At 37.9% G+C, this 72,089-nt stretch overlaps 2 protein-coding genes across 4 annotated transcripts in view; both read right to left on the bottom strand.

Annotated features, from left to right (window-relative positions):
- DPE2 (disproportionating enzyme 2) overlaps positions 1-1,876 on the bottom strand; it is a 10,996-nt gene extending 9,120 nt beyond the window's left edge. Inside the window, exons 1-3 of one of the 3 annotated variants that reach the window (XM_068484558.2) lie at positions 1,303-1,876; positions 690-1,114; positions 17-134 (exon numbers count right to left, since the gene is read on the bottom strand). In XM_068484558.2, the coding sequence (XP_068340659.2) occupies positions 17-134; positions 690-1,055 (484 nt within the window). In that variant the 5' untranslated portion in view covers positions 1,056-1,114; positions 1,303-1,876. The remainder of the gene's footprint in view (positions 1-16; positions 135-689; positions 1,115-1,302) is intronic. The other 2 variants (XM_068484559.2, XM_088681269.1) reach the window with 2 other exon arrangements.
- A 24,542-nt stretch (positions 1,877-26,418) lies between these two features.
- On the bottom strand, positions 26,419-35,542 carry GTB1 (global transcription factor group B1). The gene is made up of 17 exons (XM_068484435.2): positions 35,338-35,542; positions 35,130-35,225; positions 34,442-34,571; positions 34,058-34,133; positions 33,783-33,930; positions 33,556-33,688; positions 33,182-33,428; positions 32,913-33,098; positions 32,701-32,826; positions 32,224-32,610; positions 32,034-32,144; positions 31,144-31,923; positions 30,797-30,938; positions 29,558-30,717; positions 29,009-29,218; positions 28,094-28,589; positions 26,419-27,188 (listed from the first exon to the last, which is right to left on the bottom strand). Exons 1-17 carry the CDS (start codon positions 35,366-35,368, stop codon positions 26,698-26,700), a joined length of 4,950 nt encoding a protein of 1,649 aa, XP_068340536.2. The 5' UTR covers positions 35,369-35,542; the 3' UTR covers positions 26,419-26,697.
- Between the last annotated feature and the right edge of the window lie 36,547 nt (positions 35,543-72,089).

The raw sequence follows: 72,089 nt of genomic DNA, 5'->3' as shown, positions 1-72,089 counted from the left end.
ATTTGGATACAATTACCATCCTGGTCCAATGTGTTTCGGATGACTCTGGGAGGTACTTCAATGTCCAAACTCAATTTCGGACCAAAGATGACGTCTTTGAAGGCACTTCTAAAAGGCAGTGAATCAGCACCCACCTGGATATGAACAGAGCTTTTAGATCAAGTTGTTGATGAACCTAACATTACTCTGCATGTTATGTTCTAACAACTGGAGGAAGGCAGCTAAGTGGATGATAATATTATTAAAAATAAATAGAAATACTACTCAGTTCTAACATGGCATCTCTAAAGTTTTTAATTAAAGCTTAAAAGTTTAGATGCCAAATTTTGATTAAAAGAAAGCAAAGAAAACCAAACACAAAAAACACTAAGATTACGAAACCACAATTTCTGGTGGAATGTTGCAAAATTCCGAATTTGTTCTATCTTTTTCTTTCTTCAATCACAGGCACAGCGACTGAACGAATCATATCACAAAAAGAAAGCAATTACTATAACATTCCCAATATCCCAACATACCATCCAATGGCTAACTCTTACTGTGGCAATCGTAATAAAATAAAAATAAATATAAAAATAAAAATAAATAAAAACCAGAATCAGGCAATAAAAGTAAAAGGGATTATTAAGTTAATGTTAAACAAACAGTATAATAACCGAAAAGGTCGAGAAAGAAAGAAAGAATGAGACCTGCCAAAGGTCATGAAGCTCCACCGCCTCTCCATCTTGGATCCCCTCAGGCAATAATATTTTACGCTTATCTCCCATTTCCCATCTCAGAACGTTTCGCTTCTCATCGACGACATAGTAAGTGTAGTCACATTTGAAGCCCTTTGGAACAGAGATGGTCCCAAACCATATGAGCTCCTTCCCATGGTGGACAGGGCTCAGTAGCAGACCCTTTTTGATATTCCATGAACCAAGCACCGGCTCGGAGCCGCACACCAGCAGGCTTTGACCCCACTCAGTGTAATATGGTATCCTGAAGCTCACATTCACCGGCTTACTACTGCCATACTTGCTGCTGCTTCCGGACAACAATCCCAATTCCACCATTTTCTTTTTCTTCAAAAACTGATCGGACCCAGATCTCAAGTTTCTATCAGTTTCTGGTCCTGGGCAATTGAGAGATGAGTAATTAAGAAGCATGAACAAATCACAAACAATAATAATGCTCAGAAAGCAAAAAAGCAGTGAAATTTACGAAATCCAGAAGGGGAATTCCTTTCCACTGTTTGTTTCCCGAGAAAATTAAGACAAACCCAAATCAAAACCAAGAAAATCAAAGCAGAGATTCACTCACATGAACCGAAAGCTTTGGGTTCCCTAGTTCCAAGTCGGTTGGCTCGCTCGTTTTATCATATCAAAACACGAGTAAAAGCAACAGTGGCCAACCAATACAATCAGATGCAAAACAGATTGAAAATATCAGAGATGGTCATTTGTTTGATTCGAAAAAAAAACAAAAAGCAGATTTCTTTTTCCCTTTCTATGAATTGAATTAAACACAGATTTATTTACTTATTATTTTTGGAGAATGAGGAGGAAATGCAAAGCAAAGCTGCTCTCACGGGAGAGTGACACTTGACAGTTGGTTCCGAGGAGAGAGGGAGAGAGGGAGAGAGAGAGAGAGAGAGAGAATTGAGATCACGCCCTTTCTCTCTACATTTAACTTTGCAAACAAAGGACTTTTTCCAATCGTAATTTCTAGCTGCAGAAAAAATGGAAATATCATATGCTGCTGTGTTTTAGAACTCTAATAGCCGTACAATATATTTCTTCCTTTTTAAAAACTAAATAGATTAAAAACTAAATTCACTCAACTCAATCCCGTGATTGAGGAAACAGACTCATTAACGACAAAGTTTTCCCTTCAGGTATTGTGATTTTCATAGTTTCATACATCAAGTTTTTTTGTCTTACTTTTATATTTAAAGTGAGAATTTTGTGAAACTTTCGTACTTTTATTAGTCTTCTATTTGGACCCGATTTTACATTATTGGTCCAAGTAATTATAGTCGTTAAATGACAGAATGAGTAGAATTTTAGACCATAGAATGACAAAGTGGTTGAAATGATTTTTTAGTTATTATTGAGAAATAATATTGTGATTTTAATCATGATATTATCTCTTAGTAATATATTAAATTATTTAAACCTAAAATTTGCCTAAATCCCAATTAATTTGAATGATGGTGGAATATTGGGATATGCACGGCGTCAGATAATGAAGCGAGCAATACAGTTCAAATTGATTAGGATGTCTATCAGTGGACGTGTAGATTGAAGTAGCTTGGAGTGGAGATCAGGATATGGGATTTGATGATCTTAAAGTTATGGTCTTGGATAATGATGAAATAAGCAACCTAGGTAGACTAGGTCTTTTTGCATGGTGATAGATGTTGTCACATGGGTTTAAAAGCTACTAATGGAGTTTTTTATGATGAGATAAGAAGCCTAGGTAGGCTAGGCTTCTGATGAAATGTGATAAGCCTAATTTTTAGGTTTGAAAAGTCAAGGAACAAATCCCACAGATCAATTTGAAGGATATGCCTTGGCTTTTGATGTGGATCAAGTTCAGTTCCGTGAATTAGAGTTGTAGTTGGACTCTACAAAATTATCTGGCCACGCCACATAACATTTGCTTCTATAAATACAATGTCGCGGACAACATTCAGGGCTCTTCAATTCAACACACAAATTGCCCTGCACAAACCTCTCAAACACTTTGAGATTTTTTATTTTCTTTTTCCGCCATCACACCTTCAGTTTGGATAAACAACACTGTGAAGGCAACCGGCGATCACCTTCAGTTTGTATAAACAGCACTGTTGCCGTAGAATCAACCGATCGAGGAGCACCTTCAGCTTGGATAAACAGCACTGCGTCGAGGCTGACTGGTTACCTATTCAAGTCTCGGTCGAGAAGGGTTTTCGAATCCTTATTGGCAGAGGTCATCTTATTAGCCTTCTCGGCGAAGTAAGATGTTACAAGTTACTACATTTGGCGCATTGAACGCCGAGTGATTTTAGGATTGGATACTCACAAACGAGTTTCAGAGTTCAGCATTCTGACGGCCGAATCACATTTACCATCAAGACATACATCTCTTTTGAGTACCTGTGTCTGTATAGTTTGGAGCCGATTTGACATGCGTATACTTTTACGAATATAATCACCCTGACCGAACTCAGCGCCGACAACTCGTGAACTTCGCAGAACTAGCAGCCTTGTCTTCAGGCTTGAGAACCCGAAAACCGAGACGTGTTTCTTTCTCAGTCACAATTGCAAGATTAAGAAGTCAGCAGCGCGCTCAACGCAACATCAACAAATTTTACTCGTCGGTCGACATCAACAAATTTTACTCCTCAGACGAGCTCGGCCGACGAGTTGGCACACCCCGCACACAACCGAATGATGTAGTTAGCCTATTAATTATTCGGCCTACGCGCCACGTAGGCTTTGTAATTTTTGGGGTCAACACCTTCCTATCAAACCCTCTCGTAAATCGTCACATAGCGTCATCCCCCACCTCAAACCAAGCCGCCCCATCCCCACCTCGAACCACACTTGTCTTATCCCCTATCCCCCACGCCAGCAAGAGCATATCACCCCCACCCTCTCCACCGCTTTCAATCTCTTCAACATCGACGCCCTTCACAGCTCCGACAACAACATCAATAAAAGTGACCTGGACTTCAACCGCCGGTATAAATCACACTTTTTGGCAGTCTAAGTTAATATTTAGGAGAGAAGATCCTCACCGGATCCTTGTTGTGAGGATTCCGAGGATCCTCCAATCACATCCGTTCATCATACATTGTGCGGCCTGTTTTTGTCAGGTACTGTTTATATTCAATTTTAAATAAAAAAAATTTACAATGATTTCTAACCGCATGATATACGATAAACGGATGTGATTGGAGGATCCCCAGGATCCTCACAAAAAGAATCCGGCGAGGATTCTCCTGGAATATTTAGGACATCTAAGTCTATTTGGATGGGGTTTTTTTTATTATTATTATAATTAATAGTTTTTATAAATATTGGGGCATTTATAAAATGAGAAGGTACGTCTTAGTCATATAGGATAAATTCTCCTCTTAGAAATCCTTAATATCTAGGATTCACTCATCATAAATAAGAGTGACCAAGGGCAGAGCTGTTATACACTCCAGCAGGATAGGGTAAGTTCCAGCATTACCCGTGGAAGTTGATGATTTAATTATTACTTAAGCGTTAATAAACGTGTTCATTCTTATTGGTGACACATCATTTAATGTACAAATTTTGTCCACAAATTTAGTCTCCCTAGTATTACCTATCTTTTAAATGTTTAATTTTATTATTTTACCATTTTTATTTAGCCTTAAATTCAAATTTAACATATTTAGCCCATGTTTGATCAGATTAATAAGTCCAATCTAATGCAAAATAAAACAATGCTAGTGATATTAAGCTCACTTAACTAGTTTATCCGATTTTTTTATCTTTCCATTTTTCCTTGATTATATTAGCCCACCCCTTTGAGTGAACATAATATGAAGATTCATCACCTTATGTTTTTTCTTATTTGGCATCATACTACAAACATTGTTTAACCTCCGAAAAATTCGTTGCGCACTTGTAGGGTGACATTTTTTCACATAAGTACAGTTGAAACGTAGCTCAACTAAATCTCTATTAATTAATGAAAATTTCTTTGTCAACTAAAAGAGGGTAAACAAGATTACTTAGTCTTCTATCACACAAAAAAAATGATGGGCAATAATGTAATTTCACAGGTCCAAATTTTACTGTTTTTATTGAAGCCTCACCTACCGGTGATGTTAAAATACCTCCAATATATATAAACCAAAAACAAAAACCTCCCATTCTCTCTGTGACATCCCACATCGTCCAGGGGAGTGATCCTTAAATGTATATTCTTATCCCTATCTAGTACGAGGCCTTTTGGGAGCTCACTGGCTTCGAGTTCTGTAGGAACTCTGAAGTTAAGCGAGAAGGGGGCTGGAGCAATCCAATGATGGGTGATCCACTGGGAAGTTGCTCGTGAGTTCCCAAAAACAAAACCGTGAGGGAATGGTAAACCCAAAACGGACAATATCGTGCTACGGTGGTGGAGGGGGCCTGGGAAGTGATCCGCATCGGGCCGGGATGTGACAAATTGGTATCAGAGCCTAACCCTGGCCGTGTGTGGGCCGATGAGGACGTCGGGCCCCTAAGGGGGGTGGATTGTGACATCCCACATCGCCCAGGGGAGTGATCCTTATATGTATATTCTCATCCTTACCTAGCACGAGGCCTTTTGGGAGCTCACTGGCTTCGGGTTCTGTAGGAACTCCAAAGTTAAGCGAGAAGGGGGCTTGAGCAATCCCATGATGGGTGACCTATTGGGAAGTTGCTCGTGAGTTTCCAAAAACAAAACCGTGAGGGAATGGTAAGCCCAAAGCGGACAATATCGTGCTACGGTGGTGGAGCAGGGCCGGGAAGTGATCCGCATCGAGCCGGGATGTGACAATTTGGTATCAGAGCCTAACCTTGGTCGCGTGTGTGCCGACCAGGACGTCGGGCCCCTAAGGGGGGTGGATTGTGACATCCCACATCACCCAGGGGAGTGATCCTTATATGTTTATTCCCATCTCTACCTAGCACGAGACTTTTTGGGAGCTCACTGGCTTCGGGTTCCGTAGGAACTTCGAAGTTAAGCGAGAAGGGAGCTAGAACAATCCCATGATGGGTGACCCATTAGGAAGTTGCTCGTGAGTTCCCAAAAACAAAACCATAAGGGAATGGTAAGCCCAAAACGGACAATATCGTGCTACAGTGGTGGAGCGGGGCCGGGAAGTGATCCACCCCGGGCCAGGATGTGACACTCTCTCTCTCTCTCTCTTTCTCTCTCTCTCTCTCTCTCTCCCCTTCTCATTTTCTAAAAGAATGTGTTCATACACAAAAAATGTGTAGGCAAATGCTAGTATTTGATAATGGAAACTGCAATGTTAGTTTTCACATTCAAACGAATAACATACTTCTCAACATCATGGTTGGTAAGTGTCTATCATTAATGCATTATTGTGGGTTTTTTTTTTTTTTTGGTTGAAATGTATTATTATGGTTTGACAAGATTAGATTTCACATGACGTGTTTTAAGTGTCTGACAAACTAGGCAAAAAAGTCTGAATAATATCACTATATTATCAAAAGCTCAATGAGCATTTTTTTGCTTTTTAGCTCACAACTCTCCAAAATTCAAGTCCAACACATTAAGGGTGCATTTGTTGCACCTAACTATCTCGGACTGGACTAGCTTCAGGGAGTAAGCTAGACCAGCTTAGACTACACTAAACTGAATTGACTTAGTGAAACGTTTAGTGCAATGTCGAATTAAAAAGAAGGATAACACCAAACTACAATATTATATTTTTTTAATTCATATCTAATAATATTATATTAATTAATTCTACCTTTTTTTATTCTAAAAAAACTCTCCCTCTCTCTAAAAGCCTCCATCAGTCCATCTTTTTCTCCCTTTTATCTCCTTCGTTCTCTCCATCCCATGCTCTCCTTCCTTTCCCTTTTTTTCTTTCAGATTAATTGCCAAAAAGAATTTTTGCAAAACGAAGAATCGAGCTTGGTTTTTCAAGTTTTTGTTCGGTGGGTGTGGAATCCCGAATGGGCGAGCTTGGTTGGCCTAGATCCATTCAATTTTGGGTCTGACCTCGTTGAAGTGGTGGTTTGTGCTTGCAACACCGTCGTTGAAGCTGGGATTGGGGACACTTCTGGCCGTCGTTGCGCTTACAACAGCGCTCCTCCGGCAACGTTCTTTCAAATATCTTGTCTTTTGGGGATTTGGGTTTCAACAATGATGCAGGTTTGTCGTTGATCGTTGGATAGCTATGAGGACGTGATGCGAAATATATAAGCACACAAATTAAACCCTCTTTTCGACAATTGTAGTATAGATATAAGTAGGGATCGGTCTAGGCCGGGGATTAGGAGGGATTGCTAATCTAATGAAAATTGACTCAAAGATGTGAAAATATGTTTTAAAACACTTTAAATAGACTCACAAGACTCTTACTAACTTATATGACTCAAAACAAACTTTAAAGACTCAAAACAACCAAAAAGACTCAATTTAGACTCTATGACTTAATTTGGACGAAAATACACTTGGTTTTGACTCTAAAGACTCAAAAAGACTCTTTTGGACAGATTTGGAACAAATCAGAAAGGGGGTTTTGATTTTGGACGAATTTAAAAGAAAACAAGTGACTTAAAACTTTAAAACAGATTTTGGACGAAAATAAGAAAAACTAATGGATGATGGGATAGCCAAGGGATACTTCTCCACACATGATACTTTCTAACATAAATTGATTTCCAGTTGCTTTTCCGATAAACCATGAACCTCAACACCCCAGATTAACCGTGACATCACTAATTAACCCTCAGATTTCCCTTAAGTTAGTGGATTGGATGACATCATACGACAACCCAAAGCATTCTTCAAAAAGTCCCCTACATGACATCATAATAGAGATACGGTTAAAGATCATTACGTTCAATGGAAACCATAAGTATTGACAAAGCACTTGTAACTATGACATCATGATACGCATGCTAGGAATTTACTTAACATGATTGTGAAAACAACCTTAACTACTTGTGAATATAAGTTTGTGACGATTGTGTGAAACACCCTTATATTCTAGCCCCAAATTCAAGCATGCAAATTAAGTAGGCCTCCCTAATAAACATACAAGAACAAGTTATCCATCAAACGGTTAAGTAAATTGCATTCGCAATTTATGAAATCACAACTGGAATTAATCAAATCATATTATAATTGTAATCATGGTTTCAAAGCATCCCTAGGCTAAAACGAGTTTAGCCTTTCATGTTCATGACAAAACAAAGCAATATAGATTTAAACATTGAAAATAAAAGATAGATTACACCTAGACACGTCCAACACTCCAACTTGAATGTACAAATGCCCAAGGGTTGGTCTTCCTTCTCCTTCTCCTTGCTAGGTCACGGCACAAAGGTCTATGGTGAGTTTGTGGACGATTTTCTGGACTTTGGATGGTTTTAGGTATATATGGTGGTGCGGCAAGGGGTTATGGTGGTGTATGGAGGTTGGGATGGATGTATGGAAGTAGGGGAATGATGGATGGGTGGTTGCAAGGTCACGGCAAAGGTTGATTTCTGAAGGGATGTATGAATGTTGTGTGAAGGGATGGTGGTCATTAAATGGCACGGCAAGGCTGTTTATATAGGCTAGTTTTGGCACACTTAGTGTAGGAAAAGGATTGCCTAATCCCATTTAAAAAGGTTAGCTCAAGGCAGAAATTAAATGGGAATGGGAATAGGAATTTCGGCTAGGAATTAGGGAGTTCTAGAAGGCTAGGTGCGGCACACATGTAGGGATAGGATTAGGTGTTCTAGAAACTGTGTTTAAGGCAGATTTCCTAATCCTAAAGGGCCTAGGACATGTGATATAGGAGTAGGAAAAGGATTGTGATTCCTAAACCTACAAGGAATGGTGATTTGCGGCAATGGTATGGATGAGTCTTCTAGAAACTGAAATAGGTGTTTAAATGTGTAATTGATTCTCCCTAAGTAGCTAGGTTTAGGTCCCAATCTGATTTGGATAGGATAGAATAGGATAATGTTAGAGATAGGATAGGATAGGGTTTCTAGGATAGGATAAGATAAGGTTGGATAAGGTTGGATAAGGTTCCTTGTTTCTTGCTTCTTCCTTATCTTCATTGGAGTAGAACTTCTTCCACCAGATTTGTAGCCTTTCCTAGCTCTTCTAGTCTTCAATTTCGTCCATCCTCATTGCTACATGATTAAGCTATCCAATCCATGCCCAAAAATGCTCCAAATAGCCTCAAAATGCACTTTCTTGCTCCTTTTGCCATTAGGACCTAAAAACACACGAAAATACTTTAAAAGACTGAAATACATAGTAATTAACTCACTAAGTGTAAGGAAACAACACAACTAAGTAGCATAAATATGCTCCTATCAAATTCCCCCACACTTAGCTTTTGCTAGTCCTCAAGCAAAACGAAATAAATCAAAAACAAAACAAAACACATTCTAAACCTTCCAACATGTATCTCAGGGATTCCCAACGAACATGACACATTAGAGAACATCATCCCCACGGTTGTTAGCTTTCTTTATACTTCAATAAACACTTAATCATAGTTACTACCTATTAGTTCACATATAATCAATTAAAACAATGTTTCGAATGTAGTAACATGCCTTAGAGAATTCCCTCAATTCCTCACTAGAATGCACTCTATTTTCACACAGATTTTCTAACTTCACACCCTACACTAGTTATATGTGAGAAGATTGATGTAAATATGAAGACTAATACTCACATATGTTATATCAAAGAAAGCATTTTCTGGATTTACGACAATGACATGAATATGATCTCATGAATGGAATGCTACTACTTAGAACGAGAACCAGTGATTCCATATGCTCATACCAAATTCAAACTCCACATATTGAACACATAACATCAAGATAGAAGTTGAGGGTTGTAACGAGGCTAAGGTATTGGCTAACAAAGAAAGGTAAGGATAAACAAACGTTCTTAAAGCAATAGTAAGCAAAGTAATGAAATTGACACTTAAACTCACTTCTAATGGCAAAAAACTAACTTTTAAACACAAGGGAAGATTCATGCAACATTTAGGGTCAAATTCACTCTTTTGGACCCTTCCTTCAACAACCAACACTTGTGAGTTCATTCTCACTTATTTTTCAACTCCTTTTCTTTCTTTTGAACACTTTTCTATTTTCTTTTGATTTTTCTACGAATTTCTCTTTTTTCCTTCTCTTTTTTCTTTTTTTTTTTTTTTTTTTTTTTTTTTTTTTTTTCCGTGCCCTATCATCTTCCCCCACACTCGTTTTCCACCATATATTGACCAAAGGAGTTCACTCTAAGTCGTGCTTCACTATCCTTTAAGAACCAAGGTATGGAAAGTCCTATTCTAGGCTAGGTGAGGATAATGTGGCTAACAACGAAAATAGGTTTTGAAAAGGCTCAAGAGGGTTAATCCTACAATACATATGAAAAGGGATAGGCTTTTTGGCTCTGGCTTGACTAACAACTTCATCTTATTGTATGTTATGCAATCAATATCATGCTTTGAATGAAATGGGCATGAGTTCTAGTATTTGGAACTATAATGAAATGCATTCTAAATAGCAACCAAGCAAAGAATGATGAGATCATGCAACGACTTTAGAAAACAAGAAATCATAGATTATACTCTCCAAAGAACGTTATAGGCTCAAGTCTCTCAAGGATGTAGCGTTAGTTTGAGTTTCTTCCTTCAAGCATGTTACAAAAACTGATTTTATCTTTGTAATTACATGTGAATTCATAAATTATAACCATAACCAAGCATAAACCAAAGCATAAATCAACTTCCAGCCATGTTTACAACATTCTTTAATAGTCATGCAATTAAAAACCAAATCCTCATCATTGTGTTGGAAGGTGACCTAAGACACAAACAAACACACAAAAACAACTTAAAAACAACTCTTTTTGGGTTTTTCAAAACTATTTTGTAATTGTTTTGTAAATTTTCGGATTTTCTGACCAAAAGACATAAAAACACTTCAAAACACTCTAAAAACACTTAAAAACAGTGTGAAACAACATTAGAAATGATGGGTGATAAAATCCGACGAATTTGCATGAAAAACACTTTGTTTACCCCCCCACACTTAAATCAAACATTGTCCTCAATGTTTCACACAAAGACTCACATCCAAACAAACAATATAAACGAACTAACATGACAAAATTAAAATAATAAAGAGATAGAGATTGAGGAACGCAAATCTCATTTTGTAGCTTGAAATGGTGAATTGCCCACATCCTCTCTCGTTGAATGCATGGGTTGCCTCCCAAGAAGCGCTTGCTTTAACGTCGTGCAGCCGGACGAACCTTCTTCTTATCCTCATTTGGAGCCCACGGCATGGAGTGTGATATCCTCCACAACTTGCCCTTCAACATTTGCATAATAGGGCTTCAAACGATGCCCGTTCACCTTGAATTCTTGGCCATTCCTCAAGCTTTAGATTTGAACTGCGCCATGTGAAAAAACATTAGTAACAACAAAAGGTCCAATCCATTTAGAACGTAACTTACCAGGGAATAAACGAAGGCGGGAATTAAAAAGTAAAACTTTTTGCCTGATGCGGGATTTATACGCACACAAATTAAACCCTCTTTTCGTCAAATTGTAGTATATGTATAAGTAGGGATCGTTCTAGACCGGGGATTAGGAGGGATTGTTAACCACTTGGATTTGACTCAAAAACGTAAAATAACAATATGAAACACTATACTAGACTCAAAGAATACAAAGCTAAACTTTAAAACACTAAGACAAACCAAAAGACTCAAAACAACACAAACACACTCAAATCTGCCTAAAAACCACTTTCTGGGCAGATTTGAGCACAAACACAAATTTGGACGAAATTAAGTAATAACTTGACTCAAGAACGTAAAAACACAATATAAAACACTAAACTAACTCAAAGAATGTAAAACTAAACACTTAAAACATTAAAACAAACCAAAAGACTCAAACATCACCCAAAACACTCAAAACTGCCTTAAAATCACTTTCTGGGCAGTTTTGAGCACTTTGGTGAATTTGGACGAAATTGGGAAATAAAATTGAATCAAAACACTTTAAAACATAAACTAAACAAATTCTAAACACTAAAGAACAAGAAAGTAAAGGGGGGTTTTAAATTGACGAGAATTGAAATAACAAAACAAGTTAATAAACTAAACAGATTGTAAAACGAATTTGATGGAATGGAATGAATGGGAACCTAGCTAAGGGGTTCATCTCCATACATGTTATACTTGCATAATAAAATGATTTCCAATTGCATTTCAATAAACTATGATACTCAACACCCCAAGTTAACCGTGATGCACTAATTAACCTTCAAATCTTCCTAACGTTATTGAATTGGATGATGCATGCGACAATTCAAAACATTCCCCACAAGTCCTCAACATGAATGCATAGAAGAGGTACAAGCAAGAATCATTACGCTCTATGAAAATTATAAGTGTTGACGAGGCATTCGTTACTATGATTGCATGAAACTTATGCCAAGAATTTGTTTAACGCGATTGTTTATAAGCAACCTCCACTACTTGCGAATATAAGTTCGTAACTATTAGGTGAAACTCACTTATATTCTAGCGTCATATTCATGCATGAAAATTAAGCGCGCATTCTCAATAAACATACATAAATAAGTTATCAATCAAACGGTTAAACAAATTGAATCCGCAACTTATGAAACGCAATTAGAAGTAATCAAATCAAAATGCAAGCATAAACATATATTTCGAATCCCCCCCCTAGCCAAGGGGGGTTTAGTTGAATTTAAACATTGGAATCAAAGAAACACCTAAACATTCCAACAACTCAAACTTGAATTGTATGAATGTTTAGGCCCTCTTCTCTTCCATTCCTCATTCGTACAAAACAAAGAGTATTGAAATTAAACATTGAAATCAAAGAAACACCTAAACATTCCAACAACTCAAACTTGAATTGTATGAACGTTTAGGCCCTCTTATCTTCCTCTTCGTTGTAGCACAAGGTCTAAGGATAGTTTGATGGTGTGAATGGTTTGGGGAGTGGTTGGAGTGGCTGCAATGGAGGAGAAAAGTGTTTTGGTGGCTGCTGCAAGGGTGTGGAGAGGTTTTGACGAATTTCTGGAATATGGAAGAGTGAATGAATGAGTATGAATGCAATGGATGCTTATTTATAGGTGAAATGGGGGGAACATGACAGCTAGGAGGGAATGTGGCTGCATGTGCAAGAGGACAATCTGAAAATGCATGTGAAAGCATGTGTTGGCTGCAATGATGAAATGGATGGGAGTGCATGTGGCTTAATTAATTAAAGGGAGTGCATGTGCAATGTTTTAAAGGATGGAATGCATGTGAATATGATGGAAATCTGATTTATTTGAAGATGCATGTGCAATGAAGTGGAATGACAGCTAGGTTATGATGATGAATGCATGTGGCTGATTTAATTGAATAGGAAGGCATGTGGATTTAATGGTTTAAAGGGTGAATGCATGTGGATGCATGTGTTGATGAATGGGATTGTGGAGTGGCTGGAATGATGAAAGAATAAAGGGTGCATGTGGGTTAATTAATTAAAGGGAGTGCATGTGCAATGTTGTTGTTGGTGCAATGATGGAGGAACAAGTGCATGTGAATGCATGGTGATAGCATGTGCACGGTTTTGGTTGGAATGATGGCAGATTGTGAAAACATGTGAATGCATGTGTTTGATGAATGATAAGTGGTGAATGATATGATAAGTGATAAGTGGTGAATGATAAGTGATGAATGATAAGTGGTGAATGATATGATAAGTGATAAGTGGTGAATGATAAGTGATGAATGATAAGTAATGGGAGCATGTGAGGGAATGAATAATGAATGCATGTGTATGGTTTTGGGAGAAAGGTGGAGATGCACGGCATAAGGGAATTGGAAGGTTTAAATGTCCTAAAACTAAAGGGAACAAAGTTCCAACACTTTGGTCTTCAATTTCGTCCAACATTTTGGCGCCAAGCATAAGCTATCCATCCTTAGCCCAAAAGTGCTCCAAAAGTCTCCAAAATGCATCTTTTTGCTCCTTTAGCCCTTTGGACCTACAAACACACGAAAATAGCTTAAAGGACTAAAATAACTAAAGAAACATAACGTAAATGCACGAGAACAAGCCATTTAAGTAGCGTTAGTTTGAGTTTCTTCCTTCAAGCATGTTACAAAAACTGATTTTATCTTTGTAATTACATGTGAATTCATAAATTATAACCATAACCAAGCATAAACCAAAGCATAAATCAACTTCCAGCCATGTTTACAACATTCTTTAATAGTCATGCAATTAAAAACCAAATCCTCATCATTGTGTTGGAAGGTGACCTAAGACACAAACAAACACACAAAAACAACTTAAAAACAACTCTTTTTGGGTTTTTCAAAACTATTTTGTAATTGTTTTGTAAATTTTCGGATTTTCTGACCAAAAGACATAAAAACACTTCAAAACACTCTAAAAACACTTAAAAACAGTGTGAAACAACATTAGAAATGATGGGTGATAAAATCCCACGAATTTGCATGAAAAACACTTTGTTTACCCCCCCCACACTTAAATCAAACATTGTCCTCAATGTTTCACACAAAGACTCACATCCAAACAAACAATATAAACGAACTAACATGACAAAATTAAAATAATAAAGAGATAGAGATTGAGGAACGCAAATCTGATTTTGTAGCTTGAAATGGTGAATTGCCCACATCCTCTCTCGTTGAATGCATGGGTTGCCTCCCAAGAAGCGCTTGCTTTAACGTCGTGCAGCCGGACGAACCTTCTTCTTATCCTCATTTGGAGCCCACGACATGGAGTGTGATATCCTCCACAACTTGCCCTTCAACATTTGCATAATAGGGCTTCAAACGATGCCCGTTCACCTTGAATTCTTGGCCATTCCTCAAGCTTTGGATTTGAACTGCGCCATGTGAAAAAACATTGGTAACAACAAAAGGTCCAATCCATTTAGAACGTAACTTACCAGGGAATAAACGAAGGCGGGAATTAAAAAGTAAAACTTTTTGCCCTATGGAGAATGTTTTGCTTCGGATCATCTTGTCATGAAAAGCTTTGGTCTTTTCCTTGTAAATGCACGCATTCTCATATGCTTCACGCCTAAGTTCCTCAAGTTCATTCAATTGCAACTTCCTATGCATTCCAGCCGCATCTATGTCCATATTGAATGTCTTGATTGCCGAATGAGCCTTGTGCTCTAATTCCACGGGGAGATGACATGGCTTGCCATACACTAGCCGAAAAGGGGACATGCCTATTGGTGTCTTGTATGCCGTCCTATAGGCCCATAAAGCATCCTCCAAACGCACACTCCAATCTTTTCTTGTTGGTCCAACGGTCTTCTCCAAGATTTGCTTGATTTCTCTATTGGACACCTTGGCTTGGCCATTGGTTTGGGGATGGTAAGGTGTTGAAACCTTATGTGTGACTTGATACTTCTTGAGTAGTGCTTCAATGGTACGATTACAAAAGTGAGAGCCTCCATCACTAATAAGCACTCGAGGCATCCCAAATCTAGCAAAAATGTTAGTCTTTATAAAATCTGCAACAACTCTAGAATCATTAGTACGGGTGGCTTTAGCTTCCACCCATTTTGAGACATAATCCACCGCAAGCAAAATATAAGTAAAGCCAAACGAAGATGGGAAAGGACCCATGAAATCAATGCCCAAAACATCAAAAATTTCAACGTTAAAGATAGGTGTTTGCGGCATTTGGTCCCTTGCACCAATATTTCCCATTCGTTGGCAACGATCACAAGTTAAACAAAATGTTCTAGCATCTTTAAAGATTGTTGGCCAATAAAAACCACATTCTAATACTTTAAGGGCAGTGCGTTGTGTGCCAAAGTGTCCACCACAAGCATAAGTATGACAAAATGTTAGAATCGAATTAAACTCACAATCATGCACACAACGACGCACAATCTGATCTGCACAAAACTTCCACAAATATGGGTCATCCCATACATAAAACCGTGCCTCTTTCTTTAATTTATCACGTTGGTGCCTTGCTAGGGTACTTGGAACACGTTTTGACACCAAAAAATTGACCAAATCGGCATACCAAGGCTCACATACCTTAATGGACAGCAATTGTTCATCGGGGAAAGTCTCTTGGATGGGTAAGGAGTCCTCATTGCACACCAAACGACTTAAATGGTCAGCAACTACGTTCTCACTCCCTTTCTTGTCTCGAATTTCAATATCAAACTCTTGGAGAAGAAGCATCCATCTAATGAGCCGTGGTTTAGCCTCCTTTTTAGTGAATAAGTACCTAAGAGCTGCATGGTCAGAAAATACAATCACTTTAGTGCCAAGTAAATATGAACGAAACTTATCTAAAGCAAATACAACGGCAAGAAGTTCTTTTTCAGTGGTAGAATAGTTTAATTGAGCATCGTTCAAGGTCCTAGAAGCATAGTAGATGGCGTGGGAATGCTTGTTCTTCCTTTGACCCAAAACAGCCCCTATTGCATAATCGGATGCATCACACATGAGCTCAAAAGGCAACGTCCAATCAGGTGGAAGGATGATAGGTGCCGTGGTAAGCTTGTCCTTGAGAAGCTTGAATGCCTTCTCACACTCCTCGTTGAACTCGAACGCCACTTCTTTTTGTAGGAGACGGCATAGGGGTTGTGCAATCTTGGAGAAATCCTTGATAAATCGCCTATAGAATCCTGCATGGCCAAGAAAAGAACGAACCTCTCTAACCGTAGTAGGAGAGGGTAAGTAGCGTACAAGATCTATTTTAGACTTATCAACTTCAATTCCTTTTTCAGAGATGATATGGCCCAAAACTATGCCTTGTTTAACCATAAAATGACATTTTTCCCAATTCAAAACAAGGTTAGTTTCCGTACATCTTTGCAAGATTAAAGTAAGATTATGCAAGCAATCATCAAATGAGTCCCCAAAGACACTAAAATCGTCCATAAATACTTCAATTATCTTTTCAACATAATCAGATAAGATACTTACCATGCATCGTTGGAAAGTGGCGGGTGCATTGCATAAACCAAATGGCATACGACGATATGCAAAAGTACCAAATGGACAAGTAAAGGTGGTCTTTTCTTGATCATCCGGTGCTATGACAATTTGATTATATCCCGAGTAACCATCAAGAAAGCAATAAAAAGAATGACCAGCTAACCTTTCAAGCATTTGATCAATGAATGGTAAAGGGAAGTGATCTTTCCTTGTTGCGGCATTTAGCTTCCTATAGTCAATGCACACCCTCCAACCGGTTTGAATACGTGTAGGCACAAGTTCATCTTCTTCATTCTTCACCACCGTGACTCCGGACTTCTTGGGAACCACTTGGACCGGTGAAACCCAACAACTATCCGAGATGGGATAGATGACGCCACAATCAAGCAATTTGATGATTTCCTTCTTCACTACTTCCATCATTGGTGGGTTGAGTCGACGTTGGGCTTCCCTTGATGGTTTTGCGCCTTCTTCCATGAGAATTCGATGCATGCATGTGGTAGGACTTATACCCTTGATATCGGCCAAAGTCCACCCAATGGCCGTCTTGTGCTCTTTGAGAACCCTCACCAATTTCTCCTCCTCTTGTGCCGTGAGTGATGAAGCTATAATGACGGGCAATGTGTCTTGCTCGCCCAAAAACACATACTTCAAGTGATTTGGCAACGGTTTGAGCTCAAGTGTAGGTGGTTGTTCTATAGAAGGGAGCAACTTATTAGTCGTAATTGGAATTGAAATTGGACTAGGGTGCTTACCTTGGAGCCGTGGCAATGACTCTAGGGCTGCCACGGTCTCAATTACATCTTCATCAAAGGCCACGGCATGGGTGTTCAATTGTGTGCCGTGGGTTGCTATGGTGGCAGCCATGTGATCCTTCAATTCTATGCCATTTGTAATGACTGTTTCAAGTGCATCGCCATGTAATTGATCAAGGTGTGCCTGCGCCAAAGAATCAAGAATATCAATAGAGAAACATGAGTGATCATCATTAGGAAATCTCATAGTTTCAGAAATATTAAAATCAATCACTTCCCCATCGAATTCCATTGTTAAAGTGCCTTTAAACACGTCTATCTTAGTTCGTGCTGTCTTCGTGAATGGCCTCCCAAGAAGAATCGGCAAGGATGGAGCATGGGTAGTTTCCTCCATTTCAAGGACATAGAAATCCGCCGGGAAGATCAAATTATTCACCTGCACTAAGACATCTTCCAATACTCCCTTTGGATAGGCATTAGATCTATCGGCTAATTGAATAATCACACCATCATTTTTCAATTCACCAAGGTTCATTGAAGCATAAATAGAGTATGGCATGACGTTAATTGAAGCTCCTAAGTCTAACATAGCATGTTCGAACTTAGTTTGACCAATAATACAAGGGATTGTAAAGCTACCTGGATCTTTGCACTTTGGTGGTAATTTTCTTTGTAAAACAGCGGAAACATTCTCACTTACCCTTACTACCTCTTTATGTGATGGCCTCTTCCTTGTAGTGCACAATTCTTTCAAGAACTTAGCGTATTTGGGCACTTGCTTTATGGCATATAGGAGCGGGATATTGACTTGAACTTTCCTAAATGTCTCAAGAATGTCCTTCTCATGCTCCTCCTTCTTTGTTTGCAAAAATCTGTGAGGAAAAGGAACATTGGGTGGAACGGGGTTAGAATTAATCAAATTTGAACCTATCTTACCTTTGGTGGCCGAATGGGATGTATTGGATGAAGTAGTGTCCTTAGATGCTTGCGGCAATAGATGTTGTGTCCTTGCCGTGGGCATGTTTGGAGCCTTCTCTTCATGTTGCAACGTCTCATCTTCATTAGGACTTGTTTTGGGTGGTGTGGATGTAGTGCCAACTTCTTTTCCACTCCTCAAAGTAATTGCTTTGGCAGATTCGAACCCTCCCTTTGGATTGACAATGGTTGAACTTGGAAGCTTGCCTTGGTCTCGGAATTGTCCCACAAACTCCGCAATCTGCCCTATTTGCTTTTCTAAGTGGTCCACCCTTTTGTCTTGGTTTTGCATTGCCTTGTTTTGATTTTCTTGCCCCTGAGACAAACTAGTAAGTAACTTAAGAATTGTAGCATTATCTAAAGATGTACCTTGATGGTTTTGGGCGGATTGGGGTTGGTTTTGGTCTTGGCCGTGGGGTTTGGTGTAAAACCCCGGGGGTTGCTGCCTAAAGCCTCCTTGTTGGTAAGGTTGTTGAGGCTCCCTCCACTTGAAATTTGGATGGTCTCTCCACCCCGGATTGTATGTATTGGAATATGGATCATTCCTTGGCTGATTTTGGCTTGGAAATCCAATGGCGTTTGCACTCTCCCATCCCCCATTCTCAATCAATTGAGGGCACTTTTCCGAAGGATAACCTTGAATAGAACATACGCCACATACAATTGGACTTTGGATCTTCATTCCTTCGGCCATCTGAGACACAAGAAAAGTAAGATTAGCTAATTGAGTTTGAATGTCGGATTGAGAACTTACCTCATTCACTTGTTGCCGTGGGGGGTCCCTTTGCCCAATTCCTTCGTATTGTTGTGCATTGAGAGCCCGGTTTGCAATAAGGTTCTTGGCTGCCATAAGGGTTTTATCCACCAACGCTCCTCCCGCCGAAGCATCAAGCATTTGTCTTTCAATGGGAAGAAGACCTTCATAGAAGTATTGAAGTAGAAGCTCCTCTTTCATTTGATGTTGAGGACATGATGCAACAAGGGTTTTAAAACGCTCGTAGTATGTTGGAAAAGACTCCCCTTGACTTTGTTGAATTCCACTAATCTTCTTTCTCAAGAGAATGACTCTTGAAGTAGGAAAGAACTTTTCAAGAAACGCCCTCTTCATGCTCTCCCAAGAGGTGACCGTTCCGGGTGCTAGCTCGTATAACCAATCTTTGGCCTTCTCCAAAAGTGAGAACGGGAAAGCCTTCATCTTCAAAATGCTACCATCAACGTTAACTGGAGTCATGCTTGAACACACTACCTCGAACTCCTTCAAATGCTTGTTGGGATCTTCCATGGATAATCCATGGAATTTTGGAATGTGGTGCAACAAGCTTGACTTCAATTCAAATTCGTCGGTCTTGTCTTGAGCCGCCCTTGGGTATTGGATGCACAAGGGTGCAGCATTGGCCATTCCCGAAGCCGAAAGCTCCTTGATTGTACGGTTGTCCACTGCCATGGTTTCTTCCTCTTGTGCCGTGGGTTCTTCTTCCTCCCTTGGCGTTGGCTCTTCCTCCTCCTCAAGGTTGGGAGCCGTACTAGATTCTGGGTTCTTGTTCTTCTTCCTCAAAGTGCGCTCAAAATCGTCGTCGAAATCCAAGATGTTCGCACTAAGGGGTTGAGAACTACGAGTCATAAACTAGTACCTATAAACAAGAAAAGAAATTAGGTCAGTAGCTAAAACAAAAAGAAAATACAAAGAAACAAAAAGAAACAACGGGGGATTAGCAAAATTGCTAATCCCCGGCAACGGCGCCAAAAATTTGATGCGAAATATATAAGCACACAAATTAAACCCTCTTTTCGACAATTGTAGTATAGATATAAGTAGGGATCGTTCTAGGCCGGGGATTAGGAGGGATTGCTAATCTAATGAAAATTGACTCAAAGATGTGAAAATATGTTTTAAAACACTTTAAATAGACTCACAAGACTCTTACTAACTTATATGACTCAAAACAAACTTTAAAGACTCAAAACAACCAAAAAGACTCAATTTAGACTCTATGACTTAATTTGGATGAAAATACACTTGGTTTTGACTCTAAAGACTCAAAAAGACTCTTTTGGACAGATTTGGAACAAATAAGAAAGGGAGTTTTGATTTTGGACGAATTTAAAAGAAAACAAGTGACTTAAAACTTTAAAACAGATTTTGGACGAAAATAAGAAAAACTAATGGATGATGGGATAGCCAAGGGATACTTCTCCACACATGATACTTTCTAACATAAATTGATTTCCAGTTGCTTTTCCGATAAACCATGAACCTCAACACCCCAGATTAACCGTGACATCACTAATTAACCCTCAGATTTCCCTTAAGTTAGTGGATTGGATGACATCATACGACAACCCAAAGCATTCTTCAAAAAGTCCCCTACATGACATCATAATAGAGATACGGTTAAAGATCATTACGTTCAATGGAAACCATAAGTATTGACAAAGCACTTGTAACTATGACATCATGATACGCATGCTAGGAATTTACTTAACATGATTGTGAAAACAACCTTAACTACTTGTGAATATAAGTTTGTGACGATTATGTGAAACACCCTTATATTCTAGCCCCAAATTCAAGCATGCAAATTAAGTAGGCCTCCCTAATAAACATACAAGAACAAGTTATCCATCAAACGGTTAAGTAAATTGCATTCGCAATTTATGAAATCACAACTGGAATTAATCAAATCATATTATAATTGTAATCATGGTTTCAAAGCATCCCTAGGCTAAAACGAGTTTAGCCTTTCATGTTCATGACAAAACAAAGCAATATAGATTTAAACATTGAAAATAAAAGATAGATTACACCTAGACACGTCCAACACTCCAACTTGAATGTACAAACGCCCAAGGGTTGGTCTTCCTTCTCCTTCTCCTTGCTAGGTCACGGCACAAAGGTCTATGGTGAGTTTGTGGACGATTTTCTGGACTTTGGATGGTTTTAGGTATATATGGTGGTGCGGCAAGGGGTTATGGTGGTGTATGGAGGTTGGGATGGATGTATGGAAGTAGGGGAATGATGGATGGGTGGTTGCAAGGTCACGGCAAAGGTTGATTTCTGAAGGGATGTATGAATGTTGTGTGAAGGGATGGTGGTCATTAAATGGCACGGCAAGGCTGTTTATATAGGCTAGTTTTGGCACACTTAGTGTAGGAAAAGGATTGCCTAATCCCATTGTAAAAAGGTTAGCTCAAGGCAGAAATTAAATGGGAATGGGAATAGGAATAGGAATTTCGGCTAGGAATTAGAGAGTTCTAGAAGGCTAGGTGCGGCACACATGTAGGGATAGGATTAGGTGTTCTAGAAACTGTGTTTAAGGCAGATTTCCTAATCCTAAAGGGCCTAGGACATGTGATATAGGAGTAGGAAAAGGATTGTGATTCCTAAACCTACAAGGAATGGTGATTTGCGGCAATGGTATGGATGAGTCTTCTAGAAACTGAAATAGGTGTTTAAATGTGTAATTGATTCTCCCTAAGTAGCTAGGTTTAGGTCCCAATCTGATTTGGATAGGATAGAATAGGATAATGTTAGAGATAGGATAGGATAGGGTTTCTAGGATAGGATAAGATAAGGTTGGATAAGGTTGGATAAGGTTCCTTGTTTCTTGCTTCTTCCTTATCTTCATTGGAGTAGAACTTCTTCCACCAGATTTGTAGCCTTTCCTAGCTCTTATAGTCTTCAATTTCGTCCATCCTCATTGCTACATGATTAAGCTATCCAATCCATGCCCAAAAATGCTCCAAATAGCCTCAAAATGCACTTTCTTGCTCCTTTTGCCATTAGGACCTAAAAACACACGAAAATACTTTAAAAGACTGAAATACATAGTAATTAACTCACTAAGTGTAAGGAAACAACACAACTAAGTAGCATAAATATGCTCCTATCAGGACGATGCGAAGCATACTGGAGTCCTGAACGAGCCTGAGATGAAGCAAAGCAAGTGTAGGAGACGGGATTAGCAATCATCTCCCTTTCGGGGGGGGGGGTGGGGTCTCACTAAGGCCCTTTAGCAAAGCGTTTAATCCTAGCGAGCCCAGCTTAGTGTCATTAAACATAATCCTTGCTTGCACCAAATGTGCCCTAACTATCTTACTAGTTAAATTAAAAAACTGAAGAGTCACTAGCTACGGAAAAGGATCCTTGCTGGATCCTTTTCTTAGGGATCCCGTGATCGTGACCGTTAATTGTACATCATGTTTTCTTTAGGTACAATTTATATTTAATTTAAAATTTAAAATTTAAAATGATTTCCGATCGCACAATGTACAATGAACGGCCACAATCACCAGATCCTTTTCCACCAGCTACATGTAGCTAAGAAGAGAGAATTTCAAAATTATTTAACTTTCAAAAACTTCACTCCCCTCCTATTTGAATGATTACGATTAAACGTCAACATCTTATATTGATTTTATTATAGAGACAAAAAGATAAAAATCAAAGTGTGAGAGGAGGGAAGGAAAGGGGAAGGGAATACGAGGACAGAGAATCCTACTCATTTTCTCACAAGCTCCAGTTCAGCAAGAAAAAGAGCCTAACAGAGAGGACAAAAGAGTCTTTTTAACAAAATTTACATTGATCAATTTTCAAATTCAGGACCATCTTGATGCTAAACGGACAAGCTATAATAGCTTTTGGGTATTTGGCTAGCTAAAATAGCAAAATCTTGTTGGGGATACTCAACCAATTAGAAAGTTATATAACAATATCCACTCATTGTCTCACATCACTTAGTAATTTCATAAACTTAATTGTTTACTTATTAAATATATATGACATTTTTACTCTAAAGTACTCAAAAAAGGAGGGAAAGATTAAAATAATGGGTTAGAATTGCAAAAAATTATTTTCAAGTGTTCGTAAGTCACTCAAACTACTCGAAGATTGATTTTAGCATTTAATGCCCACGGTACTATTTAGTTAAAGTGCTCCTACGTTCATCCCTCGTCATATTTTCCCACCCACAATAAATTTGAAATAGGATCCTAATCTTTTCCCGCCCAAAGTTATTTTTTGACCCACACTAAAGAGTTGAAACATAAGTGTCCACTTATCTTGACTTATTTTCTCACCCACCTTATATGCTTTTGTCATGACACTTTTCACTAATTGGTTAATAGGGCAGATGGAATCAACCTCTCCACTAGCACAATGCTTTTAATCTAAACTACATATTAACAAAATTCTTTGTCAACCAAATCAAATTTTTACTATTTTTTTTTTTCAAACCTTACCCACATGTTATGATAGAATCTTTAATTCGAAAAACAATTCTCTCTCTCTCTCTCTCTCTCTCTCTCTCTCTCTCTCTTCCATATATTTTTTTTCTTTTTAAATTTAAGGGTTTAAAAACAAATCCACAACTTCTCTCTTTTCCACACCAAGAAATGACGCGATGTGTGACCTGGGTACATTGATAAATGAGTAAGGGTCGTTGTATCTCCAATGAAATGTTAAATGAGCAAGGGCCACTCTAAAAATTTCTTTTTGAACGACTCCACTCAAAGGTGTTTAGAAGCATCTGTTGACATTAACTTTACCCAGACATGCAAAAGAAGAAGTATTTTGACCTTACTGGACAGGTTACGTAAAAAAAATATATGAAGGTAGAGTTCAAGAGAGTAGAATGCGGTTAGGAACATAAAATATAAGAATCTTAATGGGAAAATCTATGAAAGTAGTAGAACTTTTGGTGAGGAGAAGGATAAATATTAGGGGTGGTTCGGTATGGGATCCCATACCGAAACCCTTGTCCCGATTCCCAAACCGAAATTTTTGGGAATCCCAAATTCAATACCAATCCCAAACCAAATTTTCGGGAATCCCAATTTTCGGGAATCCCGAAATAATTTCGGGATTTCGGGACAAATCGGGAATCCCGAAATGTTTTTGGGCTTTTGGACTAAAATTTGACATATTATGTTTTTGGGCTAAAATTAAGTTTCAATCTACCCACTACCCATTTGTGCACAAAGTTTTTGGGCTAATGCCATCTCACCCCACATTCCAACTTTGATTCCTCTTCCACATAGTTGTAATTAAATGAAAATTTTGGCGGCGCCCATGTCTGAAAGAACAACTATATTGTGTACTCGAAAACAAAAGAAAAAAATTTGAGCTCAACTAATTGCATGCCCTGTACCCACCTTGTCCGTGTATATATATACAATATATGTATACTGATATGTTCATGCATGCATAATGGTCTTTGCTCCTTTGTTTCCTTGATTTGCCTAGGTATGCAGGAAACTAATATCCACATATTAATCACACTAGTGGCTAGGTATGCAGGAAACTAATATCCAAAGATTAATCACACTAGTGGCTAGGTATGCAGGAAACTAATATCCAAAGATTAATCACATTAGTTGAGACAACTGGAATATAGAAACAAACAAATTGAACAAACAAACATTAGTTATTTAGTTGAGACAAAGATTAATCACACTAGTGGCTACCAATACCATTAATTAAAAAATAATTCTCTTATAATTAAAAAATAATATATATATAATATTTATTTCTATTCGGTATGGGAATACCGAAAAAATGGAGATGTAATCCCGAATCCCATACCGAAAATTTCGGTTTGGTTCGGGATGACATACCGAAATTTTCGGGAATTTTGGTTTGGGATTTTTTTGGTTTGGGATCGGGATTTTTTCGGTTTGGTTTGGGATTTTTGGGATTTTTTTCCAGCCCTAATAAATATTATGTGCCTTCAAGAAGCTAAGTGGGTTGGTCTTAAGGCAAATGGAGAGCTTATTTTTATAATCTTTTCAATGAAAGACACAACATGAGTACTTCTTTGGGTGAGTTAAAAAACTAAGAATGGAAATTACTTCTTCTACCCCCAACTTAGAAAAGAGGAAGTAGCTTTGAAAAATATGAGGCATAAAAAAGCAATGCGTCATGACGATATAGAGATTGAAGTGTAGAAGGTGGGACGGGTATAACTTGACTCACAAACCTTTTCAATAAGATTTTGAAAACGAAGAAGATGTCAAATGAGTGGTGAAAAAGCACTTTGGTGCCTATTTACAAGAATAAGGACGACATATAAAATTGCACGAACTATAGAGGTATTAAGTAGGAGTGGCCGTAATTGAAGATAAGACGAGACAAAAATAGATTAAAATGGTTTAGACACATGAACTGAAGACCTACAAATGCTCTGGTCAGAAGATGGCTATAAGATGGAGGCTCAAGGCAAAAAGGGGTGGAAAACCTAGGAAGGCTTGGAAAGAGACTTCTTTAAGAAAATATATAGAATACTTGGAGCTAATGAAAGACATGGCACAAAACCTTGTGTAGTGGTGTTTAGATTCATACAGTCAACCTTACTAAGTGGGATAAGGCGGCATTGTTTTTAGAATATTTTATATTGACACACACAGTGTGTAGGCTTCAACAGTTATAATTAATAAAATCCTCTTTGTCAATCGAAAGAGGTAAAAATACAATGTGATCTTCTATCAGAAAATAAAATCATGTGCAGTAATGTGGTTTCACACAAACCAAATTTTATTTTATTTCAAACCTCCCCCACATCTCATCATATTATCTCTGACGAAATACATAAAGAATAAAAAAACTCACCTCTTTTTTTCTCTCACATTCATCTTCAACTTCTCTTTTCCAACATTTTTTTCATTTTAAAATTTTATATTTACGCACAGTGCATATGCTTCACCTGGTGACCTAAACAACAAAAAAATGATTTGGTCTTCTTTCACAAAGTAAAATCATGAACAATAATATTATTTTGCTAAAGTTAAAATTTCCTATATTTTATTCTTCTCCTACCTAGATGTCATCATAGTCTAATTTTAAACTTTAAAAAATAAAAGGCCGAACCTCTTACACATTCTCTCAAGGGTTTTATCTCAAGTTTCTCTTCCACCTGTTTATTTATTTATTGTATTTACACACACAAGCGTGTGCTTCATCTAGTACTGGTGGTGGTAGTAATAATAATAATAACAATAATGATAATATACGAATAATAATAGAGAAACGTACAAGGCAGCAGAGCATATAGTTATCCGTTACAATTGTTTGCCGCAGCAGAAACTTCTTAATATAGTTTGCATAACGCTAAAACTGAGCCTACCAAAGGCCGAAACAAGTCAGGAGAGAGGTCATGGGGCTTCAGCAACATACAGCAGCTGCTTCCAAACCATCCATCAGCACAGCAGCCGGTAGTTGTAAACTGTTACTAGTGGCAATTACAAAATATAGTTGTCCCCTTCACCAACCGCCACCTCCGTCAGTTCCAGACCATCTGTTTCCAGACTGAGACTGGGTACTTCTTTTCGGTTCAGAACCCCATCCCAAATCTCCATCACCGGAACCTTTTTTCTTGGTGTCAGAACCCCATCCTGAAGTCCCATTATCAGCAGCACCGCCCCATGCATCATTTCCACTGGAGCCAGCTCCACCGCCCCAGCTACTTCCACCACCTCCACTCCCACTTCCACCAGCACCCCAACCACCAGGGAAAGCTTCCCTTCCAGGTGAGTTCTGGACCTTTGCACCTGGAAATTTGCCCAAACCATCATCCCCATCCTTGGAATCTGAACCCCACGCAGGAGCATCATAACCAGAATCCTGCCTCTCATTGCCAGTGCTATTTCCTCTGTTGTTATATGCTCCTCGACCACGACCACGCCCACCATATGGTCTAGGTAGGCCGCTTGGATGCCCATCCCGACTACCACCATTTCTATGATCACTTCGACCTGTCAAGTTAAAACTTTAAAAATAAGTCAATAGAAAATCAGAAGTCTCTTGACAAAGGAAGCAAGAATCAGATGGGAAAAGAAGTAATAAGCGATGAATTCTATGAGTTTGGTGTCACTAAAGACAGGATAAAACAAGACCAACATGACCAGTGCGTATTTGTACCACATCAAAGAGACAAATACAACAGAACCAAACCTGCCATCAAAATTCCATCGAAGTGAGTACAATGGTAAAAAAAAAACACACAAAGCAATCAGCTAACTGAAGATGAGAGCTAAAAAATCCTAGCCATTTTCATATATGGCAGAGAACAATGAACATGTGTCCAAGTTTTCCACCCAGCCGGTCACATCGTGCAGAAATAAGCCTCTGTTAAGGGTAGTCCCTATTACAAGAGTAGAATGAACGTTCCAGTCAAATTGTTTAAGGTATGTGTGGAAACATGAAGACCTATTATATTAGTAGCTTTTAATTCTTTATTTGGTATTGCCATTCTACTCAAAGGGCTTACAGACGCCTAAACCACCAGGAAAAATGATGCAACTATAATTCACAAGAAAACTAGAGGCAAATTTAATCGCACACATGGCATGTGGCCCAGATTCCAGTGTTTATAATGTGTTTCCTATTTTTCGAAGATAATTAATCCATCAGAGGTCCCAAAAGTCAAAAGCATCCCCGCCAGGAAAGACTTGAAAGCTCTAGATCAGCTTCCAGCCAGCTTGCGTCACAGTAAAAGAAACAGGGATTTGTTTATATGCTAAAAACTGCATAAGGTAGATCTTAGCAGCACTCAAGTGAAATCTAGAAAACAGTTAAACCCATGCAACCAAGCAAATTTCAATGTTCATCAAACATAGAAGTTGAAAATCCATAGGCGATTTCTTTAAGTCAACTTCACCTGTTCGTGAACTCGGTGTAGATGACCGATCCCCATCAAAAGACTGGCCTCTCCAACCACCCTCATTAGTTGATCCACCCCAGCCACTGCCCGCAGATGCCCCTGAAGAACCCCCAGCTGCAGGGCTTCGCATCGGCACCATAGCAGCGACTGATCTAATAGATGGTCCTGACTCATGCTGAGGGTCATCAATATGGCGCTGAAAATATGCTAAAAGCCGATCAATGTCTTCAAACATCCTTTTTCTGAATTTGAACCCCTTCGGATATAGACCAACATACTCATGGTGTGGATTTGTACTCCGTATATAGGTCAGGATGAAAGTGCCTGGATGTTCATGCGATATCCCAAAAGAATAAACTATCCTCATAGGATACTCCAATTTCTCAATCTTCAAAAGTTCATCGACCTCTTGTTTTGTTCCCTTCCTGAACTTGCGATAATTTAGAATTGCTTTCAAGTGAGCTACCAAGGGATCAACATAACGATCCATTACCTGCATTTAAGTTGGTCAACATGCACATCAGTATTCCGTTCTGTACTCACTTCCGTAGTGTGCCATTACATTTCTATTCCTCAACATCAGGACACACCACCATTATCTAGACAAAACAAGCATGTGATAAAAAAATTTGTCTCAGAACAAGACACGGATAAAGTTCAAAAATTTCTAAGAGCCCTTTGTTAAGATTATATTGAGCTAGTTCAATATCTGTAACAGCTGCAATATAGCACAAAATTTGTGATTTCTGTCCCAAACTCGTAACCATTAATGATTCAAGCATTACGTATTGTATAAAAGGCAATTTCATTAGTTAACAAAACTTAGAAGAAAACAATTAACCTCCATTAGTAATAAAGTGAGAGAAAAGTAAGACAACAAATATATCCTACTTTCTGACAAAAAATACTGACCTCATCCAAATCCTCAAAAGTGTCCTCCCCAATTTTCAAAGTCTTCCCAATGCGGAGTAAGCTCGTGATATCCTTATGATCCTTTCCACCTTCAACAATGTCTTTGTGAGCATATACTCCATCATAAACCTTGAGAGTCAAGGTTAAATACGAAGGCCCGCGGGAACTGGGACGAATGATACTTTCCCCAGGATCCTTATCAGACAAGAACTGTTAAACATAACAAATGAACCATTTTAGAAGGTGAATGGTTCTGGGAATACTATGTAAATGAACACTATATAATTCAAAAACCTACTGATCCACTACAAATACTAAGTAAATATAAAGATCTTAATATTCAAATTTGGTTAAACCTCCTTTACCTCCCAGAGGCTTACATGTTGATGCATAGTGTAACACATAGGCACATGGAACACATAATATAACATGATTTTGCATTAGTTAATATGCCTAACAACCAATTACAGTAAAAAAATTCAAATCAACCTAACACATTAATATAAACATCAGATATCATAAAAATAAAAAGCATTCTTAACAGCATACCTTCATTGCTTCATCTGCAGTTATATTTTGGAAGCGAGGATGAACAATCATCCTTGGCTTGAAATGCTTCTTTGCAAGCTCTTTCTCCTTATGAGCTTTATCTTGCTCACTCTGTAGACTTCTTCGGTCTTCATGGTAATAGGTATCAAGATTCTGAGTGTTCTGATAACGGTTATTTCTCATCTCACTCTCTCTACAACTTAGGAAAACTTGGTACCTATTCTTTTGAATGGATTTGATCTTGCAAGTGAGAATGTCGCCCTCATTCAGTCTGTCAGACAATTCCATATCTCTTGAATCATCTGAATAATCTTCTTTCATAAGCATGCCAGTTAATCCAGATTCAAGAGCACAAATTGCCCTCTGACCTTGCACCCTGCGAACTGTAGCCTGTACAATTCTTCCTTCAGCAAGGGTATCCTCGGTTTCACCTGAAATCATATAGAATTCTTCATCCTGGCTTGGTTCTTCATATTGTTTACGCCAATCCTGAAAACCCTGTATTAATTCTCTCCTTATATCATAAAATGTTTGTATCTTATTCTCAAGCTTTTTACTTTTAGCATAAGCTTCAACATCAAGGTTTTTTAGATAACTAGGTCGATCCCGGACATGTTCTATAGCCATCTCCAAATCCTCATCATCGTTGTTACCATCCACATCATAAACATCTTTGGCCAAGTCTTGCGCAATTATGTAGTATTCTGGATGAATTCTCGTATCATCCAACAGATCAATATATTGGCTGCTGCTAGCAGCCAATCCACTCCGCCGAACACGTAAGAAACCAGATGCATTAACAAATACCTTTCTACCAAGCCCGTGTGGGTTCACCAAATCCTTTCGAGTAAATATTGCACCAGATCTTACCAATGATCTCTGCAAAGATGCCGCCTTTCTAGGTCCAAGCCCAGAAATGAATTGCAAAGGTGCAAATAACCATTCGTGGCTTATAGCCAAATTAATATCAAGGCCTACCTGGTTCGTGACATCTACCATGACCTGTTCAACCATCACATACTTCTCATCTGGGGTGAGAAAGTTCTCAAAAGGATTGAGTTTCCAAGATAAGATTTCTCTTCCTGGTCCACAAAGTGTGGCAACCATTGCCAATGGATTTTGAAGATTACGCCCAAGAGCCACAGCCCTCTTGACAATTCCTGACAATACAAGAAAAAAACATCAAGACATCTCTAAGAGAAAATAAGATACAAACTGGAGTGTGGGAACAATTTATACCTTGTTGTGCAGGTAGCTGATCAGATGAAATCCGAGAATTTTCATACAGGCGGGCCAAAGATTCATCCCCATATACAATGCTTAAACCGTCCATATCATGGCCAACATCTCTAGGATTTTCCTCCACCATCTTAAAAATTATCTGATAATGGCAAGAGTTGAACAAAATAAGCATCATGTGTAATATACGTAGATTTTGAAATAGGAAAAAAGAAAGATGACAATCCCTAGATGAATAACATAGAGATCAAAAACGACAAAAGTAAACCCATCTCCCGACTTCATCAGACTAGTTGCACTAGGATGCTATATCAGTTAAATGATATCAATACTATAGTAACACACACCTCATAAATATCATCTTTTAGGCGAACACAAGACAAGTTAACAGCTCCTAGGACGGCGACTTGTGGTTGATGATCAGTCATGAACTTCAGAACACGTTCTTGATCATTTTTCTTTCGTTGCTGATCATTAACATTATGAGAGCGTAAAGTGAGGGACCCCGTGTAAAGTACATCTAGAATCTCCCCAGATGAATCTAACATCACAAAAGTGGTTGCTGGCTTCCCAGGGCCCCAGCAGCAAGCCATGACCCTAGGTGCAGGTTCATCGTCTGAGCTATTATCATTTTCCTTCCTTTGGTATGGTCTCACTGAGACTTTATTCCACAAAACCTTTCCATATTCCATGAGTAACCAGTTTTTTGCTCTACTGGTCAACATCGATCTTGCTTCTTTCTCCATTGACGGAAGAAGAAAACTAAAAAGAGCATCCTGTAATATCAACTTCCGTTGCTCATTCCACAGTTGTGCAGACTTACTAACACCATCACTAAGATAGTACTCATTAAAGTCGCTTATCAACTTATTTAGTCTGTCTTCTGGCAACTTAATAGTAACCTGAAGAAGCTTTTCCTCCTCAGCCTTTTGGATAAGCAGCCATTGTGCATCCTCAAATTTATTTAAGGGCTTTCTTTGCAACCACTTCACGCCAGAGAACTGATGAAAAGCATCTATTGCCGCATTTCCGGCGGGTGTGGGGCTTGTCGATAACTCAACAGTATCCAAGTAGTTGCATCGAACATACTTCCTGACACATGGCTCACAACTTATCTCAACAGCTGCCTGAAACAAGCCATAAAAGAACATCAGACAACTTACAAGAAAACATCATTTGAACGGGCATTTCTATAAACTACAAAACTATCATAAACTACAAAACTATTAATGCATACCATATGCCTAGCCCCTTTGAGCACAGCTTGAGGTGTCTCAAACATTGCACATGTGAAGTTCGAAGCCATCTCCTCCGGTGTTTCCTTTGCATCCTCCAACTCATCCATTCTCTACAATCAAATGAACTATGAACCTTGTGTCTCTCTATTTAGACTAGACATTGAAAACTGGAAGACAAACCAGACTTACCATTTTTTCTAGAGATAATTGCAGTCCAAACTGCTCAGAGCTGTAACCAAATTTGCTTGCAACTTCCCACAGGCCAGCCTTACTGCAGACACTGTAAAGAGATTTCCTCTTGGGCCTCTTATATTGTCCCTCATCCACTCCAGCCTCACCTGGAGGGAAATGCAAGTTAAACTTGGTGTCAACATCATCAACCTCTCTCTCTGATTCTGCAGCCTTGAGCGACTTCATGATTGACTCAAAAAGTTGTTGATTCAATGTAAGTCTGCTCTCATCATATATACGTCGGGATTCTTCCTCAAATCGCTTATTGTAGTAAGATTGCAGAGCACTTTTTCGTTTCTGAAGCAGAAGCCATTTTCTGTCCAAGTCCTGAATATTCCAAAGTACCTATACAGAAAAAGGGAAACAGTTTCAACATATTGCTTGTTCATCTTCAATCTTAAACCAGCAACACATTTAGTAGTCAATGACGAGTACCTTGTGCCACTTCAGCCCAGACGATTTCTCATTTTCATTCTGATTTACATCTTCCAATTCAAGATGTTCAGGATCTTTCAATAAACTAAGGCAATCCTCTTTCCGATACATAGCAATATAAGGAATCTGAAAACAAGTTGAGTATGACAGATTAATAGAATAAACTTCAGATAAATAAACAGAACTAGACAAACACTAATCAGAATACTAACGTCCAGCTTCTGCACATGATGCAAGTCCAAAAATCTGTTGATATCTTCCCTGCTTATAGAATTCGCCAAGCCTGGCTTGCTAAACAAAGGTATTGTACCACTTGCAATTTGATCATATATCCAGGTACTCTCATCGTCTATACTAATTCCATCCAGTGGAAAAGAACCAGTGCTTTCCTCGTATACCTACACAGAAACGAATAAAATACAGCTGATGTGACATGAAATCTGAAATTACAGTATATTAACAAAGGGTGAGTGAAAAGAACCTGCACTCTTTCTGGAACATCAAGCTCCCGAATCTGGTCATCCTTCTCTGTCATATACTTTTCAGAAAGAATAATTGGTTCAAATTCATCCTCGAGCTTCCTTTCTCTCCATTCACTGGAATCCAAACCTTGCTTACGGAGCTGTAGTAATTCATCAACATCACCAAATATATCGTGAGCTTCCTGCAAAGCATCTGATGATACTCCTGGTGCCTGCCTAGATTTTTTTCTCTTAAGCTTCCTCTGTCTAAACAAGGAATTAACAACCAAAAAACAAAAGAGTCAATTATTCAAATTATTAGAAAATTGAGTTGAAAACAAAAACAAAAACAAAAAAGCTCAAGCACGGGCATGCGAACACAGCAGAGAAATACCTCACAAGAGTCCCAGTCTCATCAAACTCTTCATCGACTATAAAGTCTGCCATTTCATCCTCTTCACCAACTTCTCCATCATCTTCTGCTTCTTCTGGTTCCTCCTCTTCAACAATATCCTCAAATGGAGTACCTATAGGGTTATGGTTTATTAGCAATAACAATGAACCAAATTTTACTCTCATTATTCTACAAGTTGAGTTCTACACATGCATAGACAGATATACCTTCATCATGACCAAATAAGCTGCGCTCAAGTTTCTCCTCTGCAGTTCTTCCACCTTTACCACTACCATCAAACTCCTCCTCGTCAGAAAATTCACCAGGCTCCCCCACACCATGCCTCTGAGCTTTTTTCAGACGCTTAAATTTCCCCTGAAAAATGTTTGAACAAAAAATAAGAAAACGAACACTCCAAATCATGAACTATTTATATTGAGTAAGAAAGAAACGCACAAGTTTCACATTAAAAAAAATATACGAAAATATGAACAATACTTACAGCCTTCCTTCGGGGTGCAATTACATTATTGTCCTCAAGGAGCTCATAGTCATCTTCATCAAGGACATACTCCTCTCTAGAAAAATAGAGAGGAAAAGAGGTTACAAAATGATATCTAACCCTCTGTTTAATGCTAAAAGAAGATAACGACGATGATGAATACAACAATTGGCAGTGCATTCACCATCATCTGAAAACAGCAAGAAGAAAGCCACTCTCAAACCCAAAAAACTGATGCATTCTTTTCAGTGATCCATTAAAATAAATAATACTGTTGATCCAAGGTGGCATCCAAAAAAAGCCAGAGTTTTTGTTTTTCTAACAATTTCACCACTAAAAGCTAGACTTTAAAAGAGATAATAGCTCAGAATACAGAAAATTCACTTTTTCTTTCTTTTTTTCTTCCTCTGCCGTTCTTCATCACTGTCTGCTCTCTCTTCTTCCTCCTCTTGCTCATCGTCTTCGTCTACATCATCTACTATAAAATCATCCTTCTCATATTCATCTGGCCCTTCTGGAAAATGAATAAATGATGATATGTTACATATTCAGCAAATCCAAAAAACACACTAAAATTGACTCTCTATAGTACATGAACACCGTACAAATATAAATACTACAACAGTATGGGAAAACATAACAAAATAAATGAACCATAAAATAAATATGGAAAAGAGGAAGTATAAGCAAAATGATGAAGCATTGCAAAGACAATTCCAAGTGACATAAACGAGATGGGCCAACTTGATACACAGGGGAAAAAATCGATAGAACTGCGACGAAACAATCACCAGTACATTGGACAGTTAAACGAACCAGTTGCTTTCCCTTTCCCACACATTTCTCTCATATATTTCATCAGGGAAAAAAAAAAAAAAAAAAAAAAAAAAACCAAGTCCAATCTTTTCAAACAAACAGAAACCCTAGTTCGAGCAAGGAAACCCTAATCCAAACCTAATCCCTCCATCGACACCTCCAACCCCCAATTATTCACCATAGAACTGAAAAATTGAACCCCGAGCAAACAACCACATGCATTTAACAAACGGATGAAAAAAATTGGAGGCCGTACCTTCTTCCTCGTCCTCTTCCTCGTCGCCACCATCCTGGTCATCGACGGCATCGCCGTGAAGAGGTTCCCTGTCGTCCTCGTCGAGCTCGACCTCATCTGAACAGATTGAACCAAACAAAGTATGAAAAAGGGCGTTAGGACTTGGGTTAGGGCTAATTTTTACCCAAAAGGCAGGAGAGAAGTAGAAATGGAAATGCGAGTGGGTCACCTTCTTCGTCAGAGACAACAGCTTTGCCCATGGTTGTGGTGGAAGGGGGAGAGAGATTAGGGTTAGGGTTAGGGCAGCGAAGATTCAGAAGAAATGGAGAGGGAGTGTGGTTTTTTGCTTTTTTTGAGAGAGTCGGTCAGTCTCACAGATCTTTCAAGTTCTGAGCACCAAGAAGAAATATGACTCAGTAGTCGCCACTTGCCTTGTGTTTGTCTGGCTCGCATGTTTAATATAATAGGGGAGACTCGAGATCCTCTTCGGATTTGTGTCCCGAACCAGGCAATTCGAACCATACATTTTAAATCATGCAGTTTTTATTAGTGAGAAACTTTATTGTATCGAGAGTACGGTTAAGCACATAATGTTTCATAATATAAGTGATTGAATTCTTAAAAAAAGTTTCAAAAACTTATATTATAACACTTGATATACAAGTTATATTCCTACGACACATTGGAAAATCTCTCCTCATCAGCCCCTTGTACTAGCCCACCTCACGTAAATCAAAGGTAAGGAATTTATCATTCTTGATTATAATAAAGGCACAATGAGAGTGAGAAATCATTGCTTAAAATTTACTCAATTCTCTCTATTCATTGTCGCACCCTCTCTCTCCCCATCTCTCTCTAACTCTTTAGTTAAATAGGGCTCGAAATGTTATAAGCACATTCTTGACACTGTACTAAAGAGAGTTTATCTATCTTTAATCAAGGAAGTATTACGTTTCGGTCATTCTTATTATGGCCGATTTTTTATTTATTAAATTAATATACTTTTATTTATTCAATTTATTTTTTCTGTGTTGAACGTGATACCATGCATTGTAGGTGAAATCTTGAATGTGAGAGACGAACCTTCTACAAATTGCATTCAAAGGCTTTATTTCCAGTCGATTAGTTTCTTCTAAAACACAGACTTGATATCTTATTAGCCCATGTTTGCATGAAAACATTCACTATAAGACATTAACCCCCAATCTATTATCTCATAATTTTACTATTACATATTGCATATATATATACACACACACATATATATATATATACATACATATATAAGCATGTTCATGCATATGCAATTAATATTCCATATAGACAAGATCACACCACATGCAAGTGAAAAAATGGAATCCAATTCGGCTCTGGCCCATTATTTTTGTTTTAGTCTGCAAGTTAGCTATAATATAGTTAGGCTAATTAACATGTAGGAAGTTCATTAGGGACGAGATAAGTAGTGTTGTTTTATTTAGGGTTTTGGGTTTTTCTATGGGAAAACTAACCAAAAAATTCCAAAAAACTTTCTTTTTAATCATTAGGACAAAATTTTTCAAAAATATTGATGATATCCTTCAAACAACTGTACAAACTTGGCTCAGTATTCTGCAAAGTTCACATGGTTCCACCAAAGAATATATCCAAAGATAAAAGGGGAGGGACTGACACTTTCAGAAGCCATTGGAATGCAAAAGAAAAAGTGGCGAACATTGCAGCAACCAAGACAACATGGATTCACATGACTTTCAGCTAGCTTTCAGAAACAGTGCTGACAACTTTTAGAAACAGTGTGTTGTCACTATCCAAAAAGTTGTAAATATGAAAAGTTATTTTGTTGTTTAGGAACTAGCTTTTGTATATAAGGGAGCCTTTCCTCCCATGCAGAACGCACAAAACAACACAGTAGAGACACACCATACTCACAACATCCTTCAATCCTCATACACTCAAGCATCCAAAAATCTTCCTAGCATCCCTTGTAAACACTTCTCTTTGTAAACATTCTATATATCAATAAAAGTTCAAGTGTACATATTCAAGCAATCTCCAAGCCTTAAGTAAGTTTTCTTTTCTTTTCTTTCTTTAGTGTGTTTGTTTAATTAGACTTCTAGTCCAAAACAGGGAAATACTATTGTAGTTATATTATTAACCTGCTAAACTGACAATCATACTTTGTTCGAGCACTTTGTTATAGTTGAATGTTTGCCATACAAATAACTGGACGTTAACTAGGGTACCTCTGAGTTCAACCGTTAAGGCCTTATACTTGTACTGTGAGTGGCTGTCATGCTAAAACATGTTGAGTTCCATGTGCAAGGTTTTATGTCTAGTTGTTATAATGGTCATCCAACTATTTAACATAGCCTACTGTCGGAATCTGGTATCAGAGCCAAGTTTAGCATTTTAATAATATAATTATGATAGTGTTGACCCTAAAAATTACAAAACCTACGTGGCGCGCAGGCCGAGTAACTAATAAGCTAACTACGTCCTTCGGTCGAATGCGGGGCGTGCCAACTCGTCGGCCGAGCATGGCCGAGGAGTAAAATTTGTTGATGTAGCTTTGAGCGCGTCGCTGACTTCTTTAACTTGTGATTGCGACCGAGGAAGGAACACTCTCGGTCTCTGGGTTCTACAGCCTGAAGACAAGGCTGCTAATTCTGCGGAGTTCACAAATCGTCCGAGCCCGATTCGGTCACTGTGATTATATTCGTGAGAGAATAAGCACATCGAATCGAGACCAAGGTGTATGGGCACAGGTACTCGAACGTGATGTATGTCTTGATGGTAAACGTAGTTCGGCCGTCGGAATGTCGAACCCTGAAACTCACTTGTGAGTATCCAATCATAAAACCACTCGGCGACCAGTACGCCGAGCAGTGTAATTCGTAACACCTAACTATGCCGAGAAGGCTAGCAAGGTGACCTCTGCCAACAAAGGTTCGAAAACCTATCTTGACCGAGACTTGGATAGATAATCGGTCGACCTCGACGCAGTGCTGTTTATCCAAACTGAAGATGCTTCTCGGTCGGCTGATTCTGCGGCAGCAGTGCTGTTTATCCAAACTGAAGGTGCTCGCCGGGCGCTTCCACAGTGCTGTTTATCCAAACTGAAGGTGTGTCGGCAGGAAAAGAAAAGGAAAAAATCTCAAGGTGTTGAGAGGTTTTGCGCAGGGCAATTGTATGCTGATTTGAAGGTCCCCCTAATGTTGCACAATGTCTTGTATTTATAAGGACGAGTACGTGGTTCTATATGTGTTTCTCGTGGAACATCCGTAGCTGGCCACAATTTGAATCTCTCGAAGATAAGTACTTCATACAAATAAAAACTCCTGATAACCACCCCATTTAGCCGTTTAACAGTGACCCATCCTCATTGGCTATTGGATTTGATGGAATCAGACCAATTTGCATGCACATGAAACTCTTTCTATATCATCTTCCTGAGGAACCATGCAATGTTAGGGCCCATGTTTGCATCCAATGCATGTCGTGCTTGCCCCTGAAGAATATGCTAATTATTAGCATAAAATTATGTGCTAATAATCATCCCAACTCGGAATATGCCGCACCATTATCTTTTTGTGATCATCAGATATCACCATTAACCAAAAGATAACCTTCACGCATGGTTAACCGACTCCAAGCATACGTCTAAATGCCAAGAATCCCCAATCAAATTGAACTGCATACGCGCTTCCAAGTTGGAGATATAATTTGGAGATATAATTTGTATCCTATTTATCCCGTATAAACGATCCGCTGGATATAGCCAATATTAGGCTTAGATAATCCAATATATATTAAGAGATAATATTATGATTAAAACCACAATATTATTCCTTAATAATAATTGAAAATTATCTCAACCACTTTATCATCCAACGGTCTAGAACTTTACTCATCTAACGGCCTTGATTGTAAGGGCCGATAGCATAAATTTAGGTCCAAACAGATAGTAAAGTACATTGAGGACAGAAGTCATTGATACAACTGATACACACTGATAAGAGCATATTTATGTGAATTTGTTAGCTTGTTTCTTTGCATTTAGTAAGTTAGTTTCTATTTATTATAGTGTTTTAAGCTATTTTTATGTGTTTTCAGGTTCAATTTGGAGCATTTTAGAGCAGTTTTGGGCTTGGAATGGATTGCACATGCATGGAGCAAGGTGGATAGACGAATTTGAAGAACAAGAGAGGTTAGGAATGTGCTTAATATTTGGAGAAACAAATTTGGAAGCATTGAAGATAAGGAATCAACTACAAAGAAGGAACATTATCCAAATAACCTTATCTTATCAAAACCTTATCCAACCTTATCTTATCTTATCCTATCTTAATCTTTTGCTACCTTAATTCCTGCTGCAAGGGGGACATCCAAATGACATTAGAACACCTAAATATCAGGTTTCTAGAAGCCTTATCCTTCTCGGTGCCGCACCTATTCCTTCTAGAAGACATGTTTCCTGTCGCAAGGACCATTCCTTGTCCTCCCTGGAATCTGAATGAAAGTGTCCTTGTTCTTTGGTGATTTGGAGTCCTAATTCCCCTCATTTTCTGCCCTTGCCGTGCCTTCCCTTCTCCCTATAAATACATGATGCCGCTGCACTCATTCCACCAACCATCATTCACCACAATTCACAACACACATCCATCATACACAGAAATCCTCATTGTGCCGTAGCAAGGAAGGAAGGAGGAGCTACCTGGAGCTGTGCTTGCCATTCAAGACGTTGGATTGTTAGAGCGTTTCTAGGTGTATTCTATTATTTGTTTTCAATGTTTAAATTTAATTATCTTTGTTTTGCGAATATGTGGAACTAATTTCTTTTTAGTTAGAGGTGAATTCAAAGCCATGAACATATATGTGATATGAATTGATTTCCTCCAGTTATTGTTTCGTAAAACATAAATGCGATTTACTTATCTGTTTGATTAATAACTTATTCTTGTATGTTGATTAAGGGTGCACACTTAGTTTTCATGCATGAATTTGATGCTAGAATATAAGGGAATTTCACCTAATCGTTATGAACTTATATTTATAAGTAGTGGAGGTTACTAGTCACAATTGTGTTAAGTAAATCTATGGTAGGAGTATCATGCAGTTCATAGTTACGAATGTCATGTTAATGCTTATGATCTTCACAAAGCTTAATGATCTTTGATTGTATCTCTATTATGCTGTTCATATAGGAAACTTGACAAGAATAATTTGGTTGCCGATGCGTATTCCATCCAATTTAATGAATTTAGAAATCTGAAAGTTAATTTGTGCTTTTCACGATTAATTTGGGGCATTGGCATTCATGGTTTAAAGGAATAATAACTGGAAATCGATTTATATGCATATGTGTCATGTGTGGAGAAGGACCCTCTAGCTAGCCATTCACCCATTTAAACACCCAATTTCATTCAAATTGTTTAGAGTCTTTAAATCTGTTTGTTTTTATTTTAATTTTGTCCAAATCAATCCCCCTTTTAATTAAGTGTGTTCGATTAGTTACATATGTGTTAGAATTTGTCTTATTTAGTATTTTGAGTTTTTTTAGTTCAATTTTCGTCCAAATCACTTTCTAGTACCTGTTTTGAGTCAATTTAACTTAGTTTGTGTGTTTTGAGTCTATTTAGCTTGTTTTGAGTTGTTAGAGTCTAGTTTTCTGTTTTTGAGTCTAGTTTAGTGTTTTTGAGTTTAAATTGTGTAGATTAGCATCCCTTTTAATCTCCAGCCTAGAACGATCCCTACTTACATATACTACAATTATAGGGTTTAATTTGTGTGCTATTATATATCACATCACACACTTGTTTATTTTGTATGAACAATAGATATTATTGTCCTTGTAGACCTTGTCAACCACAACCACCAAGTATTTATTCTCCCAGACATCCAACTATAACTAGCATAAAGAGAAAATTAGCATACATATCCAAAAGAATTAATAAGACTTTGAAGAAGCAAAAGTTTTATCTTGTTTATCTTGAATATCTCCTTCATTTACTCGTAAATATAATAAACAGAAGTGCATCATAAAGTTTTAGAAGCAAAAAGAGCAACAAATCAAACTTTAGATGTCACATCCCGGCCCGGGGTGGATCACTTCCCGGGCCCGCTCCACCACCATAGCACGATATTGTCCACTTTGGGCTTACCATGGGAACTCACGAGCAACTTCCCAGTGGGTCACCCATCATGGGATTGCTCTAGCCCCCTTCTCGCTTAACTTCGGAGTTCCTACGGAACCCGAAGCCAATGAGCTCCCAAAAGGCCTCGTGCTAGGTAGGGATGAGAATATACATATAAGGATCACACCCCTGGGTGATGTGGGATGTCACATTAGAGACCTTGAGAGAAGAAAGAGAGTTTCTAAGAAACCAGTTAGAAGTAACTTTAGAGAAAGGTAGACTATAATTTATGATAGATTACCTTAATTTAGAAATTAATGAACCTCAAAAAAGAAAAATAACCTTAGACCAAAATAGTTTAGTTTGTTATTTTTCATTGAGAAAGCATAATCATATTTTGCATAGTGAAGAAAATCTACTAGCCAATAGTACTGTAGATCTTATTATTAGTCAAACAGAAAATATAAAATTAGAAAATAATAAGCATAATCATTTTTTAAACCAGTTGTTAGAGTATTTTCAGAAAAATTCCATAAAAAGAATTAGACAAAATTTAGACTATATTACACCTCAGTTAGAAGATAATAATAAAAATATTCGAAAGTTTCCTAGCAAAAGAGAGATAAAAGAGCTTGTTGACCTCATAAATAGTAAGCCTAAACAAGTAGAACTTAGATCACTAGAAATAGTTGAGCAACTAAAATTAGAAGTTCAAAAAATTCAATTAGTGCAAAAAGAGTTGAGTGAACAAGTAGATAAGTTGCATAATAAAATGGATAAATTATTAGTTTAATGACCGATTATAGAATTAGCATAAAATATATCCAAGTTTTGAAATAAATTAGTAAGCTAGATAAAGAATCAGTAGGTTTAACAGATTTTTTAACACACAAGTAGCCAGTAGTAATATTCCCATTAGGCAAAATAATTTAATTATTCAATTAGTTTTAAGTTTGGCTGAAAATTAGATCAAGTTGAAGAACAAATAGCAGAAATAAACCAAGTTTTACATAAAGCATCTTCATCACTTCCACCATCTTTGTTAGAAAAATTAGAAAATTTAACTTTAAGTGCAAATAATAATATTAGAAGACCTAAGCTAAATCCTTTTGATAATAGAAAATGGAACTTTTTAGAAGAAAATGACAAGAAGTAGTTAGAGCTGAAGATATTTATCCAAATGAAGAAGAAGCACTAGAATTTATTAGAAGAGGTTTTGAGAGAACACAGAAAAATAAATATAATTTGTATCAATTAGGTTTATTTGAAAATAGAAGTAGAATTGTAAGTAGCATTAGTCAACATGAAGTTAGCTGTATTGATAAAGAAGTTACACTTAATTTAATTAGTAAAGAAGCAGTTACTCATTTGAGAAAATCACATTTCAGTCAAATTCATACACGAACTATATTAATTGGAATAACAGGATTAACCAGAGCACAAGTAGGCATAAAAGCTTTAGTGTATATATATGATGATAGATGGGATAATCACTAGCAAGCAGCAATAGCAACAACTAAAGTAGACTTAAGTTCAAACTTAGCGGTCATAGGATGCATTCCAAATTATGTTATGACAATTAATGAATTTAGTAAATATATTAAAGTAATCATAAGAACAAAAAATTATAGAAGAACAACATAAAGAAGAGTACAAATACATTAATTTAGTTTGGCCAGAAAATTGTCATAAGTGTAGCAAGTTAGTTGCAAATAAATACTATAATACATATTCAATATTATGTGAAAAGTGCTATAGTAATAGATTATTAGAAATTAATTCAGCAGAATCACAAGAAAGTACTAAAATATTAGGTAATATTGTTTATAGTATAGAAAAGCGAAAAAATAATTCTTTAATTACCATAAGTTGTGAAATAGAATTAGCAAAAGAATATAAGATACAAACAATAGTTATGATAGATACATGGAGTACAAAGAGTGTCATAAGAGAAGAGTAGTACCAGAAAAATATAGACAAAAATTAGCAAAACCAGTGAGAATAACGCAGTTTGGTGAAAGACCAGTTTATTTAACACATTGCATTAATAATAAATCTATTAAAGTAGAAAAACAACAAATTAATTTACCATTAACATTTGTTTCACCAGTAGGATCATACCCATTCATTTTAGGTTTAAATTTTTTGAAAAGTTTACAAGGTTTTTTATTTATGAATCCTAACATAACATTTTTCAAAAGAAGAAAGACTCAAGATCCCGAGACAACAAGTGAAGGTACGTTAGTTCGGATTGTCATGGCAGTAATTGATGGGGAATACCTGTGAACATGAATATCCGATTTTAGAAGAAGGAACTCGTATAGAAATATTACAGTTAGATAGACTATAGAGTTTAGAAGAATTGTTACAATTAACAGAACAAACTAGGATTATAGGAGAAGACCCACAATTACATTGGAATAAAAATAAAATAATAGCAAAATTAGATATAATTAATCCAAATTTAACAATTAAAATAGCTGACATGCCTTGTAGTTTAATAGATAAACAAGAGTTTGAGCAACGAATAAAAGAGTTGTTAAATTTAAAAGTAATTAGACCCTCTAAGTCTAGACATAGATCCTTATATGTATATTCTCATCCCTACTTAGCACGAGGCTTTTTGGGAGCTCACTGGCTTCGGGTTCCGTAGGAACTTCGAAGTTAAGCAAGAAAGGGGCCAGAGCATTCCTAGAATGGGTGACCTATTAAGAAGTTATGCTTGTGTGAGTTCCCAGAAACAAAACCGTGAGGGTGTGGTCGGGGCCCAAAGCGGACAATATCGTGCTACGGTGGAGTTGAGCATGGGATGTGGTGCGGGCCCGGGCCGGGGTGTGACAATTTAGTATTAGAGCCTAACCCTAGCCGTGGTGTGCCGACGAGGACGTCAGGCCCCTAAGGGGCGTGGATTGTGACATCCCACATCACTCAGGGGAGTGATCCTTATATGTATATTCCCATTCCTACCTAGCGCGAGGCATTTTGGGAGTTCACTGGCTTCGAGTTCCGTAGGAACTCCGAAGTTAAGCGAAAAAGGGGCCAGAGCATTCCTAGGATGAGTGACCTATTGGGAAGTTCTGCTCACGTGAGTTTCCAGAAACAAAACCGTGAAGGCGTGGTCGGGACCCAAAGCAGACAATATTGTGCTACTGTGGAGTCGAGCCTGAGATATGGTGCGGGCCCGGGCCGGGGTGTGACATTTTACTTATCCAGAAGGACATTTTGAGTGGCTTGTTATGCCATTTGGACTTAAAAATGCTCCATCGATCTTTCAAAGAAAGATGGACCAAATTTTCAAGAAATATGATAAATTTTGTAGTGTTTATGTAGATGATATTTTAGTACATAGTAAAAATAGAAATGAACATAGAAAGTACTTAGAGATAGGTTTACAAGAATTTATTAATAAGGGAATTGTGATTAGCAAAAATAAAATAGCATCAGAAAAACAATATATAGAACTTTTAGGAATATATATTAAGTCAGGTACAATACAATTATAAGATCATATAGTTAACAAGGTCTTAGAATTTCCAAATAAGTTAGAAGACAAAAAACAGTTACAAGCATTTTTAGGATTGTTAAATTATGCCAGAAATTTTATCCCTGATTTAGGAAGAAAAATAGCAGCATTACATAGTAAAACTAGCAAAACAGGACAAAAATATTTTAATAGTGAAGATATTAAATTAGTTCAAAATATAAAGAAAGAAATTACTCAACTCAAGTCATTAACATTACCATTAGATGATAGTTACAAAATAGTTGAACAAATATTCATCAGGAAAATTTAGTAATGTACAATTAAGATTACCGTCAATGGATTTAGAAATATTAGGAATAATTAATTCACTTGTCGCAGCACACAGGTAAGCCACCTCCTCAAATTTCAATTTCGTTTTCTACTAACATATTGTTGATTTCAATGATTTAGGCACTCACTCAAAAATTTAAACCATTACCAGATCATTTCAAGTATCACCTTCCATTCAAAGATCAACTCTATGCCGCTGGTCCTAGTAAGGATTAAATGGAGGTATTGTCCGGCTGGAAGACGTTAAAGTAAGCGCTTCTTGGGAGGCAATCCATGTATTCAAACAAAGAGACATTGGAATTTCCGGCTCCTGCAACCAGATTTGCTCTCTTTTCCCATTCTCTTTATTATTTTATCATTGCCATGATTGTCTTATTTGCTAGTTATCTTTTATTGCTTTCTTGTTTAAGTTTATTTTTGAAACATTGAGGACAATTTTTGGTTTAAGTGTGGAGGGGGGGTGTAAACAGAATGTTTTTCATGACATATTTTTGAATTTCACCACCTATCACTGCTAATATTGTTATTCACTATTTTAAAGTGTTAATTGTGTGTCATAAATTTTTTTTGAAAAAAAAAATCGAAAAAAGCTTGAGAAAATGCCAAAAGGAGTCGTTTTTGTTGCTTGTGTGTGTTTTAGGGTACCTTCCAACACAATGATGAGGATTTGGTTTTAAATTGCATGACTGTTAAGGAAAGTTACAAACATGGGTGGAAGTTTGATATGCTCTTCGATTAATACTTAGATGTAGTTGTCATTTACGAATTCACATGTAATCACAAAGAAAAAAAAAAAAAATCAGTTTTTGTAACATGTTTGAAGGAAGAAACTCAAACTAACGCTACAACCCTATGAGACTTGAGCCTATTCTTTGTTTGGAGAGTTATTAATCTGTGATATTCTTATTTTCTAAAGTTGTTGCATGATCTATTTATTTCTTTGCTTGGTTGCTACTTAGAATGCTTTTTCATAATTTTAGTTCCAAATATCAGAACTCATGCCGTTTCATTCAAAGCATAAAATTGATTGCATAACAAATAACAAGATGAAGTTGTTTAGTTACCACCAGAGCCAAAAAGCCTTATCCCTTGCATATGTATTGTAGGTTTAACCCCTTTGAGCCTTATTTAGTAATAGGAGCATATTTATGCGACTTTGTTACCTTGTTTCATTGCATTTAGTAAATTAGTTTCTATTTATTATAGTGATTTAAGCTATTTTCATGTGTTTGTAGGTTTATATGGCAAAAGAGGCAAGAAAGTGCATTTTGGTGCATTTTAGAGCAATTTTGGGTTGGAATGGATAGCTTGCATATGAAGCAAGGTGGATGGATGAATTTGAAGTTCAAGAGAGGCTAGGAATGTGCTTAATATCTGGAAGGATTAAATCAAAGACTTGGAAGATAAGGAATCAGCTAAGAAGAAGGAGACATTATCTAAATTACCTTATCTTATCCAAACCTTATCCAACCTTATCTTATCTTATCCTAACCTAATCTTATTCCACCTTAATTCCAGCTATAAAGGGGAATCCTCTTCACATTAAAACACCTAAATATCAGGTTTCTAGAAGCCCTATCCTTCTCCTACATTGGTGCCACACCCTTTCATCCCTTTCCTTCTAGAAACCTGCCACAATACCCTTTCTAGAAGGCCCATTCCCTGCTGCAGGTTCTGAATCCCTTTCCCCTTTGGTTTCTACCAAACCCTAGTCCTTTTCCTTCTTGAATTGTGTAGTTCTTTTCCATTCAGAAATTGCGTGAGCCCTAGCCTATAAATATATCATTATGCCGCATAATTCAGATCACCACACCCCATATATTCACACCATAATTCGTACCACATACACATAAATTCCTCAAGTGCCGTAGCAAGCAAGGAAGGAGAAGAAGGATTGGAGCCGTGCCTGCCACCATCCAAGGGAGTGCCGCAACCTACTTTGGAGTGTTGGAGCGTTTCTGGGTTCTTTCTATCCTTAGTTTTAATTCGATATTTATTTTAATTTGGTTTTCATTTATGATGAACATGAGGAACTAAATTCCTTTTAGTTAGAGGCGAATTCAAAGCCATGGACATATATTTTATATGAATTGATTTCCTCCAGTTATTGTTTTGTAAAACATGAATGCGATTTACTTATCTATTTGATTGATAACTTATTCTTGTATGTTGATTAAGGTTGCATACTTAATTTGCATGCATGAATTTGATGATAGAATATAAGGAAGTTTTACCTAATTGTTATGAACTTATATTTATAAGTAGTGGAGGTTGCTAGTCACAATCGTGTTAAGTAAATCCATGGCAGGAGTATCATGCAATTCATAGTTACGAATGCCTTGTCAATGCTTATGATTTTCACAATGCTTAATGATCTTTGATTGTATCTCTATTATGCTGTTCATGTAGGGAATTATTGAAGAATAATTTGGTTATCGATGCGTTATCCACCCAATTCAATGAATTTAGGAAAATCTGAAAGTTAATTTGTGCCTCTCACGATTAATTTGGGGCATTGTCATTCATGGTTTAAAGGAATAATAATTGGAAATCGATTTGTGTTGCATGTGTGCCATGTGTGGAGAATGACCCTCTAGCTAGCCTTTCACTCATTCATTCACCCAAATTTGTACCATTTTACTTTGTTTATGCAAGTTTGTTTGTTTTTATTTTAAAACTTGTAGAAATACCCCCTTAGTTCTTATTTGTGTTAATTTAGTTTAAATTCGTCAGAATCTGTCCCCATTTAGTATTTTGAGTCTTTTTAGTTTAATTTTCATCCAAATCACTTTCTAGGACCTGTTTTGAGTCAATTTAACTTAGTTTGTGTGTTTTGAGTCAGTTTTGCTTATCTTGAGTTGCTAGAGTCTAGTTTTTTGTTTTTGAGTCTAGTTTTGTGTTTTAGAGTTTAAATTGTGTAGATTAGAATCACTTTTAATCCCCGGTCTAGAACGATCCCTACTTACATATACTACAATTATAGGGTTTAATTTGTGTGCTAGTGATGTGAGATATTCTAACACTCAAATTAAAACCCTATGATTGTAGTATATGAAAGTAGGGATCGTTTTGGCCAGGAATTAGAAATGATGCTAATCTACTCAAATTAGACTAAAAAACACTAAACTAGACTAAAAAACAGAAAACTAGACTTAAACAACTCAAAACAAGCAAAATAGACTCAAATAACACAAAACTAAGTTAACTTGACTCAAAACATGAACTAGAAACAAGTTTAAAACATGTTCTAACTAAGCAAACACGAAATATTAAAGGGGGGGGGGATTGGATTTGACAAAATTAAAGTAAAAACAAATATATTTTAAAGACTCTGATAGGAGCATATTTAGGCGACTTACTTAGCGTGTTTTCGTGCATTTATATTGTTAATTCATAGTTGTTTTAGTAGTTTAAGCCATTTTCGTGTGTTTTTAGGTTCATATGGCTAAGGAAGCAAAAAGATGCATTTTGGAGCATTTTGGAGCAAAATTGGACTTGGAATGGATTGCATATGCTTAAAGTCAAGTAGATGGACGAAATTGAAGACCAAACCATAGTCACCACATATCATACACTTATCATAACCATACACTTATCACTTATCATAACCATACACTTATCACTTATCATAACCATACGCTTATCACTTATCATCACCATACGCTTATCACTTATCATAATCATAACCTAGCATTCACTCTTTAATCCACATGCATTCATCATCATTCACCCTAGCTTTAATTCACATGCTTTCCCAACAAATAAAACAGCCAACACATGCACTCCCTTTAATTAATTCAACCTAGCTGTCAAAGCACATGCACATTCACCCTTCATTCCAGCCATTCCACATGCATTTCCAACCCACATGCACCCTTTAATCATTCAACCATGCAGCCACACATTCACCCACATGCATTCCCCCTTTAATCCACATGCTCTCCCATTTCAGATTGCATTCACATTCACTCACCACAAATCAGCCACATGCACTTTGCCTTTCATCATTGCACCACAAATCAACCACACGCACATTCACCCCTTTCTCTCCCTATAAAACCATGCAATACATTCATACACACCATTGATTCTTCCATATTCAGAAATTCACCAAAAACACCAATCCTTGGCCGTGAGTTTCCCTACCAATCCAAACACCATCACTTCCTTCACCATTCCAGAAATTCAACCTTCCCATCCCCCCAAAACTCACCTTAGACCTTGTGCTACAACAAAGAGGAAGATAAGAGGGCCTAAACTTTCATACAATTCAAGTTTGAGTTGTTGGAATGTTTAGGTGTTTCTTTGATTTCAATGTTTAATTTCAATACTCTTTGTTTTGTACGAATGAGGAATGGAAGAGAAGAGGGCCTAAACGTTCATACAAATCAAGTTTGAGTTGTTGGAATGTTTAGGTGTTTCTTTGATTCTCTTTGTTTTGTACGTATGAGGACCTAAACCCCCTTTAGCTAGGGGGTGATTCGAAATATATGTTTATGCTTGCATTTTGATTTGATTACTTCTAATTGCGTTTCATAAGTTGTGGAAATTTGTTTAACTGTTTGATTGATAACTTATTTATGTATGTTTATTGAGAGTGCACGCTTAATTTTCATGCATGAATATGACGCTAGAATATAAGTGAGTTTCACCTAATAGTTACGAACTTATATTCACAAGTAGTGGAGGTTGCTTATAAACAATCGCGTTAAACGAATTCTTGGCATAAGTTTCATGCGTATTCCATAGTAACGAATGCCTCGTCAACACTTATAATTTTCATAGAGCGTAATGATTCTTGCTTGTATCTCTATTATGCAATCATGTAGGGGACTTGTGGGGAATGTTTTGGGTTGTCGTATGCAATCATCCAATTCAATAACGTTAGGAAGATTTGAAGGTTAATTAGTGCATCACGGTTAACTTGGGGTGTTGAGAATTCATGGTTTATTGAAATGCAATTGGAATTCATTTTATTATGCAAGTGTAACATGTGTGGAGATGAACCCCTTAGCTAGCATTCATCCATACTTTCATCATATTCATATTTACATTCTACTTTAATTACAATCTGTTCATTTAGTTTAATTTCGTCAAAACCTAAATCCCCCTTTACTTTAATGTCCAATTTAGTTAGAAATCAATTTAGTTTGTGTTTATAAGTGTTTTGATTCAATTTGTTACACAAATTCGTCCAAATTCACCAAAGTGCTCAAAACTGCCCAGAAAGTGTTTTTAAGGCAGTTTTGAGTGTTTTGGGTGATGTTTGAGTCTTTTGGTTTGTTTTAGTGTTTTAAAGTTTAGTTTTGCATTCTTTGAGTCTAGTATAGTGTTTTATATTGTGTTTTTACGTTTTTGAGTCAGTTTCCAAGTGATTTGCAATCCCTCCTAATCCCCGGTTAAGAACGATCCCTACTTATACTTATACTACAATTGACAAAAAGAGGGTTTAATTTGTGTGCGTATAAATTCTCGCATCAGACTCTAAACAACTTGGACGAAATTGGGTGAAATATGGGTGAATTGCTAGCTAGAGGGTTCATCTCCACACATGACACATATGCATATAAATCGATTTCCAGTTATTATCCCTTTAAACCATGAATGACAATGCCCCAAATTAACCATGAACTGCACAAATTAACTCTCAGATTTTCCTAAGTTCATTGAATTGGATGGATAATGCATTGACAACCAAATTATTCTTCAATAGTTCCCTACATGAACAACATAATAGAGATACAATCAAAGATCATTAAGCTTTCTGAAAATCATAAGCGTTGACATGACATTCGTAACTATGAATTGCATGATACTCCTACCATGGATTTACTTAACACGATTGTGACTAGCAACCTCTACTACTTATAAATATAAGTTCATAATGATTTGGTGAAATTCCCTTAATTCTAGCATCAAATTCATGCATACAAACTAAGTAGGCCTACTTAATGAACATACAAGAATAAGTTATTGATAGGAGCATATTCATGCGACTTAAATGGCTTGTTCTCGTGCATTTACGTTATGTTTCTCTCGTTATTTTAGTCCTTTATGCTTCTTTTGTGTGTTTTCAGGTTCTAAGGGCCTAGGGAGCAAGAAAGTGCATTTTGAGGCCATTTGGAGCATTTTTGGGCATGGATTGGATAGCTTATCCATGGAGCCAAGAGAATGGACGAATTTGAAGGCCTTGTATGCACTTGAAGACACAAAACAATGGCTCTAGCCCAATCAAACACATTATGCCATACAAACCAACCTATTTTAGGCCCATTCTATGTACTTAAACCCTAGCCCTTTAAACTAATTCATTGATCACTTATCAAACCATTCACTTATCACTCACCACATATCATTCACTTATCACTTAACATATCATTCATTTATTTCACTTCCATACTCCTCTTAATTCCACATGCATTCTCACACATGCACATCATTCACTCACATTTCCACCATTCATTCTTTATTCCTTTCCAAACATCTCACATGCATTTCCACCTTCCTACTTCATCATTTCACCACATTCTCCCTCTTTAACTCACATGCATTCTCACACATGCACATCATTCACTCACATTTCCACCATTCATTCTTTATTCCTTTCCAAACATCTCACATGCATTTCTTCATTATTTCCTAACCCTACATGCATTATTTATTGCATCTTCACATGCATTCACACACACTTTACACATTCAAACCGTGAGCTCCCATTCCTATATGCCATTTTCATATTTCCACCCACTAACCTAGTCATCAACACATGCACTTCCACCTTTCATCCACAATGATTCATGATTCATTCACTTTGCATCCTTTAAATCACATACTTTTCCATCATTAATTAGCCACTTGCATCTTAAACAAACAACCATATGTTCCCTCCACTACTCCTATAAATACCCTTGCACCCATTCAATTCATATCTCATATATTTCCATTCACAACACTTCACACAACACAAATACCATTCCATTGCCGTGAGTCCCATTTCATTTTCTGCATATTTTCTCTTCATTCTTCCATCTCCAACCACTCCCTACTCCATTCCACATACACCTAAAGCCCTTAAGCTCACCTTAGACCTTGTGCTACAACAACGAGGAAGAAAAGAGTGCTTAAACGTTCATACAATTCAAGTTTGAGTTGTTGGAATGTTTAGGTGTTTCTTTGATTTCAAAGTTTAAATTTAATTCTCTTTGTTTTGTACGTATGAGAAGGGAAGAGAAGAGTGCCTAAACGTTCATACAATTCACGTTTGAGTTGTTGGAATGTTTAGGTGTTTCTTTGATTTCAAAGTTATGAGGAACTAAACCCCCCTTTAGCTAGGGGGTGATTCGAAACTATGTTTATATTTGCATTTTGAATTGATTACGTTTGGTTGGAATTTCATAAGTTGTGGATTCAATTCGTTTAACTGTTTGATTGATAACTTATTTATGTATGTTCATTGAGATTGCAAGCTTAATTTTCATGCATAAATATGACGCTAGAATATAAGTGAATTTCACCTAATCGTTATGAACTTATATTCACAAGTAGTAGAGGTTGCTTATAAACAATCTCGTTAAACGAATTCTTGGCATAAGTTTCATGCGTATTCCATAGTAACGAATGCCTCGTCGATGTTTATGATTTCCGTTGAACTTAATGATCTTGGTTAAATGTCTCTATCATGCGTATTCCATAGTTAGGGACTTTGATTAAGAATAATTTGGTTGTAATGCGTATTCCATTCAATCCAACGAATTTAGGGAAATCTGAAAGTTAATCTAAGCGGATCTAATTAACTTGGAGCATTGAGTTTCACAACTTATCGAAAGACCAACTGAGAATCAATTTTGTTTGCAAGTGTAACATGTGTGGAGAAGAACCCCTTGGCTATTCCATCATCCATATTTTCATCACATTCATATTTACATTTTGCCTTTAATTATATTCTGTCTTTTTAATTTAATATCGTCCAAACACAATTCCCCCCCTCTATTTTGTTAAGTTTTAATCATTCGTATTTGTTTTATTTTTGTAACTTTAAGCTTTTGGAGTCATAAACATTTGCAAATTCGTCTAAATCAAGTTCTAGCTTCTATTTGAGTCAATTTGATTGTTTTAGACAATTTGAGTTTTTCAAAGCCATTCTGAGTCATAGTAGTCTTGTTAAGAGTATTTTAATTTAGTTTTTATGTTTTTAAGTCAATTTAGAAGGTTTTAGCAAGCCCTCCTAATCCCCGGTCTAGAACGATCCCTCACTTATCCATTCTACTACAATTGTCAAACGAGGGTTTAATTTGAGTGTCAAGTAAATCTCGCACCAAATTTTGGCGCCGTTGCCGGGGATTAGCAACTTTGCTAATCCTGTCTTTATTTTTATATTTTTTTTGTTTTTCGTGCATTCTTATTTTAGATTCTTAGTTTGTTTGTTTCCTTGTTTTTTAGGTACTGTGTATGACTCGTCGCTCTCGGCCTATTATAGAGAACATCTCCGACTTTGACGGTGATTTTGAACGCACTTTGAGGAGAACGAGGAGTCAACAAGAGCCACCACAACCTCCACCACAACCTGGGCTTGAAGAAGACGAAGAAGGTGTAGAAGAAAAGCCCACGGATCAGATTTTTGAAGAAGAACAAGCCATGGCAGCAGATAATAGAACCATCAAGGAGCTTTCGGCCTCGGGTTTGGATAATGCATTGCCTCTTTGTATCCAATACCCCACGGCTGCAGAGGGGAAGACTGAGGAATTTGAACTCAAATCCAGTTTGTTACACCATATTCCGAAGTTCCATGGCTTGTCTATGGAAGACCCCAACAAACACTTGAAGGAGTTCGAGGTGGTTTGTTCGAGCATGACCCCCGTCAATGTGGATGGGAGTATATTGAAGATGAAGGCCTTTCCATTTTCACTTATGGACAAGGCCAAAGATTGGCTCTACGAACTAGCCCCGGGAACTGTGACTTCGTGGGAGAGTATGAAGCGTGCTTTCTTGGAGAAATTCTTCCCTACTTCGAGAGTGATTCTCCTACGGAAGAAAATTAGTGGTATTCAACAGAATCATGGTGAGACATTCCCGGCTTATTATGAGCGCTTCAAGGGCCTTGTAGCTTCATGTCCTCAACATCAAATGAAGGAGGAACTTCTCCTTCAATATTTCTATGAGGGCCTCCTTCCTATCGAACGTCAAATGGTTGATGCATCAGCGGGAGGAGCATTGGTGGACAAAACACCAAGGGATGCCAAGATTCTCATAGCCAACCGAGCGCTCAACGCTCAACAATATGAAGGAGTGGGCCAAAGGGAAGCCTCACGGCAACAAAGTGTAAATGAGGTGAGTGCTATTTCTGAAATTCAATCACAACTTGCTAATCTTACTTCTCTTGTTTCTCAGGTTGTGATTGGTCCAAAAGCACAAGAACACCAAGTTTGTGGCGTGTGCTCAATTCAAGGGCATCCATCCGACAAGTGCCCTCAACTAATCGAGAATGGTGGGTGGGAATCTGCCAATGCAATTGGTTTCCAAGGACAAAATCAAAACAACCCATACTCGAACACTTACAATGCCGGATGGAGGGACCATCCAAACTTCAAATGGAGGGAGCCACAACAAGCTGCCCAACAAGGAGGATTTAGGCCAAACCCCCCTGGTTTTTATTCCAAGCCGTATGCACCCCAACAATCCCAACAACCTTCGGCATCATCTTATTCAGGTACGTCTTTGGAAAGTAATCAAGCTATGCAATTACTAACCTCTATTTCGCAGGGGTTGCAAAATCAAAACAACCGAATAGAAAATAACGAGAAGGAGATGATGGATATGAAGAAACAAATAGGGCAGATTTCTGAGTTCCTTGGACAGATTAGAGAGCAAGGAAAGCTTCCTAGCTCAACCACAGTCAATCCAAAGGGAGGATTCGAATCCGCCAAGGCCATCACCCTAAGGGGTGGAAAAGAAGTTGGGACCGAGCCAAACAATCCCAAATCTGCCCAGAAAGTAGATGAAGAGACGACACAACCTGAGGCAGATCACCCTAACTCGGCCAAATCAGGTAATTTAAGTTCAAATTCATGTACTTCACGTCCTAATCTGCCCAATGTACCTTTTCCTCGCAGGTTCATGCAAGAAAAAAAAGAAAGCGAGAAGGACATTCTTGAAACGTTCCGGAAGGTGCAAGTGAACATACCGCTTCTCGATGCAATCAAACAGGTTCCAAAGTATGCTAAATTCCTCAAGGACCTATGCAATACAAAGAGAAGAAGGGCAAACAAAGAGGTAGTGAAGGTAAGCGAGAATGTGTCCGCTGTTTTGCAACGTAAACTGCCTACCAAGTGCAAAGACCCCGGTAGTTTCACGATTCCTTGTGTAATTGGACATAATCGTTTTGAACATGCCATGCTTGATTTAGGTGCATCCATAAATGTCATGCCTTATTCTATTTATGCATCTATGAATTTGGGTGAATTAAAACAAGATGGTGTAATTATACAATTGGCTGATCGTTCTAACGCGTATCCAAAAGGAGTTTTGGAGGATGTGCTTGTGCAGGTGAACCATTTAATTTTTCCGGCTGATTTCTACGTCCTAGACATGGAGGATTCAGCCCATTCTACATCTTTGCCGATTCTCCTTGGTAGGCCATTCATGAAGACGGCCCGAACGAAGATTGATGTATACAAAGGCACCTTGACAATGGAATTCGATGGGGGAAGTGATTGATTTTAATATTTCTGAAACTATGAGATATCCCGTTGATGACCATTCTTGTTTTTCCATTGATGTTATCGATTCTTTGGCGCAGGTATACCTTGAAGAATTGAACGAGGACGCCCTGGAAACAACCATCACTAAGGCCATAGAGCGCAAAAATGAAGGATTTGGGCCAATGCAAGGCCACGGCAAGGAGGAGGAATTCTTTGCAATGGGTTCTAGTGAAGAAATAATTGAGGTTGTGGCAGCCCTTGAGTCATTGCCACAACAATATGGTAAGGTTCCACTCTCACTTTCAAATTCAGTTTCCACTAAGATGCTACCTTCTGTTGTTCAGGCACCATCGCTTGAACTTAAGCCGTTGCCGGACCATTTGAAGTATGTGTTTTTGGGAGAAAGCGAAACATTGCCCGTCATCATTTCATCAAGTCTCACAACAATGGAGGAGGAGAAGCTTGTGAGGGTGCTGCGAGAGCACAAAATGGCCATAGGGTGGACTTTGGCCGACATTAAAGGAATAAGCCCTACCACATGCATGCACCGTATACTTCTTGAGGAGGGGGCTAAACCAACTCGAGAGGCTCAACGCCGTCTCAACCCTCCAATGATGGAAGTGGTGAAGAAGGAAATAATCAAGCTTTTGGATTGCGGAGTGATCTACCCTATCTCCGATAGCCGTTGGGTCTCTCCAGTTCAAGTCGTTCCCAAGAAGTCCGGAGTAACTGTTATCAAGAATGATGAGAATGAGCTCGTGCCTACACGCATTCAGACTGGATGGCGAGTATGTATCGATTACCGGAAGCTAAATGCCATGACTAGGAAAGATCACTTTCCTTTGCCATTCATCGACCAGATGCTCGAAAGGTTAGCCGGTCATGCTTTTTACTGTTTTCTTGATGGATACTCTGGATATAACCAAATTGTGATAGCCCCGGATGATCAAGAGAAGACCACATTCACATGTCCCTTTGGAACATTTGCCTATCGTCGCATGCCATTTGGCTTATGCAACGCACCGGCCACTTTCCAAAGGTGTATGGTAAGTATATTTTCCGATTTTGTTGAAAAGATCATTGAGGTTTTCATGGATGATTTCAGTGTATTTGGGAGTTCATTTGATAATTGCTTGGATAATCTGACCTTAATTTTGAAACGATGTGTTGAAACTAACCTTGTCTTGAATTGGGAGAAATGTCACTTTATGGTGAAACAAGGTATAGTTTTAGGACATATTGTTTCAGAAAAAGGAATTGAAGTAGATAAATCGAAAATAGACCTTGTACGTCACTTACCCTCTCCTACTTCGGTTAGAGAGGTACGTTCGTTTCTTGGCCATGCAGGGTTCTATAGGCGTTTTATCAAGGACTTCTCCAAGATGTCCAACCCTCTTTGCCGATTGCTTCAAAAAGATGTGCCATTCAAGTTTGATGAAGAGTGTAATTCGGCATTTAACCAACTCAAGGAGAAGCTAGTCTCGGCCCCCATTATTGTACCTCCAGATTGGAGCCTTCCGTTCGAGCTCATGTGTGATGCATCCGACTATGCATTAGGAGCTGTTCTAGGACAAAGAAGAGACAAGCGGCCGCATGTCATATACTATGCCTCTCGGACTCTCAATGATGCCCAATTGAACTACTCCACGACGGAAAAAGAACTTCTAGCTGTGGTTTTTGCTTTAGATAAATTTCGTTCATATTTAATTGGTACTAAAGTAATCGTTTATTCTGATCATGCAACTTTGAGGTACTTGCTCACGAAAAAGGAAGCAAAGCCGAGGCTTATCCGTTGGATTCTTCTTCTTCAAGAATTTGATATTGAAATCCGGGATAAGAAAGGAAGCGAGAATGTAGTGGCTGACCATTTAAGCCGAATGATCCACGAGGAGCATGAACATGCCGTACCTATCCCTGAAACTTTTCCCAATGAGCAGCTGCTATCCATTGAGGTAAGTGAACCATGGTATGCAGATTTAGTGAATTACTTGGTGACTAAACAAATTCCAAATGAACTAAACAAGCACCAACGTGATAAGCTTAAAAATGATGCACGTTTCTATGTTTGGGATGACCCTTATTTGTGGAAGTATTGCTCAGATCAAATTGTACGTAGATGTGTGCATGATTCTGAATTTCACTCAATTCTAAGCTTTTGTCACACATATGCATGTGGTGGTCATTTTGGCACACAACGCACTGCCCTCAAGGTTCTAGAGTGTGGTTTTTATTGGCCGACTATATTTAGGGATGCTAGAACCTTTTGTATGTCTTGTGATCGTTGCCAACGAATGGGTAACATAGGTACCAAGGACCAAATGCCGCAAACCCCTGTCTTTAATGTTGAAATTTTTGATGTTTGGGGCATTGATTTCATGGGCCCTTTTCCTCCATCTTATGGTTTCACTTATATCTTGCTAGCCGTTGATTATGTTTCTAAATGGGTGGAAGCAAAAGCCACCCGTACTAACGATTCTAAGGTGGTTGCAGATTTTGTGAAAACTAACATTTTTGCTAGGTTTGGAATGCCGAGAGTAATCATAAGTGATGGAGGGTCTCACTTTTGCAATCGGACCATTGAGGCGTTGCTAAGAAAGTACCATGTCAACCATAAGGTCTCCACACCTTACCATCCTCAAACAAATGGCCAAGCCGAGGTGTCTAACCGAGAAATCAAACAAATTTTGGAGAAGACCGTTGGACCAACAAGGAGGGATTGGAGCTTACGTTTAGATGATGCACTGTGGGCATATCGTACGGCATACAAAACACCCATTGGGATGTCACCTTTTCGGCTCGTCTATGGTAAGCCATGTCATTTGCCCGTAGAGTTAGAGCACAAGGCACATTGGGCCGTGAAGATTTTCAACATGGACATAGATGCAGCGGGAGTTCATAGGAAGCTCCAATTGAATGAACTTGAGGAGATTCGGAATGAAGCCTATGAGAATGCCCGGATGTACAAAGCCAAGACCAAAGCATTCCATGATAAAATGATTCGAACCAAGACCTTCACAGTTGGGCAGAAAGTGTTACTTTTCAACTCTCGCCTACGTTTGTTTCCTGGTAAGTTGCGTTCTAAATGGATTGGCCCGTTTGTTGTTACTAATGTTTTCCCTCATGGTGCAGTGCAAATCAAAAGTTTAAGGACGCAGCAAGAATTCAAAGTGAATGGGCATCGATTGAAGCCCTATTACGAGATGTTTGAGGAGCATGTCGTGGAGGAGGTACCCCTCCATGCCGTGGAACCTAGTCAAGCTTAAACGGAGGTACCGTCCGGCTGCAAGACGTAAAAGAAAGCGCTTCGTGGGAGGCAACCCATGCATCCGAATAGAGAAGAACTTGGAAACCCCTTTAAGAGACTTATTTTTATTCCTTTCTTTTTCTTTACTGCCTTTACTTTGCTTTCTTTCTCGTATTTGTTTATTTGCTTGCTCTGTTGTGACTTTCTGCTTAAAACATTGAGGACAAAGTTTGATTTAAGTGTGGGGGGGTAAACAATTTGTATTTGCATGAATTTCGTGGGATTTATTCACCTATCACTTAGAATGTTGTTTCTTGCTGTTTTAAGCGTTTTTAGAGTGTTTTATAGTGTCTTTGTTGCTATTTCGTTTCTGCCTTGTTAGGTTGTTTAGTTGTTATTGTTTGTTTGTTTATTAATTGTGTGAGTCTATGATTGTAACATTGAGAAAATGTTTGATTTATTGATAGGCACTGCTAAACAAAGAAAGATGGTGCTTCACAAAGGTTGTTTGCTTGAGGCCCCACTACGTGGCTTTACTCTTGAAGCGGAAGGCGTAGGAACAGAAGGCATCGGAGCGGAAGGCGTAGGAACAGAATGCATCGGAGCGGAAGGCGTAGGAGCAGAAGGCATCGGAGCAGGAGGCATCGAAGATAGAGCATTCCAGGCCTCAATACTTGGCCAAGCGCTGGATGAGCCAGGAAAAAGGTGCCTCTGGAGGAAAGACGAAAACCTTTGACGGTCACTGTGAATCCGACCTTCAGACTCTTGCAGCTCATCAAGCTTCCTCTTCATGCCCGACGAATAGTTATTTGCAAGCACATGCAAACTTCTATTCTCATACTTCAGCTGCTGGATCTCCTGCTTGAGACTTTCCACCTCTGCCATCAATGATTCCACCTGACGGGAGCGGGCAAGCAGGCGTTGGCCCATGTTGGACACAGAACTCGCACACTGAACACTAAGTGCGAGGGACTCTTGAACGGCCAACTCATCGGACCGTCCTGACAGCAGCCTACTATCTTTTGGTGTGAGGAGGTTCCTAGCTACTATTGTAGCTGTTGTGGCGTCCTGCATCACAGAGTCTTCACCTGAAAGAGGACCGTTAGAAGAAAAGAAAGAAGGACGCCATACGTTACCTTGACGCGGCGCGCCCGTATCACTGCTAAGGCTCAATTCCAAGCTAAGGTTCGATGAGTTTGCCATTTTTCAAAAGTGTTCAAAGAGAAGGGATGGAGTTAAATTTCAAAGGGCCGGAGTCGATTTTCTTCAGAGTGTGTTTGTTGTGGTGATCGATAGCTCAATAAAAAAAGCCAAGGCGATGATAGGAGCATATTCATGCGACTTAAATGGCTTGTTCTCGTGCATTTACGTTATGTTTCTTTAGTTATTTTAGTACTTTAAGCTATTTTCGTGTGTTTGTAGGTCCAAAGGGCTAAAGGAGCAAAAAGATGCATTTTGGAGACTTTTGGAGCACTTTTGGGCTAAGGATGGATAGCTTATGCTTGGAGCCAAAGTGTTGGACGAAATTGAAGACCTAATTGAAGACCAAAGTGTTGGAACCTTGTTCCCTTTAGTTTTAGGACATTTAAACCTTTCCTAATCCCATTCATCAACACATGCATCCACATGCATTCACCCTTTAAACCATTAAATCCACATGCTTTCCTATTCAATTAAATCAGCCACATGCATTCATCATCATAACCTAGCTGTCATTCCACTTCATTGCACATGCATCTTCAAATAAATCAGCCATTCCACATGCATATTCAACCTAGCTGTCATTGCACATGCATTCACTCTTTAATTCACATGCATTTACTCTTTAATTCACATGCAAGACATCCCATTCCATCTCCCATTTCAGATTGCATTCCATAATCAATCACTCACCTTTAATCCACATGCATCTTCCATAAATCAAATCAGCCACATTCACCACCACATTCACTCACCACAAACATTCCACATGCATTCATCAACATATCTAGTTGTCACTCACATGCATTTCCTTCATCATTTCCAACCCACATGTCCCTTTAATCATTCAAACATACACCCATTCACCACCAGAAATCATCCTTGCCATGAGTTCCCATCAGATTTCCATCATATTCACATGCATTCCATCCTTTAAAACATTGCACATGCACTCCCTTTAATTAATTAAGCCACATGCACTCCCATCCATTTCATCATTGCAGCCAACACATGCTTTCACATGCATTTTCAGATTGTCCCCTTGCACATGCAGCCACTTATTCAAAGCACATGCATTTCCACCCTTTAATCACATGCATAAATCAGCCACATGCATCTCCCATCACCATTCCAGATTTCCACCACCCTCCTAGCTGTCATGTTCCCCCCATTTCACCTATAAATAACCCTTCATTGCAGCCACAAAGGGGGGGATCCATTCACCACAGAAATAAGGCCTTTGTGCCAGAAATTCACCCATTTAATACACTCTTCCATATTCCAGAAATTCGTCAAAACCTCTCCACACCCTCATTGCAGCCACCAAAACACTTTTCTCCTCCATTGCAGCCACTCCAACCACTCCCCAAACCATTCACACCATCAAACTATCCTTAGACCTTGTGCTACAACGAAGAGGAAGAGAAGAGTGCCTAAACGTTCATACAATTCAAGTTTGAGTTGTTGGAATGTTTAGGTGTTTCTTTGATTTCAATGTTTAATTTCAATACTCTTTGTTTTGTACGTATGAGGAATGGAAGAGAAGAGTGCCTAAACGTTCATACAATTCAAGTTTGAGTTGTTGGAATGTTTAGGTGTTTCTTTGATTCCAATGTTTAAATTCAACTAAACCCCCCTTGGCTAGGGGGGAATTCGAAATATATGTTTATGCTTGCATTTTGATTTGATTACTTCTAATTGCGTTTCATAAGTTGTGGATTCAATTTGTTTAACCGTTTGATTGATAACTTATTTATGTATGTTTATTGAGAATGCGCGCTTAATTTTCATGCATGAATATGACGCTAGAATATAAGTGAGTTTCACCTAATAGTTACGAACTTATATTCACAAGTAGTGGAGGTTGCTTATAAACAATCGCGTTAAACAAATTCTTGGCATAAGTTTCATGCAATCATAGTAACGAATGCCTCGTCAACACTTATAATTTTCATAGAGCGTAATGATTCTTGCTTGTACCTCTTCTATGCATTCATGTTGAGGACTTGTGGGGAATGTTTTGAATTGTCGCATGCATCATCCAATTCAATAACGTTAGGAAGATTTGAAGGTTAATTAGTGCATCACGGTTAACTTGGGGTGTTGAGTATCATAGTTTATTGAAATGCAATTGGAAATCATTTTATTATGCAAGTATAACATGTATGGAGATGAACCCCTTAGCTAGCCTTCATTCCATTCAATTCTATCACACATTCACATTTACATTTTGCTTTTACTTACAATCTGTTCTTTTAGTTTAAATTCGTCAAAACCTAACCCCCCCTTTACTTTCTTGTTCTTTAGTGTTTAGACTTTGTTTAGTTTATGTTTTAAAGTGTTTTGATTCAATTTATTTCCCAAAATTCGTCCAAATTCACCAAAGTGCTCAAAACTGCCCAGAAAGTGATTTTAAGGCTGTTTTGAGTGTTTTGGGTGATGTTTGAGTCTTTTGGTTTGTTTTAGTGTTTTAAAGTTTAGTTTTGCATTCTTTGAGTCTAGTATAGTGTTTTATATTGTTATTTTACGTTTGAATCAAGCCATAATCCTAAATTCGTCCAACATTGGGGTTAAGGTCAGAAACTGCCTAGTTAGTGTTTTTAGGCAGTTTTGAGTCTTTTGAACTTGTTTTGAGTCCTTTGAGTCTTTGTGAACGTTTTTAACTTTGTTTTTATGTTTTTGAGTCAAATCCAAGTGATTAACAATCCCTCCTAATCCCCGGTCCAGAACGATCCCTACTTATACTTATACTACAATTGACAAAAAGAGGGTTTAATTTGTGTGCGTATAAATCACGCATCAGGCGACGCGTCCACCAATTCAAAAAGCCGGAATTTCCGGCGTAAGTTCGGCGACGCTTTCTCGGCTTTTCAGAAGGCACGTTCAACTTTGTCAAAAGATTTCTTCTTTTCAGACAACACGTGGAGGCCATCACCGCAACTACACATCTTTAGCCGACAAGCGCAAAGTTCGGCGACGCTTTCTCTGCTTTTCAGAAGACGCGTGCAGCTTTGTCAAAAGGAGCCGCATCTGCACTACCACGTGTCGTTCAGAAAGTGAAGGGGCGCCTGCTCAGAAATCGAAGAGGTGTGTTCAGAAATCGAAGAGGTGTGTTCAGAAATCGAAGAGGCGTGTTCAGAGATCGAAGAGGCGCCACTATTTCAAAAAGCCAGATTTGCGGGATCAAAACGTTTGTCGACAAAGGTAAAAAGTACCACCACTTGATATTATCTCTATATATGTCGACCTTCATCTTTTATGGCAGGGCAAACCTGAAGAAAAATGCCCAACTCTCCCTCACCTCTCAGGGCGTACTCCCAGCAAAGCCTTTCGAAAGACTCAATTCTTTCTTCTTCCCCAAAGATGATACCAGATGCCTGGAGTACATATGACCCAGGAGGAAACAGCACAACAAATACATGTGCTGATTCATTCACCGCTTCTTCAAAAGCAAAGGTATCTCATATCATCAAGGTCAAAAGCAAAAGTATCTCATATCATGCTCTTTCCCTGTCTTTTTCTTTGTCCTTGTTCTTACTCGCATGGCAAAGTAAAACAAGCAATCAGCCGGCACTTGGAGTCAGTCTTCCGATCTGGAGCCAACTGCCTGGAATCTATTCCTGATTGCTTACCTAGCGTTGCTCTCGAGTAGTCATCTTCAACGGTTGATACACTTCCGGAGAAGGGACCACTTCTGCAAAGGGGAGCGAGTAAGGCAAGTGAAAATGATACATTGAAGCATGTGGAGACAAACATAGGCTGAGTTATCCTCCAACCCTTTTCAATACGAATTGGAAAGATTGAACAAAGAAACAGACCAAAGGGGTAAGCTCAGACCTTCGGGGGAGACCAAATGAACCATCATGCTGCCCAGTTCAAGAAGTAGCACAAAGGAAAATCAACGATGGGCGGAAACCAGTTCGAGAGTAAGCCTGTGGAATCATCAAGATCAAGCCTCAATGCAATCAACAAAGAGAAGATGGAATTTACACTCTATAACCAGATTTGCGTCTCTAAACTCTTCTCTTTGTTAATTACATTATGCCATGTTTAGTATGTTTAAGTGCTTTTTGTGTATTTACTTATGCTTTGTGTGAATCTATGCTTAAAACATTGAGGACAATGTTTGATTTAAGTGTGGGGGGGTAACTAAGTATATTTGATGCAAATTCGTTGGATTTTATCACCTATCACTTCACATGTTGTTTCTCACTGTTTTAAAACTGTTTTAGTGTGTTTTGCCTTAAAAATTCGAAAATCCCATAAAAATTTGAAAAATTGTTTTGAAAAACCCAAAAAGAGTTGTTTTAAAGTTGTTTTTGTGTGTGTGTTTGTGTCTTAGGATACCTTCCAACACAATGATAAGGATTTGGTTTGTAATTGCATGACTGTTAAAAAGAGTTATTAACATAGAGAAAAGTTTGATTTACTCTTGGTATATGCTTGGTTATGGTTATAATGTATAACTTCACATGCAATCATAAAAGAAAATTTAGTTTTTGTAACATGCCTGAAGGAAGGAACTCAAACAAATGCTACAACCCTGAGAGACTTGAGCCTATAACGTTCTTTGGAGAGTATAATCTGTGATTTCTTGTTTTCTAAAATCGTTGCATGATCTCATTATTCTTTGCTTGGTTACTACTTAGAAGGCGTTTCATCATATAGTTCCAAATGCTAGAACTCATGCCCATTTCATTCAAAGCATGTTATTGATTTGCATAACATATATCAAGATGAAGTTGTGTAGTTGCCACCATAGCCAAATAGCCTCGCTTCCCATATTTCGTATATGTTGTAAGTTTTACCCCCGTTGAGCCATGTTAACCCATGTTCTTTGTTTACCCACTTTATCTTCACCTAACCTAGAATATGACCGTCCTTACCCTTGTTCTTAAAAGATAGTGAGCATGACTTAATTGAATTCCTTTTGAGTTACATTATGAAAGAAAATAAGTGTGGGGGAGAGAATGTTTAAGTGTTTTGTTTTGAGATTCAAAAGAAAAAAAAAAAAAAAAAAAAAAAAAAAAAAAAAAAAGAGAAAAGAATAAGTGATTGAAGAAAGGTTCCAAAACACCAATTCTGGGCGTAAATTGTCTAAATTCTCCCTTTTTGTTCAAAAGTTGAGTTTTCATTCAAAAGTGAATTCTAAGTTGATTAAAATGCTTTGCTCACTATTTCTTTAAGAACCTTTGTTTTCCATATCCCTTCTTTATCCACATACCCCAAGCCCCGTTACAACCCTTGACTTCTATCTTGAGTGTTGTGTATTTCAATTTGTGGAGTTTGAACTTGGTATGAGCTTATGGTGTCACTGGTTCTCGCGTCTAAGTAGTAGCATTCCATTCATGAGATCATATCTAAACTTGATTATTAACTCCAGAATTTGCGTTCTTTGTGATACATATATGTGAGTGTCGTTTTCATGTTTACATCAATCTTCTCACATATGACTAGATTAGGGTGTGTAGTTAGAAAATCTGAGTAAAAATTGAGTGCATATCTTGAACGGAATTGAGCAAATTCTCTAAGGCATGTTACTACATTCAAAACATTGTTTTAAATGCTTAATTGTGAACTAGTATATGGTGACTATGATTAAGAATGTACTTAAATGTGAAGATGACTAAAATCTGTGAGAATGATGATTTTTAACTTGTCATGTGCATTGGAAATCCCTAAGACGGTTGTTGGAAGGTTTAGGTTGTGTTTTACGTGTTTAGTGTCGTTTTGTTTATTTGTTTTTATTCTGTTTTGCTCGAGGACTAGCAAAAGCTAAGTGTGGGGGTATTTGATAGGAGCATATTCATGCGACTTAAATGGCTTGTTCTCGTGCATTTACGTTATGTTTCTCTCGTTATTTTAGTCCTTTATGCTTCTTTTGTGTGTTTTCAGGTTCTAAGGGCCTAGGGAGCAAGAAAGTGCATTTTGAGGCCATTTGGAGCATTTTTGGGCATGGATTGGATAGCTTATCCATGGAGCCAAGAGAATGGACGAATTTGAAGGCCTTGTATGCACTTGAAGACACAAAACAATGGCTCTAGCCCAATCAAACACATTATGCCATACAAACCAACCTATTTTAGGCCCATTCTATGTACTTAAACCCTAGCCCTTTAAACTAATTCATTGATCACTTATCAAACCATTCACTTATCACTCACCACATATCATTCACTTATCACTTAACATATCATTCATTTATTTCACTTCCATACTCCTCTTAATTCCACATGCATTCTCACACATGCACATCATTCACTCACATTTCCACCATTCATTCTTTATTCCTTTCCAAACATCTCACATGCATTTCCACCTTCCTACTTCATCATTTCACCACATTCTCCCTCTTTAACTCACATGCATTCTCACACATGCACATCATTCACTCACATTTCCACCATTCATTCTTTATTCCTTTCCAAACATCTCACATGCATTTCTTCATTATTTCCTAACCCTACATGCATTATTTATTGCATCTTCACATGCATTCACACACACTTTACACATTCAAACCGTGAGCTCCCATTCCTATATGCCATTTTCATATTTCCACCCACTAACCTAGTCATCAACACATGCACTTCCACCTTTCATCCACAATGATTCATGATTCATTCACTTTGCATCCTTTAAATCACATACTTTTCCATCATTAATTAGCCACTTGCATCTTAAACAAACAACCATATGTTCCCTCCACTACTCCTATAAATACCCTTGCACCCATTCAATTCATATCTCATATATTTCCATTCACAACACTTCACACAACACAAATACCATTCCATTGCCGTGAGTCCCATTTCATTTTCTGCATATTTTCTCTTCATTCTTCCATCTCCAACCACTCCCTACTCCATTCCACATACACCTAAAGCCCTTAAGCTCACCTTAGACCTTGTGCTACAACAACGAGGAAGAAAAGAGTGCTTAAACGTTCATACAATTCAAGTTTGAGTTGTTGGAATGTTTAGGTGTTTCTTTGATTTCAAAGTTTAAATTTAATTCTCTTTGTTTTGTACGTATGAGAAGGGAAGAGAAGAGTGCCTAAACGTTCATACAATTCACGTTTGAGTTGTTGGAATGTTTAGGTGTTTCTTTGATTTCAAAGTTATGAGGAACTAAACCCCCCTTTAGCTAGGGGGTGATTCGAAACTATGTTTATATTTGCATTTTGAATTGATTACGTTTGGTTGGAATTTCATAAGTTGTGGATTCAATTCGTTTAACTGTTTGATTGATAACTTATTTATGTATGTTCATTGAGATTGCAAGCTTAATTTTCATGCATAAATATGACGCTAGAATATAAGTGAATTTCACCTAATCGTTATGAACTTATATTCACAAGTAGTAGAGGTTGCTTATAAACAATCTCGTTAAACGAATTCTTGGCATAAGTTTCATGCGTATTCCATAGTAACGAATGCCTCGTCGATGTTTATGATTTCCGTTGAACTTAATGATCTTGGTTAAATGTCTCTATCATGCGTATTCCATAGTTAGGGACTTTGATTAAGAATAATTTGGTTGTAATGCGTATTCCATTCAATCCAACGAATTTAGGGAAATCTGAAAGTTAATCTAAGCGGATCTAATTAACTTGGAGCATTGAGTTTCACAACTTATCGAAAGACCAACTGAGAATCAATTTTGTTTGCAAGTGTAACATGTGTGGAGAAGAACCCCTTGGCTATTCCATCATCCATATTTTCATCACATTCATATTTACATTTTGCCTTTAATTATATTCTGTCTTTTTAATTTAATATCGTCCAAACACAATTCCCCCCCTCTATTTTGTTAAGTTTTAATCATTCGTATTTGTTTTATTTTTGTAACTTTAAGCTTTTGGAGTCATAAACATTTGCAAATTCGTCTAAATCAAGTTCTAGCTTCTATTTGAGTCAATTTGATTGTTTTAGACAATTTGAGTTTTTCAAAGCCATTCTGAGTCATAGTAGTCTTGTTAAGAGTATTTTAATTTAGTTTTTATGTTTTTAAGTCAATTTAGAAGGTTTTAGCAAGCCCTCCTAATCCCCGGTCTAGAACGATCCCTCACTTATCCATTCTACTACAATTGTCAAACGAGGGTTTAATTTGAGTGTCAAGTAAATCTCGCACCAGTTATTAATGATGCGAGATTTATACGCGCACAAATTAAACCCTCTTTTTTGTCAAATTGTAGTATAAGTATAAGTAGGGATCGTTCTGGACCGGGGATTAGGAGGGATTGCAAATCTCTTGGAAACTGACTCAAAAACGTAAAATAAAGTTTAAAACACTATACTAGACTCAAAGAATTCAAAAATACTTTAAAACATAAACTAAACAGATTCTAAGCACTAAAGAACAAGAAAGTAAAGGGGGGGGGGTTTGATTTGACGAAATTAACTAAATTGCACAAATTGTAATTAAAGGCAAAACGTAAATATAAATGTGATGAAAATATGGATGATGGAATAGCCAAGGGGTTCTTCTCCACACATGTTACACTTGCATACAAGATTGATTCTCAGTTGGTCTTTCGATAAATTATGAAACTCAACGCCCCGGGTTAATTAGGTCCGCTTAAATTAACCGTCAAGTTTTCCTTAAGTTAATGAATTGGATGGGTTAGCGCAACGCAATTCACCACATTCTCCAAAAGTCCTTTACGTGAACAGCACAATAAAGATACAATCAAAGATCATTAAGCATTATGAAAACTATAAGTGTTGACGAGGCATTCGTTACTGTGATGAGCATGAAACTCGTGCCAAGAATTCATTTAACGCGATTGTTTATAAGCAACCTCCACTACTTGTGAATATAAGTTCATAACGATTAGGTGAAATTCACTTATATTATAGCGTCATATTTATGCATGAAAATTAAGCGCGCATTCTTAATAAACATTCATAAATAAGTTATCAATCAAACGGTTAAACAAATTGAATCCACAACTTATGAAATTCCAACGAAAGTTAATCAATTCATATTGCAAGTAATAAACATAGTTTCGAATCACCCCCTAGCTAAAGGGGGTTTAGTTCCTCATATCTTTGAAATCAAAGAAACGCCTAAACATTCCAACAACTCAAACTTGAATTGTATGAACGTTTAGGCACTCTTCTCTTCCATTCCTCATATGTACAAAACAAAGAGAATTAAAATTTAAACTTTGAAATCAAAGAAACACCTAAACATTCCAACAACTCACACTTGAATTGTATGAACGTTTAGGCCCTCTTATCTTCCTCGTTGTTGTAGCACAAGGTCTAAGGTGAGGTTTGGGGGATTATGGAAATGGATGAGGAGTGGTGGAAATGGAAGCAATGGAGGAGAAGTGGAAGGGGGACTCACGGCTAGGGAATAATGGAAGTGTTTGAGGGGTGTTGTGTTGTGAATGAGATGTTCCTGAATGAATGAATGCAAGGGTATTTATAGGAGTAGTGGAGGGAACATATGGCTATGTCATTTGTAGGTGAAGTAGGTGGATGTTGTAGGTGATTATGAGTGATAAGTGATAAGTGTATGATATGTTAAGTGATAAGTGAATGATTATGATAAGTGATAAATGAATGTATGATATGATAAGTGGTGAATGATATGTGGTGAATGATAAGTGGTAGTGTTTAAGTATTTAAAATAGGGAACAAAGCCCTTCCTTGCATGGCAAGGAAGGGAGACACAAGGAAACACACGACAATGTCCTAAGGTTGCTAGGAATGTTGTTTTTGTGTTCTAAAATGCGTAGGAGTTTTCAATGATGCTCAAACATGAGGTCTTTTTAGGATTTAACTTTCCTACTTCAAGTCTTCAATTTCGTCCATCCTTTTGGCTCCAAGCATATGATATCCATTCCAATCTCTAATTTGCTCCAAAAGGCTCCAAAAGGCATCCTTTTGCATACTTTGCCCTTAGAACCTGAAAACACACAAAAGAAGCATAAAGAACTAAAATAACTAAAGAAACATAACGTAAATGTACGAGAACAAGCCATTTAAGTCGCATAAATATGCTCCTATCAATTAATCAAACAAATAAATAAATCGCATTCATGTTTTACGAAACAATAACTGGATGTAATCAATTCATATCACATATATATTCATGGTTTTGAATTCACCTCTAACTAAAACAAATTTAGTTCCTCATGTTCGCAAAACAAAAATAATTAAATTTAAACATTGAAAACAAAGAATAGAATACACCTAGAAACGCTCCAACAATCCAACGTCTTAAATGGCAAACACAGCTCTAAGTGGCTCCTCCTTCCTTCCTTACTGAGGCACAATGGGGATTTTCTGAATTTAGGCTCTTGAGGTGTGGTGGATGGTGTGGTGATCAGATGGTAGAGGGTGGTGGTTTGATATATGCGGCATAATGAGGTATTTATAGGGTAGGGTTCACACAATTTCTGAAGGGAAAAGGATTACATAATCCTAGGGGAAAATGACTAGGGTTACATGGCAGAGACTAAGGAGGAAAGGGGTTCAAAACCTACAGCAGGGAATAGGGTTTCTAGAAATGGTAGTGGCAGATTTCTAGAAGGAAAGGGATGAAAGGTGCGGCATCAATGTAGGAGAAGGATAGGGCTTCTAGAAACCTGATATTTAGGTGTTCTAATGTCATTGGGATGTCCCCCTTACAGCAGGAATTAAGGTAGCAAAAGATTAGGATAGGATAAGATAAGATAAGATTGGATAAGGTTTGGATAAGATAAGGTAGTTTGGATAATGTTCCATGTTTCTTGCTTTTTCCTTATCTTCTTTGTCTTGAACTTGTTTCTCCAGATTTGTAGCATGTTCCTAGCCTCTTTGGACTTCAAATTCGTCCATCCACCTTCCTCCATATGCAAGCTATCCATTCCAGCCCAAAATTGCACTAAAATGCACCAAAATGCATTTTCTTGCCTTTTTTGCCATTTAGACCTATAAACACATGAAAATAGCTTAAATCACTATAATAAATAGAAACTAACTATGTAAGTCAAGAAAACAAGCTACCTAAGTCACATAAATATACTTCTATCAGCTAGTTAATATCACATCAAAGTTTGGCGCCGTTGCCAGGGATTAGCAAAATTGCTAATCTCCCCTTTTGTTTATGTTTCGTTTTTCTTTGTTTTCTGATTTTGTTTTGTTTTCCGTATTTTAGGTACTAGTGTATGACTCGACGTTCTCAACCTGTTCGTGCACATATATTGGAGTTTGACGACGATTTTGAACAAACTTTGAGAAGAAAGGGGAAGCAACTAGAACCAAATCCACCTAGTTCTAGCTCTGAATCCGAATTTGAAGGAGGGGAAGAGGAAGAACAAGACATGGCTGTGGACAATTGAACAATCAAGGAACTTTCAGCCTCGAGGTTGGACAATGCCATGCCTATTTGCATTCAATACCCTAGGGCAGCTCCGGACAAGACCGATGAGTTTGAATTGAAGTCTAGCTTGCTGCATGATAGGAGTATATTCATGCGACTTAAATGGCTTGTTCTTGTGCATTTACGTTATGTTTCTTTAGTTATTTTAGTACTTTAAGCTATTTTCGTGTGTTTGTAGGTCCAAAGGGCTAAAGGAGCAAAAAGATGCATTTTGGAGACTTTTGGAGCACTTTTGGGCTAAGGATGGATAGCTTATGCTTGGAGCCAAAGTGTTGGACGAAATTGAAGACCTAATTGAAGACCAAAGTGTTGGAACCTTGTTCCCTTTAGTTTTAGGACATTTAAACCTTTCCTAATCCCAATCATGCCATGCATTCACACCATTCTCTCCCAAAACCATGCATCTCCACAATCCCATTCATCAACACATGCATCCACATGCATTCACCCTTTAAACCATTAAATCCACATGCTTTCCTATTCAATTAAATCAGCCACATGCATTCATCATCATAACCT

The sequence above is a fragment of the Pyrus communis genome, chromosome 12 (genome assembly GCF_041283825.1).
Source record: "Pyrus communis isolate YQ-2024b chromosome 12, ASM4128382v1, whole genome shotgun sequence".
In the NCBI taxonomy this organism is placed as follows: domain Eukaryota; kingdom Viridiplantae; phylum Streptophyta; class Magnoliopsida; order Rosales; family Rosaceae; genus Pyrus; species Pyrus communis.
The sequence above is the reverse complement of the archived record's forward strand: the minus strand, read 5'-3'. Positions and strand labels throughout refer to the sequence as shown.

What these genes read in the sequence shown, in the direction of transcription:
- GTB1 (XM_068484435.2), bottom strand. Translation starts at nt 35,368, where the DNA reads ATGGGCAAAGCTGTTGTCTCTGACGAAGAAG. An exon ending in ATCATGTGCAGAAGCTGGAC is followed by an intron (nt 32,827 to 32,912) that starts GTTAGTATTCTG and finishes ACTTGTTTTCAG; the next exon opens with ATTCCTTATATTGCTATGTA. An exon ending in TACACCGAGTTCACGAACAG is followed by an intron (nt 27,189 to 28,093) that starts GTGAAGTTGACT and finishes TTAACTTGACAG; the next exon opens with GTCGAAGTGATCATAGAAAT.